Below are 72,089 nucleotides of genomic sequence, written 5' to 3' on the forward strand. Positions count from 1 at the left end.
CATGGTACCTTTGCGATACAGTATAGATAGTGCAACCATACGTCTCAAATAGAGTATGGTACAGTTGATTGTGCCCTCGAGTAGAGTTGTTAGCTCCTTGGCGTCTGGACCAGGTGGAGAGGGCCTTTTGTGCTATAAACATCTTGATATGCATACAATTAGGCTAGCACTGGAGGACCAACCAGTGTTTAGCCCCACCTACGGGCCGCACAACTTAGTCATGAGGGGTAAGTCATGACATATAGCCATCGAGAGGGAAGTTTATAGATATATGGTTATGTATAGTACACACAGAAAGCAAAGATTACGTATTATAGATAGAAGTACTTTTGAATAAATAACTCAAAAATTTTCATATTCTATATGACATAAGCATGTGTTATTATACAGATGTTTTTCTCAATGTATATTGTATATAATATTGATTAAATGATATGTTACCAACTAACTCATATGCCACACACTGGTGATAACATATTTATCCTTATTGAGAGTTGTCTCACCCCAAAATTATTAAATATTTTAAGTAATCTAGAGAGGTGAGCAGAGCCGGTTCAGAGATAGAGTTGGTGTAGATTCGGCGTAGTTTTTGGGGTGAGTTTTGGACTGGTGTGTGAAGCTCACAGTATTTTGCGATTTTTGGGCAAAAGTTATGTATATATGTGTATGTGTACAACTAGGTATATCTCTAGTATTGTATTTTAGAATATATTGGATATGTATGTTCTTCTGCTGCTTAGGTGTTATATGAAATGCACAAGATTCTACAGTCCCACTTCAGGCCGTGATGATGCCAGCTATGTTCATGCAAGGTATCAGAAATTATATATTAATATAGAAAAGAAAAAAAATGGATGGAAATTTCATTACATAACTAGTATATCATAATGCATGATAAAAGAATGTATGAATAATTTTAGACATATATCCTAAATTTATTAAAAATTATAAAAATATTTATATATTATTTAAATACAATTACGCACCATTCATGTGAAATATTTGCCTATGAATATTTCAAAATATATCCTTATAATTATCCATAAATATTGTAAAAATACCTTATAACTACTTATAACTACCTTAAAATAATATATATTTTATAATATATTTATTATTATTCTTAAAAAAATATTTATTTATTAATTTATTTCACTACAAATTATCACTCAAAAGCTGCCGCGGCTGGTTTACTAGAATTTGAAAAGTAACAGTTAATATTAATTTTTGGGGAAAAATAAATCTACGCTGGGGTTGGATTCGTAACAAGGCTCACCCTGCAGAGAGAGAGAGAGAGAGAGAGAGAGAGGATGAGCAGGGGCAACATAAACTCGGTGTTCTATGCGGACGCTTACCATCCGATTCAAGCTGGAAGCATCGACGGCACCGACACTCTCCCGCACGACAACGCCGTTTACAGAGCTCTCCTTTGTTCCTCCGCCGGCCTCTGTATTCTCTTTTTCCCCACTTTCCTGCTGTCGCACTGTTCAAATTCTTCCCTCTCAACCCAACCTTTTTCTCTTGCAGATGACCCCTTCGGCGATCCTAAGTTCATTGGCGATCCTTACCGCACTGTCTTCGTCGGACGCCTCTCTCGCCTGACAACCGAAGACACCCTTCGCAAGGTTTATTCTCATTTTCATTTTCCCCATGTTTGGTTCTTTCGAATCCTTTACGAAAAAGAAAGGAAAATATGAAAGAATTACATTTTCCATATTTAGTTATTGGGGAACATAAAAAAGAAAATAAAATATACATTTTAAGTCAATTAATAACAGAAACTATTTATCTTTTATATTATTAATGAAAAAGTTTAGGGAAAAGAAGAGAGAATTACATATAATTTTTATTGATCTAGAGAAAGCATGTGATAGAATTTTTAGGGAAATTGTTTGATGGATATTAGTAAAAAGGGGATTTGCAGTAGATATACTGAGGTATATATTATATGATAGAGTAGCGACTAGTGTTAGGACTGTGGGAGGGAAATTTGGAAAATTTTGCAATCATAATAGGTGTATATCAAGGTTTTACTTTGAGTCCTCATCTTTTTACTTTAGTGATTGATGAACTTATTAAGAATATTCAAAAAATGAGATTCCTTGGTGTATGTTATTTGTGTATGATATTGTGTTGATTGATGAAAGTAGGAGCGGGGTGAAATCTAAGTTAGAACTTTGGAGAACTGCATTAGAGTTAAAAGGTTTTAGGATAAGTAGGAATAAGATAAAATATATGAAATGTAATTTCAGTAACGTAAGGAGGAGTAGTAGCAAGAAGTTAATCTTGATAATCAAGAAATTATTAGTACTAATAGATTCCCAGATCTTGGATCTATTATGCAAGCAGAAAGAGGAAGTTGAAGAAGATGTAATATATAGAATTAAAGCAGGTTGGGTAAAATGGAGTGCATAAGGCATATTGTGTGTGTTTTATAAGACTGCTATAAGGTCAGTTATTTTTTATGGTTTAGAATGTTGAACAACTAAGAAACAAAGTACAAAAAGTAAAAGATGCTAAAATGAGAATGTTAAGGTTGATGAGTGGTATAATATTAAAAGATAGACTAAGAAACAAAGATATATGTTTGGACATTTGAAACGAAAACCTAATAGAGCACTTGTGAAGAGTAGTGAGTTAATTATTGTTTCTGGCATGAAAATGGGTTGGGGTAGGCCTAAAATAACTTGGAATGAGATAGTGATGAAGGATTTAATAGCCTTTAATCTAGTAGAGAAAAATGTTATTGATCAAGTGAATTGGAGAAAAAGAATTCATCTTAGGCGACCCCACCTAGTGGGACTTAAGGCTTGTGTTGTTGTTGTTGTATTAGATCAATCAATAAAAAATTAGTTATTCGTCTTCTTTTTCAATCATCATATTATAATAAAATTTTATTTTTAATGATATTTGATATACTTGTTTTCAAACAAAATTCTCTACCAAGGGGAGGCATAAAAAAAAAATGATACGTGTCTATGTAGGTGTGTTTGTGATTCTTATATTATTTTTTGCTTTTCATGCTAATTTTAAGTTAACGGATTAGTTGTCTTAGGCTCTGAAAGCTGAGTCTACCTTTGTTTCATATAAGTTAAACAAAAGAATTTTAAAAAAAAAAAAAGTAATCTTGAGATCTTATGCTGCCATACTACTGTGTGGTTTTACTGTCAGAAGAAGCAATGGTTTTCTTTGCTTCCAACATCAAGTTAAGCACTTGAAACCACAACTCTCTCTCTCTCTCTCTAATAAATTCTTTGGATTCATATAGATTGTAGAGTGAAAAAATAAACTAAATTACATCACTTTGCCTTACTTTTTCTTACTTCCATAAGAAACCTATTGGAGCCTCTAATTAACTTTTTATTTATTTATTAGCTAATTAATTGAATTTTTATGACAATAATAGGTCATATGTTTTATGGTTTGCAGGCTATGAAGAAGTATGGTAGAGTGAAGAACTTGAGATTAGTGAGAGACATTGGTAATTTCTTGATTTCATGTTCTGCCATTGGCATTGCTCGCGTTTCAAATGAGCATTTCGGATGCTTTGAGCATTTTTGTTATTTTTATTTTACTAATGTGTATATGAACAATGCATGGGATCTTGAATGAAAAGAAACCTAAATAGGGTAATTCAATAAGGGGTTGTTTTCTCTGACATAAAAAAAACTTAAAATTCATCTATATGTGTGTTAAGCTATGCCTTTAGCAATGTGTGGCATTGTTGTGCTGAAAGTTCTCTAGCATCTCCATTCTCCTCTATTATTGGGCATTCTACTCCCACATTTATTTGACTTTGCTAATTTCAAATTCAAAATCCATGTCATTCAATGCCAGCTTCCATCCCCAAGATGTCAATACTCAGATTTAGGTTTCACAAAGCAAAGGATTAACTATTATATAAAAGGGGTTGATCCATTGTAATCTCAGGCCAAATCAAAGGCCTTCTTTGACATTGCAATGTAAGACAAAGGAGGAGAAAGAGGGGATGGAGAGATAGACACATTAGAAAGAGAAAATAGGGAGAGAGGAGAGAAGAAATAGAGAAGAGAAGAAAATAGAAAAAAGATAACAAAGAAGATGAAGAAGGAAGAAAAAAGAAGAAGGCATGTGAGAAGGAGAGGGAGTGAGATGCAGATATGAGGGAGAAGGAGAGATTGTCATGAGTCAACACGTGATTCAATATTTTATTCTCCAAAATTCAATAATCTCTTACATTATAAGCGTATAGTTTTAGGCAGTCTAGAAACCTTAAAGATAAAATAAGAAAAAAGATTATGAGATAAGATCAAGTGGATTTTGTCATGAAGGTTGGTGTAGTTTTGTGAGAGGGCTTCATTCTTTGGTGGTTGATTCGGTTAAGGAAGATAGCTATAAAGTGACTGGAATTTTTGGTGTAGGGCAGGGAGCACCGCAATCTTGGAAGGAAGTTGTATCACCAGGGTCAGAGCAACTTTGTGTAAAATGTAGTGCAAATCTGCAAAAAGTTCGTTCGGAGCTGATATGGGAGAGCTGGAACATAAAGAAAAAAAAAAAGTCTTTCAGCTGGCAGCATTCATGCTCAAAGTTAAAGATACATTTTAAATGGGCAGCCTATGGATTCTTTTCCTTCTACAAAGCAGGCCCATGTCCCACCCTCTGCTTTGCAGCTGGAGAAAAAGCAGACAGCTACTTCTTTTCATTGGAAAGAGAATTCAGTCTAAATGGGCTTGAAGGACAAGAGATGGTGAAAGCTAGTTGTGTATCTATTAATTTGAGAGTTTGGTTGATGTTATATCACCTTTGTTGGGAGACATAGAAGACAGAACTTCAAGTGAATCCCTAATGATGGTTGTTGAAATACAAAGGATTTAGAATCAGCTGTGGACAAGACTAACAAAAAAATGATGGCTCTGGCTTTTCTTTTTTTAGGGGAGGGAGGGGGGGGGCTTAGAATCTTTTGCTACGGGAACCAATTTTGATAAATTTAGGGGCCAAAATGATTATCTTTGTCAAAAGGAAACAAATGGGTATGGAAATGAGGAAAATATATGGAGAAGACAGAACATCCTGGTGAGGTAGTACCAAAGATCTTAAGGAGAGATAGAAAAGGAGAGTTGAGTATTGTGGACCATCCACATGCTAAGAAGGTGTAACTAGCCAAAGGGCTAGCAAAGGTAAGGAGACGAGGAAATGGGGGAACCTCTTGGATAATGATAGTGAGGACCTTAGTGAGTTTGATTGTGATGGGGAGTTGCTTTTGGATGAGACTTGGGAACAATATGGGTATGTTTTCTAACTCTTTTGACTTGCTTGGGGATTTATTGTATGCACGTCCATCTTTGATGGATGGATTGAAGAAGGTTTTTGTTTTTGAGGATGATGGATTGGTTAATAAACAACAATTTAAGGAGGGATCTGTGGAGGAAATTTCTAAGAAGGATTTAGAAGTTCAGCAATTAAGTTATAAGATGGGTTTAAAGCTCTTTGACCCTAAAGGAAACAAAGTGCATGTTGATAGTGCTAAAAGTGAAGCAAAGAAGGGTTAGAGGGAACTAGCTAACTTTAAGTGCCTTGTGAACTCCGATTAAAAGGGATTGAAGAGGGGTTTTCTTGATTATTATTTTATTAGTTTTGTTTTTATTTATTTATTTATTGTTTTCTTTCTTTTTGATTTTGAGTTTGATTTAAAACAAAATTTTCTGGAGGACTTGTTGTCCTCACTTAGGTTGTAACTTTTTTTTTTCCCTCTATCTAATGCATCTTCTTTTTTAATTAAAAAAATGACATAAGCTCTGAGTAAAAAAAATTATAAAAGAACCCCAAACAGTTAAATATCAAAATAAAATCCGAAAATAATTAAAATTTCCAAATAACTCTAAATTAACTAGAGTTCCCCTGATATCAGAGATTCCAAAGACAAATCCCTAATTTGTAAAATCTTTTGCTTAGAATATGATTGCCTTAAATTATCCATAGATTGCACTCCATCACATTATTATTTATTTATTGATTGTGTTGAACTAAAATAATCAAATTCTTGGCTTACCTTTTTAAATATTTGTCATGTGATAGATATTCTTCAATTCAATATGTTTTATTGTGTGAAATGTGCACATAGGTGTCATTTTTGCAAAAGAAAAACCACAATTTAAGAAAGCAAAGACGATTTTTGAGGTGTTGTCAATTTATATTTGTAGTTAGGGCATAGTATCAACAAACTGATGGATGAGAGAATAATAATAAAATGAAAAAAATTATGAATAAAAGGGAAAGAAATATAGCCAAGTTCAAATGGTGCAAATAATATCACACTATTTGTTTGCCCCCATTAGTGAAAACTACTCTACTAATAGTCAAAGAAATTGAGAAACAATTTTAGTCATTATTTTCTGAAGCAACTCAGGGAAGCAGCCAGGATGAATTTTGAGCTGCGACATAGTCCACTTCTTCTTTAAGTGGATTGCCCAGTTCCACAATGAGGAGCTCTTCTGATCAAAATTACTGCAAATTCCATGTAGAGAACTGAAAGAGATTAAGCCAGAATTAATTTAACCAGCGTGTTATCAAAGCCCAACAAAAGTTGGGTCATTTACCGAGATTATATATTTGAAGAATGTTTGGTTTTGAAAAGATGTGAAGAGCTAACCTCCTACAGATCTCATGGAGAGCGGAACAAGTAAAATCTAAAAATCTCTTATCAAGCATGTATTTAACCATATCTTGTAGTAAAGTAGCTGTTATTTATTTGAATCTTTGGATGCAAATGTAGAAATATAATGCCAAAATAAAAATTTTCAATATATTACAGCTAATAATTTTTTTTTTTCCTTTTTCATCATACAAAAACAGTCTCCACAATGGAGGACTATGCACATCATGCCTGCCCTAGAATCCTGGTGATGTGGGAGCTTTGTGCACTGGATCTTATATATATATATACATATTCTGATGGCAAAAGAAGAAATTTCTTTAATAAGAGAAGATTTTACAAAGAGGAGAATACGACATCTCCTGTCAAATTTCTTGAAAAAACCAGAAAAAAGAAACTGGAAAAACAAATAAATACTAGGAAATGTCAAAGCAAAAGATTCCTCCATTCTTGCTGAACTTCAGAAAAGCTAACTTCCTTAAAGCATCCAAAGCCAATGCACTATATATGAATACTAGGTCTTGTATTTTTCCATCCAATGTTGTGTTTTTCTGAATATTAAGTAAGAAGAGACTGAGAAAGCACTTGCGATATTATTTAATTATTCAAATCATTCTTAAGTAACAATGGTGGTCTGGTGGGTCTTGGTGTTAATGTTGACCTTTTTGTAAGTTTAGCAGTTTGTACCATTTTGACTTTTTAGGTGCCCCCTTAGGTGGTAACCCTGATGCTGACTCTATCTCAGACCCTGTTTTTGAGAGAGTGGCTAGGAGACTGGATTGAGTGGAAAGGAGCGTTCTTCATTCTAGGAGGTCATATCACCCTCATCCATGCTTGTTTATCTTCCATCTTTTTGTATTACCTTTCTATTTTTAGAATCTTTGTGATGTTGGCGTGGAGGATTGAGAAATTAATGAAGGATTTCTTATGGTTGAGTGAGGGAAAGGATAATATAGATCATCTTGTGGGTTGGGAGGTTGTGTGTAGGCCTAAAAGGGAGGGAGGCTTTGGTCTTGGTAATTTGGTTGTCCCAAAACATTTCTTTGGTGGAGACATAGTTATGGCACTTTCCTTTAGAACCTAATTCTCTTTGGCATAGGGTAATTCACATTAAATTTGGAGTACTACCAAATGGTCAGATGCTAAACTTGCAAATTAATATTATTTAATTGTGTCCTTGGAAGTTTGTATCTCAGATTTATGATTATTTTCTTCCTAAAGTCCAGCATTCAATGAGAAATGGGGAACGGACACTTTTGGGAAGACTATTGGGTGGGGGAAATGTCTTTGTCTATTACATTCCCTCATCTTTTTCAGTTATCTATCTTCATGATGCTCTTATTTATGCTTTCTTCTTTTGCAAGATGATAAGCATTTTTAGAATTTCCATTTTGGGAGAAATCTTAATGAGAGAGAGATTAATAAGTTGGCTCGCTCGACTAGGTTGCTCGATTCTTTCCATGTTCAATTGGAGAGAGATAAAAAGGCTTGAAAATAAAAGCTTTCATTTGGACTGCAATACTTGAATGAATCAACACCAATGCTTTGCTTCAAAAGAGTAGGCCTAACAAAAGTCTGTCACCAGACATTTATGTTTGTTTGAGGAGTGGAGAGACTTGCGCTCATTTGTTTCTTCATTGTCCTTTCACATTGGCTATTTGGAATAATTTATTTGATATATTTGGTGAAAACTGGGTTTGTTGCCCCCACATTGAAGGTGTTTTGTACCATCATGTTTAAAGGTTTTGGTAAAGGAAAGGATAGGAAAGCTTTATGGCTATGCACTGTTATGGCTATTATTTTGTGTGTTTGGTTGGAGAGGAATGCTAGAACATTCAAAGGTGTGAATATATCTAATAATTTGCTTTGGAGTAGAGTTGTTTATCTTGCATTCTATGGGTGTCGGTAATGGATTCTTTTATCATGTTTCTTTGGAAGACCAACAGCGGGATTGGTTGGCTCTACTGCATTGAGTTTTGTTTTTGGGTTTAGATTGCAATCTTTGTATTTAATTTCTTTTGATGTAAAGAGAGGATTTTTTTCCCTCTATTTTTCCCCTTTTCTTTTCTTCTCTCTTGTTCCTTTTTTGCTGTACATTCTGCTCTATTCTAATAATTTTTTTTTTGTTTATATAAAAAAAGAGGACAAGCTATCCTCCTCCATAGCAAAAACAAAAGGAAAAAAAGAAACAGAGTATTTACATCAATGCTGCCTTCCAATCGCTCTGGATATTGGACAGAGAAATACCCTTAAAAACCCCAAAAGAACATGCCCAAAATGCAGCCAAAAATGAAGCCTTCTCCAAATCAAATGTGTTGGAATCATCTAATCTCTGAATATCCTGGCATTCCTTTGAAGACAAAGAGTCCACAATATAGCAAAAACAACACAAAACCAAAACCTTTTCTTTTTTCTCTTCCTTCCGAGCCCCAAAACTTTACTCATATGAAACTGTAAGCTGTCTTTGGAGCCACCCAATCCACGATGCTACAGGAAAAACAAATTATTCCACAGTGCCCTTGCCACTGCACAATGTAGGAATGAGAGACAATTGATCTCACTTTCCTTGGCACACATCAGATAGATGTCAAGATCAAGAGCCTTATAAGGCTTCCTAATCTGAAGCAAGCCATTTGTATTAACCCTATTAAGAGCCAAAGTCCATATGAAAGCTTGAATCTTAAAAATAACAAAAACCTTCCATACCACTTCATCTCGATGAGAAGGACTGGGAATAATAGGTTTAGTTAGATGAACAAAAAAAGACTTTGAAGAGAAAGAACCCCAAGAGTCCCTAATCCAAAGCCTTCTATTTCCCCCCGGTTTTGGGAATGAATGAATTCTGAACACTCAACAGCCAAGTGAGCTCTTTTATCTCTCTCTCTCATTGAGAATCCTGAAAAAATAGAAGTCCCAAGACACAAGATCATGGGATCATCTTGCTCGTACACATAATTGTCACTTATTATGTTTCAACATCAAACCACATGGTACAAAATTTCAGTATAAAATAACATTTTGAATATGCTTGTGTCAAATACTTTACTCATTTCTTTGAGTGATTGGCGACAATAAGAGAGAATCTATCCGACAAACAATCAAATTCTTTTAAAAAAAAAAAAAAACTTGAAAGCAAACGATGACCTCCAAATATATATATTTTTTCCCTTCTAATTGTACAACAACAACAACAACAATAGAGGTTTAAGTCCCACTAGGTAGGGTTGGCTACATGAATCCTTTTTCGCCAATTGATGCGATCATGGATAATTTTCTTCGGCAAATTTAGGGCTATTAAATCCTTACTATCTCATTTTAAGTTATTTTAGGTCTACTCTATCCTTTCTACTACTCCTCACAGTAACTAAATCACTCTCTCACTGGCGCACTACAGCCTACCAAACCATTTGAGTTGTCCCTCCCTTATCTTATCTTCTATAGTAGTTGCGCTTAACTTATCATGAATATGTTCATTTCTTAATTTATCTTTTAGCGTTATACTTATACCATTCATCCATTTAAGCATTCTTATTTCAGCAACTTTTACTTTTTGGATAAGTTGTTTCTTAGCTGCCCAACATTCTAATTCATATAGCATAGCTGGTCTTACAATCGTTCATAAAACTTCCCTTTTAATTTTAAGGGTATTCTACGATCACAAACACAAAGCACACTCGAAACACTTCTCTATTTTACCCAACCTGTTTTAACTCTATGCAATTACATCTTCTTCAATTTTTCCTTTAGCTTGCATAACAGATCCAAGTTATCAAAATCTAACTACTGCTATTGATTTCTTCATCATCAAGTTTAACTTCGTCTCCAATATTCCTCCTACTATTACTAAAATTATATTTCATATATTTTGTCTTGTTTCTACTTATCCTAAAACCTCTAGATTCTAAAGTTTCATCAATCAAAATACTATCATCTGCAAACAACATACACCATGGAACCTCACAGTTTCATCAATCAAAACAATATCATTTGCAAACAACATACACAATGGAACCTCATTTTGGCTACTCATAGTCAATTCATCCATCACTAAAGCAAAAAAGATAAGGTCCAAAGCAGATCCTTGATGTACACCTATTGTGATTGGAAATTCTCTAGTCTCTTCACCTATATTCCTAACACTGGTCATTACTCCATCATACATATTCTTAATGAGATTAACATACCTACTATATATATATATATATATATATATATATATATATATATATATTCTTTTTTACTAAAACCCACCACAAAACTTCTTTAGGTATTATATCATACGTTTTCTCTAAGTCAATAAATACCATATGCAATTCTCTCTTCTTTTTTACTAAACTTTTCCATTAATGGTTTTAAAAGATATATAGCTTCAATAGTAGATTTCCCAGGCATAAAACCAAATTGATTTTCTAAGAGCTTTGTTTATAGCCTTAATCTTTGTTCAACTACCCTTTCTAACAGTTTTATTGTATGACTCATGAGTTTAATTGCACGATATTTTTTACAATTTTGAATGTCTCTTTTATTTTTGTATATATTAAAGTGCTTTTCCTCCATTTGTCTGACATTTTCTTAGTTTTTATAGTTGTGTTAAATAAATTAGTTAACCATATACTGTTATCATCTCAGCATTTCCATACTTCAATTGGGATGTTATTTGGTCCTATAGATTTTCCATTTTTCATCTTTTTTAGTGCAAACTTTGTTAACTCTAATCTTGCGAATAAATCTCATATTTTTGGTCTTTTTCTCTTTTGTCAATTCTAAGTTTAAGCCTTTTACTTGGTTTTCATTAAATATCTTACTAAAGTAACTTTACTATCTTTCTTTTATGTCTTCTTCCTTAGCCAAGAAAATATCATCCTCATTTTTTATACATTTTATATTACATAAGTTCTTACTTGTTCTTTCTTTAGCTTTAGCAAGTTTAAATATGTCTCTTTCCCCTCTTTTGTATCTAATCTTGCATACAAATTATTAAATGATCTATGTTTAGCTTTACTACCAACCTTTTTTGCATCTTTTCTCGCCTCTTTGTACTTTTCAAAGTTTTCCATGTTTCTACATTTTTACCATGTTTTATACCAATTCTTTTTGTCTTTATAGTTTTTTTTGGACATCTTGATCCCACCACCAACTTAATTTACTATTTGAGAATTTTCCTCTTGATTTACCTAAAATCTCTTCTGCTATCTTTTTAATAGAACTAGCTATCCCAATCCGAAGAGTGTTTGTGTCTACATCCTCTATAGTCCAATTGCCATATTTGATCATTTCATTTTTAAATTTTATTATATTTTCTCCCTTTACATTGCACCACTATGTTCTGGTTTATTTTATCCTTTCTCGTCCATTTTTTAATACATATATCTAATACTAAAACTCTATGTTGCATGGTTAAGCTTTCACTTTGAGTAACTTTACAATCCTTACATGATAAACAATCTATCCTCTTAGTTAAGAGAAATCTATTTGACTTTTATTTTGTCGACTTTTGAAGGTTATTAAGTGTTCTTATCTTTTCTTGAAGCAAGTGTTCATTGTAATAAAATCATAAAACGTGGTGAAAGCTAAGATCATCTTCATAAGCTAATTTTTGTTTGTCTCCATATCCCTATCCTTCATGTATCATCTCATATCCATTATTATCCCTTCCAACGTGTCCATTCAAATATGCTCCTATATTCTCAGTCCTTGATATGCCTTGTATAATACTATCCATATCATCCCAAAATTATCTCTTAAGGTTTTCTGCTAAGCCTACTTAAGGAGCATAAGCACTAGTGACATTTGTTATCTCTTGGCCTGAGACCATCTTTACTTTTATAATTCTATCCCCTACTCTTTTGACACATCTACAATGCTATCTTTTAAGTTTTTGTCGATAATAATTCCTGCCCCATTCTTATGTTTTTCTTTTCCAGTGTACCAAAATTTAAATCCTGATTTTTCAATTTCTTTAGTTTTCTCCCCAACCCACTTAGTTTCTTGAAGGCATATTAGATTAATTTTTCTTCTAATCATTGTGTCCACAATTCCCATGCTTTTACCTGTAAGTGTCCCTATATTTCTAGCTGCTAATCTAATCCTAGTTTTCTAAACTAACTTCTTTACTCCCTTATGTCCAGAATGATGTGAGAAACTACGCATATTTGACACCATACCTAGGTGCAAAAATGGTGCGTCGCTTTGGGGCAACGATCTAGCCTGCCCTTGCCCACTTTTTGCTACATCTGGGTGGTGTAAGTGCAACGTGTTTCTTATAAGGAACAACCCAGCGAATAATCAGTAAGGATTCATATCATAGTGATCTAACAAGTTTTACACTGGCTGTGAGCTACCTAACACAACCCTCCTCCTTTATGCGGGCTTGGGCTGGGTGTGAAAAGATTAGTACATTCATCCTAGGCGGAGTTAAATTTTTCCTTCTAATTGTGATCCATATAAATAATGACATGATTTGGGAGCTCAATAGTAAATCAAAATTAATTAGATTCATTTGCTTGAATTTCAGTGGCAAGTTAAATTTGAATTCAAGTCAAGAAGGTGTACATAAATTGAAGAAGAAAAAAAAAAAAAAAAACGATTAACTTTGTCAGCTAGTCAATAAAAGCATAAAGGATAGAACATATGCTTCCAAAGCAAGGATCCTTTAGCCTGCCAACCTCCATCAATTTTTGCTACATGGGCCATTCAACCATTCATGCCATGTTCAAACTACTAAGGTAGTATATATATATATAACAAAAGAAGGTTAAACAACAGAAGAAAAATACCAAATTCTTGAGGAGTAAATGATTTTTTGGTTCTTTTGACAGTATGTTTACAAACTTATTGCAAACATGGAGAATGACAAGTGAAGCAATATAAACTCAAATTTTTATGTAGTACGCCCATATGTTTTAGTTTTTGTTGGCTAACAAATCTTGCAAAAGATTTGTAATTATAAGTAAATTAAAATTCTAATAGTAAGAAGTTCATACAACAACAACAACAACAAGTCTTAAATCTCACAAGGTGGACTACATGAATCCTTTTCCGCTAATTCACCTGATCAAGAGCATTTTCTTCTATTAGATAAAGGGCTATTAAATCCTTCTTCACTACTTCATTCCAAGTTATTTTAGGCCTACCCGGCTACCCCTACTCCTTTTCATGCTTGAAACAATAACTAACTCACTCCTCCTCGCAGGTATTTCTAAAAGAGATATTAAGGGAGATAAAAATGTATAAGAGGAATATAAAACATATAAGGAGGAAGATAAAAAGTTTAAAAGATAAGTTTATGGATTTATAGATTATGCTTTTTTAAGAAGCTAAGATTAATCCACTGTATTTAATCACATTCAAGAGAAGACCTGTCAACAAAATTTTTTTAGATAATCAAACAATTCTATTAAAAAGAAAACATAATTACAATGAAATGAGGATAAGAAATCCCCCAAGAAAGTGCAAATAAAAGAGGAAAAACTAACAAGTTACATCAAAGCTGCTTTCCAGTCCCTTTGAATATCGGACAGCAAAAGACCCCCCCAAAACCCCAAAAGAATGATCGCAAAAAGCAACAAAAATAACTTCTTCCAAAGCAATCTTAGAAAAGTCATTTGATCTTTAAAAACTGTAGCATTCCTTTCCAGCCAAAGTGACCCCAAAATTGTAAAACCAGCAGAGTCCCAAAATATCCTTTCTCTCTCCTTTTTCTGAAAACCCCAAAATTTTCACCTTAAAAAAATCCTTAATTGTTGCTGGAGCCACCCAAACCTCACCTTAGTACGAAAACTTGTTCCACATGTATCTTGCTACCTTACAATGAATGAACAAATGACTAATCGTCTCATTAGACTCATTGCCAATCATGCAAATGTTTGGACTAAGGGCTTTGTAAAGGCCTCATTTTTTTTTTAGCATAAGAGTTAAAGCCCAAATGAAGGACTGGATTTTAAAAGGAATCTTTGCTTTCCAAAAAATTTTGTGTAAGAGGAAAGGGCTAGGATTTGTGGGTTTTATGAGATTGGAAAACAAAGACTTCAAAGAGAAAGACTTAGAAGCGTCCCCAATCCATAGGGTTGTATCCCCCACGAATTTGGCACGAAAGAATCCAGCGCACTGAGTAAAAGTCTAAACATGCATCACCGACAGCTCCAATGAAACTCACGACTCACCAACCCGAATATCCTTCCAGAATTTAATTTTATCTCGAATACCTGCTTTAAAACGAGTGAATGGAAAGAAAAGACTAGCAACCTGAGAACAAATTTCCAAGGACTCGCATGAGTGGCATTACCACTCCCTTTGGAATCCCATCTATTCTTATGTGTTCCATATTTACTTTTTGTGACCTTGTCCCATAGGGTATTAGATTCTAAGGGAAACCACTGTAACCATTTTGTTGTTTAGGATATGTTCTTTGAAATCACATCACCAAGCTTCTGACTTAGGTCTCTTAACAACATCCCAGCCTCATCAACAAAATTCAATTCATGTCATACCTTAAAAAATTGTCAAAGCATCTAAACAAACCCCAAAACAAAATATGACAATGACATGAAATAACTAAAAAACCCTTCTCTTCCCTTTTCCCACAAAAAAAAAAAGAAAAAATTCACTGAAAATCATGTTCACCAGTCCTAGAAAATAAAAATAATAGTTGAAAAATCGATTTTTGGAACAGATGCATATTAAATGCTTGAAACCATTCAGAAATAGAAAGGAAAAAAGAAAGCAAATCAATTTTGGCAAGAGAATTTCACGGAACAAACATATGATGAAATGAATCAGATAAGTACATCAGAAAGAGATGATTGACGACACACATTTGAAGTTGAGAGAGATTGAGAAGAGAGACCTGATTTTCTGTTTCAAGGGTATTTTTGAGAATCAATATTTTGCGCAGATGAGGACTGAAAAGAGGTTTTGGCTTTTAGGAGTTGTATAATTTGTTATCTATAGGATTATATTAAAGGGAATATCTTTTTTTCTCTCTCTTTTGTTTTTTACTTAATTTTCCCTTTGAAAATTCCTTCATTTAGTCTTTCCTACATATCACACATTGACTCAATAAAGGCAAATAATAAATTCAGCTATTACTGAACTACCATTTCCACTACTTGATAATTTATAATCTCACAACTTACAAGACAGTTTATTTTGCAATTATCTTCTTTTTCTCCTTTGTAATGGGGAACAGAGAAACAGCTTTGAGGATGTGTGGAGTGCGTGCGAAGAGGCTATAGTAATTTTCAATCGGATTAGTAGACCCAATTTGGTGCTCCAATCAATCATTTAGTCCCATCTCTCTCTCTCTCTGGTGTCAAGGTACTAATTAATGCGAAGGACATTAATGTCGAAGTCAATGTGGCACAAGTATGAGGTCTTCAAGATGGTGACCTGAAGACAATAAAATGTGATATGTTAGTATTTATGTATGTATATGATGTGCACAAGTGTGTGTCAGTGGATGACTCACAAGCCTAAAGTTCATTTGTGCACTCCTATTTTTTAAGTTATTACTCCAGCTGCAACATCACCAAATTCCTATGATACCAAGTATATGTGCTTTAAGAGGTTAAGCAAAGTTCTATGCTGGCTGAAAGCCTGCCATTGGTCAGTTAGAAAAGGATGTCCCTGGCCACAATGCTCCCTGCTTTGTGAGGGTAGGGGGAAGGTTATCACTGTGTACCCAGCCTTGCCCTTACTTTTATGCAGAGAGGCTGTTTACTTGGACTCGAACCCGTGACCGGTCAGGTTGGTGATCCTTGCTTGCCTTCTTGCCATGGGTCTATTATGGACTAAAACTATAGTAGCCTAAAATGTGCGCTTTCCGGCTTATCTGTTCTGAATGCAGATTGGATTAGCAGCATCTTGTCTTATTGATGCTATTCTTTACATTTTTTGACTGATACATTAGAATTGATTAAAAGCAGAGTTCATACTTTTCCTATTTAAAGAAATAAAAAAATTGCATAGATTTTAGAAGAAAAAAATTGCTCTTAATCCGTTTAATTTTTAAAATACGCATCACATTTGTTGAAATTATGTTATTTTAACAGTCCATCATTTTAGATTTGTTGTCTAGTGCAAATATACTAGCTATGGGCTGAAAATTTATTATGCTTGTTGTTTTGATATTTTCATAGTAGAGCAGTTTTTAAGGCAAGTCATTTACGGAGAAATTTTTGTTTCCTTTCCCTTTCCTGGTTAATTGTTGAAGGTAATAAGTTCCAACTTAGTCAGTTAAAGGAAACATAATGGAAAGATGGTTCAAGGTGCTGTTGCAGTCGGTTTAATGGTTCTTTCTGGCTGTGTATAACCAAGTCTTCTAGAAAAATATATTGAACTCATTTTTTATTCTGTCTGAAGAAGTTGAGAATGGAGATGTATTGAATTAATTATAACAAGTGTATTGTCCTTTTCTTGATTTCTCTATGGATATGATCACTTGCATTTCTAACTTAATTGTCATGTTTGCAGTGACTGGTGCATCATGTGGGTATGCTTTTGTTGAATTTGAAACTGAAAGAGAGATGCGGCATGCGTATGAAGTACAGTGATTGTTTTATTGCTTAAAAATTGATGTCTTGCATATCGTTTTATTGCTTAAAAGTTGATGTCTTGCATACTTTTCTTGTTCTGTTCATTTTGGGAAATTACTACCACACTTTCCTGCTGAACCAATGTTTTGCTTTTTGTCTTTAGCCCATTTATATGCAGAAGAACTGCCTGGAAATTCATGCAGTATCGGTTGATAAAATAGAATATAGCAAGTAAATAACAAAAAACGAAGAGGGACTGAAAGAAATTAGTGGAATGAATAAAAAATTAAAATAAAATGGGAAATTAAAGGAAGAGGCATAAACTCAACCAGTGTTTTAAAAGGCTCAATTAAGGCTTGCCTTGACCTTCGAGGCAAGGCATGCCTAAAATGCCTTGAGGCTCAATCTAAAATACCAAATTCCAAAAAGACTAAGCGTTACTTGCTAAGGCTTACGCATTTTTACAAAAGGCATGCCTTTTGTGCCTTTTTAGTTGAGGCTTACACATTTTGGGTCTGTGGTTCTCGAGTTAGAATTGGTTAGAAAATTTTAACTACATGTTTATATAAAAGCAATGTCGTAATATGAGTTGGCTTTCCAAAATAACTGAGAGTTGTATTTTAGATCATGAAATAGTTTGAACTTTATAGTAGCATAGCTATCTCATCATGATTTAAGTCATGTACTCAAGTTAGCAATTTTTGAATGGCCAACAAGTAGTCTGCAGAGTATACTGTATATCTAATTTTTCTTTTTTAGATTAAATTTGTGGTTTTTTTTTTCTTTATTTTTACAATACATATATTTATTTACATTTTTTTTATCTTAAAAACAAATTCTCAAAAGGCTTACGCCCCAACGCCTTAAGGCTTACGCCCCAACGCCTTAAGGCTTATGCCTCGCCTCTTAAGGGTTAAAACGCCTCGCCTTACGCCTTCGCCTTTTAAAACATTGAACTCAACTAGGTTCTCAATTTCAATAATGCCAACTCTCCACAAATTACGTGCTAAAGCATTTATGTAGGCTTAAACCCTAAATGTAAACATGGAAATAAATAAAGAGATACAAAAGTAAACCCTCACTATGTTCGGTACGTAGGAATGGAATGGGATAAGAATGGAATGGATTGAAGAATGGAATGGAATGGGGAGTGGAATGGAATGACCATTCACATTCCACTGTTTTGTGATAAACATAGAATCACACTGGAATGTAATGGACATTCCCATTCTTCATTCCATTCACATGTTTGGTATAAGTTATTAATAATGAAATGGAATACTCAATCAATTTTTAAAAATATAGTAAAATGCACAAATCTAATAATTTTTTTTTAAAGAAATTAACTCTTTTAAAGATGATTTTTAACTACATAAAAAAAATAAATAAATAAAGCAATCATTTATAATGCATGTGTAGAATTTTAAAGAAAAAATTAGACGAAGTAACTCCCAAAATTTTTTTTAATAAAATTATTCACTAACGGCTCGTATGGTTTTTCTGAATAATTGTTCATTGAGATAAGATGTAATATGGTGTCAAATTATAGAATTAAGGGAATAGTTATTCTTTATATATTGCTTATTATTTCATTCAATATGTTATAAGAAAGGAATAGATATTTCCAAGATGAAATTTGAAAATATTTATTTCTTATCTATTCTTTATTATGAACTCATAAAAGATCCATATTATTATTTATTTTATAGTAATAATTTAGTTTTTTACATAATTAATTATGACTAACTTATTTTGGTTAATCTTTCTTAAGAATAAACTTTTCATGAATTAAGCTTAACTTAAAGAGTTAAAGGTATTATTATTTTACTTGAAAGTGTTAAAAATTAGAATCTTATGATGCATTTAATTAGTGGCTAATGTTTGCAGGATTAATTTAGACTTTGTAATGAACTGTATTGTATTGGATATGATTGTTATCTTGTTTTTTGTTTGGTTAACAAATATAAGATAGCTAACTAACCAAAATACCCATTTATTTTGGACACATCTCTATCTGTAAAAGAAAAAAATAAAACACTAAATAAATTCAAAAAAAAAAATTTGATTCTTAAATAATTAACTCACAAAATTCTGTAATTTACACAAAGCTGTGTAATTTTCCACAAAAATTCTTAAATAAATAACTCATACTAAAATTCTGTAATTTTCAATGAAGTTCAAAATACCCATTCCTTTTGAAGCTTAATAGTGACGTCCAAGAGCAGATTTGGGCAGACCTTTAATTAGGGCATCCATGGATATTGTCTTCTTCCACTTCGAACGACCCCTTTCATATGCCCTTCAGCGAAAGCCTCATCCACCACCTCAGCTTCTTTGGCCTTGTCCTCCTCAGCATCAGTTCGTCCATGGTCGCTGGAATCTTTGTCGTCATTGGCATTGTCACTCATGGAAAAAAAAAACAAAGTGAAGGGACAGAGAAGAAGAAGAAGAGACGAAGGGAGAAGGGACACCACTATACATTCTTCCTGAAGATTCACAAATTCACAAATTCCAACCCAAAATCCCATATTCAATTTTATAAAAAAGGGAAATGGAAAGGAGAAGGGATGGTGGGAGGTTGCCAGAGGGATGGGAGAAGGTGCAGAAAGAGAGAGAGAGAGAGAGAGAGCAGCTGCAGGGAGAGTTGGGGATGAGAGAAGATGGGGGAGTATTGGGGAGAGTTGGTGAGGGGGTTGGGGGATTCCTACTTTTGGTTAGAATCAATATTCCTCCATCTTCCTATTGGAATCCCTATTCTCACTTTTAGTGGGAATGAGCATTCCAAGAGAATGAATATTCCTACTTTGAAAATATAATCAAACATGGGAATGGAATAAAATGTTGGAATGATCATTCCATTCCATCGTACGAAACATAGCGTTAGAGGAATAAAAATTACCAAATAAACCCAAATATTTGAAATAAATAAAATTAATAATCAAATAAAAATAAATCTCAAATCTTCTTTCTTCCCATATCATTCAACTTTTTGGTGAAAACTCAACTTTTGACATGAAGGATGAATATCCACCAAAAGAACACACAAGAGAAGGTCGCTTACGACGGTGGATCTGGGGTTCAAGCCTTGCCGCTTGCAGCACACATCCGGATTTACCTCCTACGTGTGTTGGCTGTGGGCACGGCTGACATAGACGTGGGATTAATCTGGTACGTAAGCCCAGGAAACCTGGTGTATCCAAATAAAAAAAAAAAAAGAAAAAAAAAAAGAGAGAGAAGGCTAGAACAATTTGATGATCAATGTTGACGAGCTAAACATGTGTTGAACAAACCCTCTTATTGGCAAAACACAGATGAGAAATTCCAGTGAGAAAATAGTCATTCAGAATTTCAACTACATCCATACCATGCATCACTCGAGATTAACTACATGAAGAAAGTGCAGAACTGAAGGGTGGTAGAATCACTTTTGAAGTACACTGGCCAGCCTTCTTGCTTATTTTATGTCTTTGTTTAGTATTCTACCTTCAGTTGCTATGAAGTTGGATAGGATTCAAAGATGTTTTTTATGGAGAGGAAGCAACATTTAGTGGAGTGGAACAAGGTGTGTCCCCCAGTTAGATTAGGGGACCTGGACCTTAGCAAGCTGCAAGTGTTCAACAAGGTCCTTCTTGGCAAGTGGTGTTGGAGGCATGCCATTAAGGGTGATGTTTTTTGGAGGTTAGTTATCAGCAACTGGGATGAGTAGGCAAGGACGACTGTTTTACAAAAGATGTGTCCTTTATGGGTTTGGTTTGTGTGAAGGAATCATGAAAAAGTGAACTTTCCTAAGTTCACTAGGTTTTTGGTGATGGCAATGGGAAAATTTGATTTTTGCTGAATGTTTGCAGTGGAGATATGGTATTGAAGGATTCTTCCTCCCTTTATTTTGTTTGGTGAGCAACAGAAATGCAAAAGTTGATGATGTTGGGGAAAATGAGGGGATATGCAACTTGTTTTTTAGTTGAGAGAAGTTCAGGATTGGGAGCTGATGAAGTTGAGTTCTTACAGCTGTATAGGATAAGCTATTTTGGAGGATTCTTCTAGGTGGATGGATGGCAAAAGCTTGAAAATATCAGTGAAGGATTTATAAACAGATGGACCTTTGTTCTGAAAATCCTCCCTAGAAGGCTTTTGAAGAGATAAAGCTCCTGTGAAGTTTTCCTCTTTGCTTTGGAACCTTCAACAGAGGCTTTTCTTGTTTGAGATACCTTTAAGTAAAAGAGGGATGATCCTGGCAGATAGATATCATATATGCGAGTAGGAAGGGGAAAGTGCTGATCACTCCTGCTTCATTGTCCTTTGCCTTGAGATATTTCAAGTATTGTGTGGCAGTGGTTTAAGTTTGTGTGTCATGTCCAACATTTCTTCTTTGCGTATCTTTTGGAAATTCAAAGGTTGTTGTAATAGTAATAGAAGGGCGTGGGAGTTAGTAATCCATTGTATGTTTTGGTGCAGGTGGAAGGGAATAATTTGGAGAGCTTTTGAGGGGAAAGAATGGGGTATACGCAGAGGATTCAGGGCACCATTTTGCATACGAGGAAAATTTTGAACCAGACATATACACTTGGTCATATATATTTATAGATAAATTAAAGAATGAACATATTCGTGGTAAGTTAGGTGGAGCACCTATAGAATAGAAGATAAGATAAGGGAAGGACGACTTAGATGGTATGGACACTTGCAATGTAGGCCACATAGTGCACTAATGAGGAAAAGTGAGTTAGTTACTGTGGGGGGCAGTAGAAGGGGTAGGGGTAGACTTAAAATAACTTGGAGGAGATAGTGAGTAAGGATTTAATATCCTTGAATCTGTCAAAAGAAATGGTCCACGATCGCATAAATTGGCGGAAAATGATTCATATAGCCGACCCCACCTAGTGGGACTTTGTTGTTGTTGTTTATATTTTGAATTTCTTTGTGTTTGGTTCCTTGTGCCCTTTAATGCAACTCTTTACTTATTATTATTTTTTTTAAAATCTATTGCGTGATGTTTCCAAAAAATGTTTTAAAAGATGAAGGTGTAGTGCAAGACATTTTATAAGCCTTGTAAGGTGAGGCATAAGGCCCAAGGTACTCGGGCATTAGCCTTTTGATTTTTTTTTTTTTTAATATTATAAATAAATACAGTACATATGTATTTAAAAATAATAAAAATTATTAAAGTTACAAATAAAATTAGAAAAATATTTGTGGCTACTTTTTGGCCAGTCTAACCATATAAACTTAAAATGGTTCAAGTAAACCATGCTATGAGATAATCCTAATATTTCAAAAATTTAATAGTGTTTATGATCCAAGATGTAACTTTATTGTTTTGAAGTGGTTTAGGTTAAGAGTTCTTGGGATTCACTTTGATGAGAGTGCTCCTTAGTCCTCCTTACATGCATATAATTAGTGTTTGTTTGGTATCGTTTGTGTTTTCTATTTTCTGTTTTTGTTTTTCTGAAGTGAAAAGAAATGGATTGTGAAAACATGTGTGTTTATGTTGCCATTTTTTTTTTTTTTTTTGGTTTCTATTATTGGTTTTCAACTATATTCGAAAAGGAAGCGAAAATTAGATTTATATGGTTTTCAGTTATTTTGGCAACTTGTCAGAATACTTTAATATCCAAAATTAACTTTTGTGGATTAAATCCTCATTTTATACATAATTTTTTATTTAAAATAAAAATATAATAGCTATATGAATTTGAAATATAAGTAAAATGAAATCTTAATAAAAAATAATAATAAAACCATTAAGAAAATATTTTTACTATTTTCCAACTACCATGTACAATAAAATTGTTCGAACTGTTGTACTTCTCCTTGTGAGGGATAACCATTTATCTTGTTCTTTAAATACTGTTTCTGTAATAATTTTTGTTGATGAGACATTTATTTTTGGGTAATTGTGCTTTGTATTATATTATACATGACTCCTTAGTGATAAAATAAATTTTACAAATTTCAGCCATGTGAATAACATTTTATCAACTTTTATTTAAAATTGTATTGCATGGCTATGAATCTGATCAATTTAACTTTGCTGCTAATTGTTTTTGTCTTAGCTATCTTTGCTGCTCCTTGTTTTTGTCTTAGCTCTTCATTGCATTTCTCTGGTGCATAGGATGCTCATCATTCCATTATTGATGATTGTGAAATCATAGTTGATTACAACAGACAGCAGTTGATGCCTGGGTGGATTCCAAGAAGGTTAGGTTAGTTAGAGACTCTCAATTAAAACATCATTTGCTTCTATAAATTAGCTTGAGGTAATCTTTCTTCAACAGGAGGCGGCCTTGGTGGTAAGAAGGAATCAGGACAGCTTCGTTTTGGAGGACGAGAAAGGCCATTTCGAGCTCCTCTGTATGTACCCTTACTCCAGTTTATATGATGCCCTTAATGTATTACATTAAACTTACAGTTGTTTTGCTTTGCCCAATGATCTTTCTTAAATTGTTCTCTTGAACCCTTCCCTCCTTTTAGTTTAGATCCTTGCATTTGAATTGTAATATTGTTTTGTATACTCAAGCAATTATAGTCTCATAAAATAACTTTTTCTCTTGTTTTTGAATATGGAAATTTATCAACAAACCTTAGTAGCTAAACTCTATCGTTTGCAAAAATCAAAAGAACTAAGGGCATGGAGAAAGTTCAATTATTGAAACTAGAGGGTTAACTGTGCAGTTGGCCTGGGTGAACAGAATATTATATTTTCTTTCATATAATTTCTTGGACATTCAATTTTTCTACTGAACTGCTGTTTTATATTTACATGAAATGGCACCAACCTGGTCATCATGGTGCATGGCACCTACAGTTTTATGTGGCCTTTGACATGTCATTTCTCTCCCCTGGGCAGGACCCTGAGGATAGTCAATAGTGCTGTGATGCTTAGGAGATTATTGACCATAAGGGATCATCTTAAGAGAACTATCTGGATGGGGCACAAAAAAAGTGGGTGCGATTATAGTAGCACTAATGCACCGGATCCCATCAGAACTCCGCAGTTAAAAATACTTGGGCGAGAGTAATACTAGGATAGGTGACCTCTTGGGAAATCTTTGTGTTGCACCCCTTATTAAAAAAAGAAAAAAAAGAAAAAGAAAAAAAAAGAGAACTATCTGGACTGATAGTATGACTTTAGGAAGTGGGCTGAATTTCTCTGTTTTAGGTTCCATAAGATTTTTTTTTTTTTTTGTGAGACATCCTCTCTATATCTCTTGCTACACTGCTTGAATTTCAGTAATATTTCACAGATGAGCTAAGTTGCCGTATACCCTGTCCCATTCAAATTAACTGGTTTTTGGGTTCTATAATTGGGATGTGGCAGCTTTTAGGGGTAGAAATGATATTGCAGATTCCTTCTTCTTTTCCTTCATATCCTCAGCGCCTGAGGGAGCTGTAAGTTTCAACTGTTGGATGTATACTCAGCTCCTGACTGTTCATGGTTTTGTTCTTTGCAATCTTTGTGTCACATGTGATCCTCTTGCACACCTGCACATGCACATGCACATGCACATGCACATGCACATGCTCATGCTCATGCTCATGCTCATGCAACTACTGAGCCAGTTTTCCTCATGGATGGTGTTAATTTCTAAATTACCCTTGATATTTTTATTGGTTCAGAAAATTTGAACTTTTGATGACACTTTCTCAGAAACCTGCTACCTTTAAAATGCTAAATGCTGTGAGGCAACCAAGGAAGATTGGTGAAGAGGGAGGGATAACAATGTGAAAGTCTCTTGGCATGCCCCTGCAGCAGAGACATCTAATTTTTTTTAAACATATGTATTTATTCTTTTGTTTTTGTTTTTGTTTTATTTTTTGGGAAAACATAACAGGCGGCCAGTTCCATATGATGATATGAAAAGACTTGGAATCCCACCTCCTCCTGAAGGGAGATACATGCAACGCTTTCAGGTATCGTTTCCCCATTAAAATTCCAGAGAAATTTCACAAACTTTACATTGCGTTTGGGAGCATGGAGTTTGGCTTGATCTTGGAATTGGCAAGTTTGAACAAAATGCAATCCGAAATTGTATTTTGTCAAAATCCGTGCTATTCGAAATCCAAGAATTGAATTCATAGGGTTAGTTTCATTGTAATCTTGCTCTTTGTTCTGTTACCTAAATTTGTTAGTAGGGCTTTGCAAACTTTTCTTTATCCCTTTTTTATTGTCTCTTTAATCAATAAACATCTTGCCTTTCCAATTTCAAAATTATTCTTTAGTGCTAATTGTTGTTATTATTAGTAGAACAGGGTGCCAATTAATTTATGGCCCTTGAATTGTTACTCTGCACTTTGATCTAAGTTTGCTTTTGAAGTCGGGCTCTTTGATTGTGAAGAACAGAACAGAGCTAATATTCATGCATCCTATGTGCAGAGTGGCAAATGATTTCCTCTTTAATTTATGCAGGTTCCTTCTCCCCCAAGAAGAAAAGAGAATTACGAGGACAAGGAAGAACGCTCATACAAGCGCCATAAACATTGTATACACTCCCACCGACACGAGAGGAGAGGGAGGAGATCAACTAGTCAGGATCACTCTGATGTTAGTGGTGGTAATAGATAAGCCGCTATCAGTAAGTGTAAGAGCGCTGTTTTTTAATTGTTATATCGTTTTTTCTCTTGTTTTTGGTTTTTTGGTTTTTGTCTTGGCTGGGGTTTATTGGATGAGTGCAAATTTGTATGTACTTGCATGCTGAGATAGCCATGGTTTGTGCCCTCTTAATCTTTTATTATATAGGTGTTAACTGTCTGCAAATGCTTTCTTTGTTTTTTCATTTGGTCCATGCGCCTCAAATTTGTTGAGTTGTTGTCCAATAATATTTTTTATAGTAATATTTCAAATATAATAGACTGCCATTTATTTTTTGGAACTAATGCACTTTGAAATCTCATGGATCATTCACATTTTTTTTAGACAAATTTGAGGGATCATCCCTCGAGTTTTGCATGCCAAACCTTGAATCCCTAGAAAATAAGATTGGTCAACTGTTCTAGACTGATTGACTTACCCGGTCACTTGGATCATTTGGTTGTTTTAACTCGCTATTTCAAGTAGGGGTCCAAAACAGATATATGGAACGCAATAAATATTACTCACAGAACCTATAGACAATCTGCAGAGCTGCTGTACAAAAGGGAAACTTGACACGAGGGGACTAACAAATTCAATTCTCATTGCTAGGGCTTACAGCTGCACTTGTGGATGCATCGGCTCCTGCAATAGCAAGATTGTCAATTTCGAAAGGGTTTTGCACTGCCAATTGTTCTTGCACAACCTCGTCACGGTTTCTAGAAATGTTTATTATTGGTGTTGTGGGTAATTCTGTTTGGAAATTACTTGGGACATAACTAGGAAGCCCCTCAATCTTGCATTTGGTAGAATGAAATTGGGATCATGAATTTGGATTTTTATAGATTTGAATAAAATTTGATACAACTGTGTATTGATTTTCTTTTGAATTGATACAAATTTAAATTTAAGAATCAAAATCTATGCTCTGTGAATTTAATCGAACATGGTAGAAAAAACAAAAACATTAAATTGTAAGGAACCACAGTTAAAAAGAAGTCCATGTATATGAAGGAGGTCATTGCAATGACATTTAAAACACTTGTGTAGATTGGGGTGTTGGACTTTCGGTTTAATGTCTTCGGGAAAAGGCATCTTGTATTTCATTTTTTGTTTTGTTTTGCTGTTTTGCCAAATCAAGCCTATAAATGATGGTCAATATGTCATATAACTATCTTTTGTAAAAATAAGTAAAAAAGAATTTATGCGTTTAATTTTCGAATGCATTAGGTGTAATAAAAAATTACTCCTGAGAAGTTATTGATAAATTCTAATTTCTTGAGAAATTCTACCTTTTAGTTGTTGAAATCCAATTTGAACACAAAATGACCATAAAAAACTTCCCTCCGTATAATTGAATTGACAATAGGAGCATTTTTAGGTGATTAAAAAAATGGAAGCAAATCATTAATCAAGCACAAACATAAACAAGTTGATATTCAAATTGACCATGACTAAATATGACCTTGACACGAGATTTAAGTGACTTTCACTATCAACATTTTGGTGACCAAAGAAAATCAACTAAGATGAACCAAGCCATTGGTTCCCTTACTCACCCTTTTTGGTTCAAAAAATGGAGTTGCCACTTAGTTTTAGCTTTTGAAAAAGAAAAACATTGCAATACCTTCTTTAAAAAGAGATTTTGTCCAAAAGTACCATTGTAAATGAGGAAAGTGGACTTTTAAACATTCTTTAAATGAGATTTGTAAGAACTAGCACCTTAAAACACTTATTTTAAGAATGGTTATTGCACTTACGTTGTGTGTGTATCTCCCATTTTGTTTTTCAAACTTTTTTTAAAAAAATGTGGGAAATAAGTAAAAGAAATGCTTGCCACATTTGCCAATCAATTGCTTGCAAAGGGCTAGCTAACCACTTGTCGCAATTTCACTTTTTATTTAGTATTTTTTTTTTAATCGAACTTCTAGTCCTTAACCCCTTTTGAAGAGGTTTTCATAAAGTTTTTATAGAGGCATTTGCCCAATGGAAACTCTATTCCCACCTTTTCAAAGACCTCAAACATGTACATAAAACAAAAGAAAGGAGAAAAGAAAAAGAAAGGAAATGACTTAGTTTTAGAAGTTCTGGCCGAATCTACTAAAGTAGATTGCATGCATATCTTCCATGGGGGAACTAAAAAGTTGTAGTTCACCAAAACATTTTCAAAAATAAATTTATAATACATTTTGACAAGTTTTAGAAAACACTTGAAAACGGTTGAATCCCTTGAAACCACTTGAAGTTTATATCTAAAAACCATTTGTTTTTTTATTATTAAAAAACTGTTTTTTCTATGAAAAATTTGTAAAAAAGGATTAAAATGAAGTTAAACTTTAAGAAAAATTCATTTTTCACTTAAGCCACTTCATGGGTAATTGATTTGAAAAATATTGTTTTACTTGTTTAAACTTGAAAAAATGTGAAGTTTTGGTGTGAGAATCACAACCCCCATTGAAATCTGTTTTGAAAAGTTTTGGAGAACATCCAAAAGATGCAAAATGGATGCATGACTCCAAATTTTGGTTTGAAACTTAGCAATACTTGAAAACCTTTTGAAGATTCATTTGAAATCATTTTTGAAATGAAAATTTGGGTTGTTATAGAAAAACTATGAAAACCTTCAGTAAAATAGCATTTGGACTCAATTAATCACGCTCTAAAGAGTGTCTAGACTCAAAAGGACTTGAAATCTTAAAGAAAAACATGAAAAGTACAAAAATATACACTCTCAATATCTAATAGTTGACTATCTACTGAGGGCGGTCGACCGCTTAGCAACCCAAAGATTACTTTGTCAAAATGTCGAAAGGGCGGTCGATCATACCTACTTGGTGGTCAACTGTCTGCATGTAAATTTTTAGAGAAAAAACACATGTTTTTGGACTCTTTAATCAATTTTTTTTTTCATGCAATCGAAGTATCAACATATTCTATCATCCCTAACATGCATGATCTACATATGGAAACATAGAAAATATGATGAATTAAAATCCAGAAACCATAAGCATGCAACATGCTTCTTCATGTAAAACTCTGATTAAACACTTGAAATGAATGAAATAGAGAGTTAGGGTACTAATCTTAGATAGAAAATGTCTCTATAGATCAATTGGTGTGTATTCTCTCCTTTAGACGCACCCCAATGCCCAAACAAGGATGGATAAGAGAAGTAGGATTTCTCTTTTCAATCTTCCTATAAACCCTTTCCATTCTACCCAATTTAAGCACAAAACACTTAGTTTTTTTCTCCACTTGGATGTGCCCTCATCTCTCTCCCAAGAGGTCTACTTATAGATGTCTAGTGGGATGGATGGAAAATACCTTTTAAATTTGAAATTTGAAAATTCAAATTCAAACCACCAACCACCAACTACCAATTTCCATTGTTATTATTTAACATGAGGCAACTCTAGGAAACATGGCATGCGTAGTTCCCTCAGCCAATCATGAGCAAACAATTCAAAAATTCAAATTTCCTATATGTTCGTCAATGCCTACAAGAGCTAGTCGATTACTTGTGGGTGGTGCCAAATGGTAGAAGGAAAACGGACCAATTGACCACCCAAAAGTAACTGGTCGATTGCCCTATGCTACTTCTTGTTTCTTTGTGTTTTTAACCTTACTTTTAAGATATTCAACTTAGTCTCTTTATTTTATTAAGTAAAAAATGATTATCGACATTTGCCTTTCTTCTACAAACATTTTTAGGATAAAAATGCAAGGAAAAGATAGAGATGTCAGCTTTTAACAATTCCATGAAGAAACATGTATATTGAGCTAGCCCATTTGATCCCAAACACTACTTGAGCTGGAATTTAGCTGTAGCTTCCAAATCATTTCATGAAGTTCTTTATACATTTCACTCTTTCTGAGATTTGCACCATTAAAAAGAAAGACTTTTGCTGAACAAATTATGTCTTCAGTTGGAAATGGTTTAGAAAAGAGGTTTAAGATTGTCAAAGATAGAAATTAAATCTTCAATAATTGCATTAAAATTTTTTTCTTTTCATTATGTTAGCAAACAAAGATTCTGTTGGCCTAACAAGGCTTTCAAATCTTGTTTTGATGATAACAAATGAAGGATGGATTAATATATGTTGGTAAAGTGGTGATGTTGTAGGAAATATTTCTCCAAATAAGTTTTTCCCAAATAAAGTGCAGGAAAATCTAGGGTTTTTGTTTGCTTACTAATGAACTTGCAAAATAGTATGTGTGAGTGTAAGCACGATTGCAACAAGACTTTCCTAGCACAAGTTATATGTGCTCAAGTCTTTCAAAAATAAATAATATAAATTTTCTCCCAGTGATATTTATCAATAAAATATATGAGATATCCAAACAGCTAATTCTCAAAAATAAATTTTCACAAACACAGAACAAGTGAGAGTATAAGCTTTGAAGAAAATAAATGCCTAAGGTTTTAAGTGCTCTCTTTCAAAATGATTTTTCAAAGATATGTAAAAGAGAGAGGAATTATGAGTAGTATAATTTGAAAAAGATTGAAAGAATATGACCAAAATGAATATAAAAATTTGAGAGAAAATATTCTTAATGATTTTGCTAATCTCCCCCTAATTAAGACAAATGAAGGAGTATATATATACTCGGGGAAAAATATGACTGTTGGGGACATAAAGGTCATTTTAGAAAAAAATTAATGATGTTTAATTAAAATCAACCTTGTTTAAACTCGGTAAAAAAATAGGCAATCTGAGAGGGTCGGTCGACCATCTTCATGGTTTGGTCGACCGTGGTGCCCAGTTCAGTCGACTAGGGAGAATTTGAACTATGAGTTCGGTCAACCAGACTTGAGGAGAATTCTGATCTCTGAGGTTCGGATGACCAAGGTCTTTTGAAATTGAAGGTTCGATCGACCAGAGCATTGGGACATCCCTCAAGGTGGTTCGGTCGACCAGAGCGTTGTAGCTCATTTATGGTCGGTCGACCGAAGAGTCAACTTGTTGACCCCAGGGAGGTTCGGTCGACTAGGGCGTTGGAGTACATTCCGGGTCAGTCAACTGGTTGGTCAAACTTTTGACCTTTGGGAACTTCGGTCGATCAAAGTTCTTTGTGTGTTGGGGTTCGGTCGACCAAACACACCAAACTTGTGCAATTCAGCCCTATTCTTCTTATGAAGTTACCCTTATTCACATGATAATTGATTCTAAGATTATGGGTACTTTTCATGTGATAATTTGGGACCTAAAGTTAGTTTATGGTCTTTTAGATTTTTAATTTGTCTCAAAAATCAAGCATTAATCGATCGAAATTTTTGTAATACTTCGTTTTAGCCCTAATCTTTAACCCAAACTAGTTAGTTATCTAAGAAATGAGTTTCTGTGTAAAGTGCTGGTCTCTAGGGTCTGTTTATGGTCGTTTTGAACTATCCATTCACATCATGCATGCAATGCATTATTACATACCAAAATATAAAAACAAATGCAATTATAATAGAAAGTGTTCGTCTTCTTCTGTCTTGCTCTTTAGTTCCATGGAATGCGCCAAGTTGATGTGAGCTTTAAGTTCCTACTGACTTCCATTTTTCGATATCTTATGTATGTGTTGAAATGAAAATCTATTCACGCACTAAATGCACACATAAGACACTGGTAATTTGTTAACATCAAAATAGAGATCGGACTTAAAAAGTCAACACTTTTTAGGGGTTAGGGACTTAGAGACTATATTGTCCAAAACTTTTAAACAATATCTTTTCAATTATGTGCAATCAAAAAAGTATGTTATACTTTAGATATTCACATTTAAGCATAAGTAAAGCATAAAGAATTATTCAACTAATAAAAACATTTTTGTCCATCTGAAGTGGATTCACTTAAGCATGCTTATGAGATTTAATTTAAGAATTGATGATTTATGTCCTTCATCTCAGAATTACATGGTTCTAGATATTTTAGCCAGTTATGCCCTTAACCTTTACTTTGAACATTTTTTAAGGAATGAAATGAATTAAGTTGAGACATACGTTCCATTCAAGAACATTTTTTAACAAATCTTGATGATATATAAACATTAAGTGATCATATTGGATTTATCACTCTAATTTCCATATTAGCTTGATTCTCTAATGTTCTTAGTATAATAAATACTAAAAATTGACATTTTAAGCACTATTCACTATCTAACCATTTAATTATCCTAACTAAAATCTTATGAGCATTAATAAATTTATTTTGTAATTCCTCCTAAGATGGCATGCTATTATTATTAGATTCATCATATGATTCACAAAAATATTTAACACAAGATATACCATACGAATCATTGCATGAATCGTGTAATAAAGTGTAAAGAGAAAGAAATAGCTTTTAATTTTTCTCCTTCTTGATCCTTTAGGCTCGAAATACCTGGAGTGGTGTTCTCCTCTCGCTCGGTCTCTTTATACCTCTTATGGCTCCCAAATTTCCTTAGCACTAGTACAAGTCATAATTTTTTTAAAAGGATTAGTATCTGAGGCACAATATAAAATATGCATGGCACTAAAATTTATTTGCATTAAATCCATATCATGCTCAATCATTTCATTTCATGTTTGGGAAACAATGCACAATTTTCATTGGGATATGATTTCCTTTAACATCACTTTCCAAATCCTCCAATCTACTAATTTTACAAAAATACTCACCTTCAAATTCCAAATGGTAAATTCTACACCATAAAATAGTGGAGGAGTTGCAAAGGATTGTCCCTCACAAAACAGAGATACACCAAAATGAGTTATTGCAATCTTTATGCAAAAACGGTTAACCTTATTACAACCAGACTCTAATACCAAATGTGAGGAATGGTGTAATCCCAAAAGGGGGTGAATTGGACTTTAACAACTTTTGGCTAATTATTTTTGCTGATTCACCAACCAATATCCCAATCATAATTTAAAGCATGTATGTAAATCAATCATGACAATAAATAAACAAACATACATGTGTGGAAATATAAATAAGATAAGGGAGAGAGAGAGATACACCAAGATTTTTAATGAGGTTTAGCTATACCCGCCTACATCCTTGCCTTGGGCAAACCATTCAAGGATTCCACTAAACACTCCTTAAAATCGGGTGGAGCTCCCTATTACACACTCCTTCAAATAGGGTGGAGCCCCCCTCTCCAAGGATTACCCCACACTTGGTCACTCCTTCGGTAGGGCGGAGCCACCCTCTACACACTCCTTCAAATAGGGTGAAGCCCCCATCTCCAAACGATATCCCCTCGTTTGGTCCGCTACTTCTAGGCAGAGCTCCCTCTCCAAGTGATATACCCTTACTTGGCCATAGTTCACAACCCGAACCCCAAAGAGTAGTTTTGAAAAACAATTTTTGTACAATAAGATACTACTCAAAAAGCTAATTTGTACAATTAAAAACTAGGTGCTCAAATGATTTTAAATGAAGTTCGATAGAGTTAGTATTTTTCTCTCAAAGAGGTTTGTAAAAAATATGAGAGTATGGAAAATGATTTTTTCTTAATATGATTGACCTTTTAAAATTCAAATACTAAAAGGCTTCTAAGCACAACATATATGTTGCAACGTTCCCGGCGCGAACTGGAAAAGGTGTTTTAAATAATATTTTCGTAGAAAATAAGGTGCAATGGAGTTACCACTAACCTTTTGGAGTGTGGTTAGAACACTTGATTACTATCCAATTAAGGTTAGAATCGGTCTGTGTTACTAGAACTGGGATCGAGAGTTTGGTTACACGAGGGGAAGGTACAAGCACCCCCTGCACGCCCGTTCTTATGAACGGTACCTAATTAATCAAAAATTATCTTACAAATTAAATTTAATAAGCCTTTAAAAATACTCCCTTTCAAAAATTATAAATAAATGCACAAAATAAATAATATATAAGTATTCCCTCAGAATCGAGATATATCGTACTCCAAAGAGCTCATGCCTCCCTTTTAAATCATCAGGAGAAAATTGAGAAAATATTTTTACAAAATATGGCTCCCAGAATTGTTTCACAAACTCCATAGAATTTTTCAAAATATTGAATAGTATTTTCCAAATTTTCTGGGAGGTTGTTGGACTCATTCGGGATGAAAAGTTTGCAAAATAATTTTCTAAACCCCAAAAACATTTTTTTTATTTTGATTTTGATTTTTATTTTTTTTATGTTTGTGATTTTGCCATGTTTTTCCCGAATTCATAAAAGATGAAATAACATAAAGACAATTTAGGAAAATGATGAGAATCAATTTAGAAATATTTTTATAATTTTTTCTTGATTTTTTTAACTATTTTTTTTTTTTTTGTAATTTTTCCATGTTTTTTCAAACTTTAAGACAATTAAATGATATAGTAATAAAAAAAAAAAAACCGGTTTGAAACCAGTTCAAGGGGGGGGGGGGGGATTAACTGTGAAAGTATTCGTGGATGTGTATTAAAGTGGGTGTAAGTGTCAATAAGTGTATGTGTGCACATGTGTGTGTAAGTGTGTGCAAGAGTGTGTGTAAGTGTGTGCATAAATGTGTGTACAAACGTGTGCTGATAGTATATGTAGAATGTGTGTGTAGATGTTTGTGCTAACAACACATGTAAAATGTGTGTGGACAAATGTGTGTAAGATAGGTGTGTAAATGTGTGTGGGAGATGTGTGTAAATGTGTGTGGACAAGTGTGTAAAAATGAAATGTGCGTACACAGTGTGTGAGTAAAGTGTGTGAAATGGTGTGTGAAAGTGTGTAGATAAAGTTAGTATAAGAGTTAGCATGAATCAGTAAGAGTTAGCATATAAGTTAGTAAGAGTAAATGGGTTAGTATACAAGTTAGTAAGAGTTAGTATACAAGATAATAAGGGTTAGTATACAAGTTGGTAAGTGAGTTAGTATACAAGTTAGTAAATGAATTAGTATACAAGTTAGTAAGAGTTAGTATACAAGTAAGTAAATGGGTTAGTGTACAAGTAAGTAAATGGGTTAGTATACAAGTTAGTAATAGTTAGCAAACAAGTCAGCATATGGGTTAGTATGCAAATTAGTATGAATTAGCATAAGAGTTAAGTTAAGTTGTGTGTTGTGTGTGTAACATTGGGTGTTGTGTCTTCACATATTCTAGCTTAATAATCACTCCAAGTAGCAACAAGATCAAATTAATGATCAATCATGGCTATATCAAACCCAACAACTACCACCTCCTTAGCTTCAATAAACTGGAAGCAACGCAGAAATCAAGCAAGTCCTCTTCACTGTAGTGCCTACCTTCAAACAATCTTGCCTCTAAAGAGGTTCCTGATTGAATTCCCTGCCATCATTAGGCTCCAAGAAGCTGCATCTCTTTGAGGCATTTCATCAAACATCTTTCCTTCAAATCAAATTTCACAATAACAACAACTAGAGGAGAAAACCGAAAACCCAAAATAGCAATAAGAAACAATAGTGTTGTAGGTTGATTCTTCCTCTCTAGAATGTTCACACGAGAACAACCAATGCAAAGGTTCACCGTGAAGTGAACGCAATCAGAAGTTTGAAAGTCTTGGGGAAGAGAAGCTAGATATGAAAGAAATCATGGACCATAGGAATAGATTCAAATAAAACGCCATAATGCTCAATAATGAAGCCATAAATTGTAGTGGCTATAGAGATCTTGAGTATTGGTGAAGGCTCTGATGATCCATGGTGGTGAATAGTAGGTGGTCACGGGGTGCTCTAGTTTGGCTGTGGGGAACGGTGGTTGTGCATGGTTGTAGCTAAGGTGGCGTTTTTCCAACAAGAGAGTGAGAGTGAGAGATGATTCTGAAGAATGGGTGATGGTGAAATGGAGGAAGACGAGAGAGTATGGATCATATGGGTGATCGTAGTGCGGCAAGAGAGACGAGGGAGAGCATAAGAGTTCGAGGATTGAGCTCAGGTGAGAACCTAAGAGTGAGCTGGGAGATCGTAAGGGTGATGGTGAATCAGAGAGTGAGATGCCAAAGGTGATGGTGGTGCCATGAGGGATGATAGGGGCAATAGGGATGGCTGGAACTAGATGGAGGACGACGGCAGGGTAGCTAGATCTGCAAGCGTGTGAGATTTACGGATGGATGATGAGGACAATCTGCATATGGATGAGAGACCAAGAGCCACCGGCCCCCCCCCCCCCCCCCCCCCCTCCCTCGGTGCATGACCTGGTGAGAGAGAGAATCATATCAATGAGGATGGAAAAATGGAGAGCCCTGAGAGGCCATACGAGTGAGGAGGAGACAGTGGTGGTTCTGTGGGGCGTGCAAGAAAGGAGATGGCAAGGGATGGGAGATAGAGAGATGAGGGAAGAGCTGGAGAGAGGTTGGGATCTGTGTGGGGTGATGAAGAATAGTGTCCTCCTTCCCCTTGTTGCCTTGTAGCCTTTATATAGGTTGTTTTGTATCCTTTTTTGCTTTTTTTTTTTTTTTTCCGTTTCTTCTTTTTTTTGTTATGTTTTTGTTAAGGATAATAATAATAATGATGATGATGATGATAATTATAATAAATGGATAATGATAATAGTAATAATAATACTAATAATAATAGCGCTTTTATTATATTTGGCTCGAACAAAATGGGGATGTCTATAGCTGCCCATCTTTATAGGTTTGTTGTTTAAGATTGCAAATGAGTTATCTTTTAACAACAAATTTATAAAGATAAAAGACGCAAATTTTGGACTGGGCCAAATATAACAAAAAAGACAAAAATGACCCGTGAAAATGACTTGCACCAGGTTTGACAACCAGAGCGCTGAAGCATATGAAAATGACTTGCACTGAGTTTGAGAACCCTAGTGCTAAAGCACATGAAAATGACTTGCACTGGGTTTGAGAACCCAATCGCCGAAGCACATGAGGATGACTTGCTCTAAATCTAAGAATCTAGGCCGAAGTACACAGGGATGACTTGCACTAAATGTAAGAATCTAGGCCGAAGTATGCAGGAATGACTAGCACTGAATGTAAGAATCTAGTCTGAAGTACATAGCATTGACTTGCACTGAACGTAAGAATCCAGGCTGAAGTACATAGGGATGGCTTGCTGCGAATGTGATAATTCCAGCTACAGTGGATACAATTATCAGAGTCAAATCAACACCAGGATGACTTACTGCGAATGTGATAATTTGAGCCACGGTGGATACAATGATCCGAGCCAAATCAACACCAGGATGGCATGCTATGAATGTGATAATCTGAGCCACGACGGATACAATGATCTAAGCCAGACAATATAATGAGTACTTTGGTGCGAAAACCCAAGTTTTGGAAAATTAGTACTCCACTAGGGAAGTCCAATCAGGTGCATGGTCCTAAGATCCTGAATGCTGAAGCACATGAGGATGACTTACACCTGGTTTAGGAACTCGAGTGCCGAAGCACATGAGGATGACTTGCATCGGGTTTAAGAACCTAAGTGCTGAAGCACATGAAAATGACTTGCACTAGGTTTGAGAACCCGAGTGCCGAAACATATGAGGATGACTTGCACCGGGTTTAAGAACCCGAGTGCCAAAGCACATGGAAATGACTTGCACTGGGCTTAAGAACCCGAGCCCCAAAGTACATGAAAATGGCTTGCACTGGGTTTGAGAGCCCTAGTGTTGAAGCACATGGTGATGTTACTTGGACCTAGGTTAGTTGCCCTAGTTTCTAGGTAAACGAATGAATTTGTTCCTGAGGTCAGTGGCCCTAGATAATAGCAAACAAGGATTGCTCACACTAGTATGAAAAAGGATGTACAAAAGCCTACTAGGCAAAAGAAGCATGATTAAATGATGCATGTATGTTGCTATATATATATATATATATGCATGCGGGGATGCATGGACGCATGTTGCATAATAATGATACATGTTACATGATGTATAATGCAAGATTTTTTTTTTTTTTTTGCGAACCTAAATGCTGAAGCACAGAGGAATGACTTGGACTGGGATTGAGAACCCAAATGCCGAAGTTCATGGTGATGACCTACACGAGGTTTGAGAACCTGAGTGCCGAAGTACATGGTGATGACTTGCACTGGGTTTGAGAACCTGGGTACTGAAGTACATGGTGATGGCTTGCACTGAGTTTGAGAACCTGGGTACCGAAGTACATGACGATGACTTGCATCGAGTTTGAGAACCTGGGTGCCGAAGTGCATGATAATGACTTGTACCAGGTTTGAGAACTTGGGTGCCGAAGTACATGGAAATGACTTGCACCTAGTTTGAGAACCTGGGTGTCAAAGTACATGGTGATGACTTGCATCGAGTTTGAGAACCTGGGTTTCGAAGTACATAGTGATGACTTGCACCGAGTTTGAGAACCTGGGTGCCGAAGTACATAGTGATGACTTGCACCGGGTTTGAGAACCTGGGTGCTGAAGTACATAGTGATGACTTACACTGGGTTTGAGAACGTGGGTGCCGAAGTACATGGTGATGATTTGCACCGGGATTGATCACCTGGGTGCCGAAGCGCAATTTCAAAATAAATGATTCCATTTGTTCCTAAGGCCAGTTGCCCCAGATTTAAAGTAGATGAATCAATTTGTTCCTGGGGTCCTCTACCCCAGTTTCGGATACTAGAAAAACAAGGTGGAATTAGGATAGCTTCCCAAAAGGGGGGGGGGTGAATTGGAATTTTAAAATTATTTCAATTTTAATTCTTTGTTTTATATCAACAATCACAAAAAGTAAATATAAAAACAATTCAACAACAACCAATCAAGATAATCAAAAACTCGATGTTTGTATCAATAGCCCTGTAAGAAATTGTAAAACACGCTGAATTTATGTAAGCCCTGTGTTTATTCCAAACTCACAATTCTTCTTTGTGTTTAGCTTTTAATTAAACTTTCAGATTAATAAGTTTAGGTTGATCATCCAACGTAGTCCCTTTCGGTTTCCGCAATCAATGCTGATCAAGCCAAAAAAAAATTATCCTTCGATCTATTTAACAACTATACACTCAGAATCAACAATTTAAAACATACACGCAGGTTATATGTATTGCTGAAAAAGTAAAGAGTAAGGAAGAAGAGAGACACAAGATTTTACGAGGTTCTGCTTATACCCAGCCTACGTCCTTACCTTTGGCAAACCACCAAAGGATTCACTAATTCAGTTCCGTTGACGGGTGGAACAAATACTGATTACAAACACTCCTTCCGTTAGGCTAGATCCTGCCTCTCCAAACGATATTCTCTCGTTTGGTTCAACGATTCTATAGCCCTGAATCATCTATGAATAAAAACCAAGATAGAGAAGAGTTTGTGTACAAGAAAACACTCTCACAGCAGAGTAGGTTAGTACAACATTCAACACAATAATACTTCAAAGTAATTCAAATATAAAAGAATTTGAAGCTCAATACTGAATATAAATCACCAAGTATCTTCCAAAACTTGAAAGATTCTGAATTTGAAATCTTTACTTCGGAGTTTGAATTAGTAGCAATTCAGTAGTTGAAGATGAATGAACAAGAAAGTTTGAGAGCCTTTTTAAGAACTTTGATTGCTGAAAATTTCTTGGTGTCTAAAACCTTTGAAGTTTGGGGCTATTTATAGATGTTTAAAAGTAATTCCTTACCCCCAAAGTTTCCTTGAAGTAGTTTCCAAGGTTTTAAAAATAATAGTGTCCAAAAAATTCATTTAAAAAATCTTCCCTTTGAGAGTTTTTAAGCTAACATTCGAGTGACAGTCGCCTGTCATAGAACAAACTCACAACACAGAACACTGACAGTCGCCTGCAAGAACCAAGGCAGTCACCTAGCATGACCACCCAGGCACCTGTTATGTTTAGGCAGTCACCTGGCATGCTATTGTCTCTTTGAAAAATTCTTCACTTAATTTGGCAGTCGCCTGCCATAATAGGACAGTTGCTTGGCCCTTTTGTTTTTCAAAAACTTTTCTTTTTCAAAAACCTTTCTTTTCATTGATTTTAAAAATATCCTTTAGAGTTTTCTTAAAAATATATTTCTGAGTTTCTTGAGAGCTTCAAATTTAGTTTATACTTGAAATTAACTTGAAGTACTTACATTCAAAACATCCATAAAAATTTAACCCTTTGATCTTCAATCTTGTTCTTCAATCATCTTTGAATTTTTTATCTTTTCTTTGAGCTTTTATCAAGTTATCTTTAATCCTTATGTTCTTCAAAATCTCTTTGTAATCCATAAGCTTCCTCATGCTCTTCAAGATCTCTTTTTAATCCATAAGCCTTATCATCCTCTTGAGCTTTGTCACTTCCTTTAAGTTTTGTCTTTTTCCTGAAAAAACTTTCACTTGAACCACATTAAACATATTATGATTTGTTATCATCAAAATAAGAATTGTAAGCCTTATTAGGCCAACAATCTCCCCTTTTTGATGATGACAAATCGAGAGCAAAAATAATAAGAATTAATACTCATAGCTCCCCTTTTCAACAAGCATGATACATTTTCATAGGTATATACAAGATATGATCCATGCAAGATAATCCATAAATAATCCATCCATACATATTCATAGTTTTACATACAAAAATATGATCCATACAAGTTTTACAAACCATGGCATCACACATTTTTGAACTCCTTTCTCTCAAACATCTTCCCCTTTGGACATCAATCAAAAAGGAGAAGAGATAATACAAAAATAGAGAAGTGTTGCAATACATAGTACTTATAGAGCATAAAGAACATACTATCCAGTAAAGCATTAAAACTTGAAAAATAATACATAGATGAAACACATCAATCAGAGGCTTCCATAGACCCACTTCCATCATCTTCTTCTTCTTGTTCACCAGATTCATCATCACTTGATGTAGCAGAGCTAATATTCATTGGAGATTTTCCTTTAGAGGAGCTAGCCAAATGTTGTTCAATCTTGTCAACTCGCTGAACAAGACTTGAACAATGAGTTTCTACATTAGAAACCTTCTCCCTTAGATTACCAAGTCCAGATTGCATTCAATCACTGAAGGTCATATATTGATTAAAAAATGGAACGAACCAAGAAGGAGTTTCAGGTTCAAGTTGAATTGAAGATACTGGTATGGAAGACTGAGATGGTGGAGCAGATGATACATGACGATGTCCCTTATGAAACCACCCTTGAGGAGAGTTCTTATATCCCATAAGTTTAAGAATAGTATTAGAAAAGATATCGTAATGGGTTTTTCCAGTGAAGTTAAATGATGGTGTAAGAACATTGAAATAAGCAAATACCATATTTAACATTCCAGCATATGGCAGAACAACATGAAGGGCATCAACTTTCATAATAATCCATTTGATAAGTAAGCTTGGAAGATCCAATTTTATCCCTTTAAGAATACACCACATTACAAAACAATCTAAGAATGAAATATGATCATGAGAACTAGAATGTGGTAGGATATTGTATGTAATGAGTTTTGAAATATGATCATGAGAACTAGAATGTGGTAGGATATTGTATGTAATGAGTTTGTGTAGAATTAGGGCTTGTGGATTGAGTTGTTTGTAAAGAGGTGGATGCCCAAAATTAACAGGTGTATTAGTCATAACTAGAGGCAAAAATTCCTTTGGAGTGAATCCCTGGGACATAATCCATTGTTTCTCAACAATGTGGACCTCAAAATCTCCTGGCTTGATTCGAAGAATTTTTTCCAAAGATATGGGAGTAAGATGAATATTTTGCCCAAGAAGATTTGTTTTGATCCTGTTTTCACATCTTTCCAAATTTGCATAGAAAATCGGAACCACGTTGGGATAGTATCCTTTAGCTTGATATGTAATAAACGGATCCCATATAATCTCCTTAAAAAGTTACATAATTTTAGGAAAATTTGTATTGAAGAATGTAACATCAAGAACTTTACCTAAAATGGGTTCTACTGAAGTGAATTGGTTCCGATAAAGTTGCTTAGTATGTGGAGTTACTAACCATTTCTCCACTTCATCATTATTGATCCTTGTCGAAGAGGAAGATCCCTTGTTACCAACTGATTTTGCCCATGGCATGTTTGTATGGAAGAGAAAAATAGAGAAACCCTAGGTTATTATCGCGATTTGGTGAAGAGGGAAGGTTAGAGGCTCGGTTTCAAGTTGATTTGGACGAGGTGTTTGTACAAAAAAGAGTAGGAAAGAATAATTTCAGAGAGAAAGATGAAGGAGCAGGCGCCTAGTGGAGGTTAAAATGACTTAAGATAGGATTTTAAACCCTACCCGCCGCAAGGCTGTTGCCTGCTAGAATGAGACAGGCGCCTGTCAATGTAGAATTTGAAAAGTCAGTAGCATGGTAGTCGCCTGGCACCTTGATGGCAGTCGCCTGCCAAGCAGAAAAACAATTAGTTGACTTCACGACTATGTAACATACCCAATTCTCTTCTAATGAATATGAATCACTCTTCAAATAGAGGTTTTATGAATATATTCGCTAATTGGTCATTTGTATTTACAAATTCTAGCCTTATATCTTCGTTTTGCACATGATCTCTCAAGAAATGATGTCTTATGTCAAACCATCCAGCGTTTCTCAATGACCTCTCGAAATATAATGCTAGAACCATTTCTGGAGGGATTGCAGACTCCCCAAAAGACTAGTTTAGAAAAATTACGAGTATGAAGGTTCGGGAAATTTAGTTGATTTATTGAAAACAGGATTATGTGTATTATTTCAGGATTTTGGGGATAGTACACCGTGAGCGTGAGAATAGAATTGGAGGCGAGCCTCCCAACCAATTAGGTAAGGGAAATATGCTATGTTAAGAATGTTAGAATATTTATTAATAAAGTTTATGATTTTCAAGATTAGTATTTAGTTCAGAAATTATTTGTATATCAGAAAGTACAGTAGCAGTATATGAGATATTTATTTATGTAGTTGTGTGGCACGAGATAGTATTAGATTATTATATGAATTATATAGTTTCTAGATTATTATGTTTTATAGTAACTAAACAGAAATAGGTTTACAAGACCTTATCAGATCAGTACAAGAACAATATAGTTTTTCATATTGATATGATTTATATTATTATGCGGAGATATGTATTATCAGATTTTATGAGAGTATGAATTACATACAGTGTTTATACAAATTGATATTTTACAGCATTTGTAGATTACCATGATTTTTCCAAAATATTGGAACCATATCACTATGTTATTACAGTTTATACAAACTTAGATAATACAGTATTTTCATATCAGTTTCCGGTGTTATGGTTATTTTCCATAACACTATGGTATTACAGTTTACACAGTATAGATATTATAGTATATTCAGAATTAGCTTTTAGTGTTATGGTTATTTTGAAATCATGATGAAACAACAAGATAATTATGTATATTAGTACTATATAGTATCAGACCCTGATGAATCAGTTCAGTAAATATTCAGTTATTAGAGCATGGTACCATTGCTATTACAGGATTAGAGTGCAACCACACATTTAGATAGTGTGTGGAAGGTTTCCGTCAACCGTGCCTGGACAGATAGCAAACTCCCCAAAATACTAAGTTGAGGTGGTCGGTTTGACGAGGTAGCTACCAGTTCCATGCCTAGGAAAGGTTGTAGTTTGGCTGAGCTGAGGATTAGTGGAGTTACAGTTGACTTACTTGGTAGGCTAACCAGGATTAAGTCCTGCCTACAGGCTGCACAACCCTGTCATGAGGGGTTAAATCATGACGTATAGTTTTCCGGGGTAAACATCTCAGTTATGTATATGTTTACAAATTTACAGAATATCAGCAGATATAGTATGATACTAGAAGTATGAAAAAGTAGAAAAATCAGATAATATAGTCATACCTTAAATTATGATATATGCAAGTTATATTGTATATTCTTCTACCAGCTTTTACAGTTTCAGATATTGTCAGAATAGTATTTATGAAACTTAGTTGTCACACACTAGTAATAGCATATTTCTTCTTACTGAGCGTTGTCTCATCCTAGTGATTTAATATTTTTCAGGTGATCCAGTTAAGTGAGCGGATCAGACTCACAGATGGAGAAGGCGAGTACACTACCCTATTTGCTGGGTAAGTGTGTACACGAGATAGTTTTTTTTTTTTTTAAGAAAATGATACTGGGGGATGTGTATATATGCATGTACGGTTGGGATGAGTTACTAGATATCTAGTATTGTTTATATGGATGGACAATTTTATATTTTTCCACTGCCTAGGTATGTAATATAATCAAGTTTCCTCAGTGCTCACTTAAGGGTTTGAGATGTTATAGCAGATATTATTAGTGTATATGATTTTGTAGTTTATTTTATAAAAAAAAATGGAATGGAATTTTAGGTCGTTACAAATATTATGGGCTTCTCAAAGTTAAATTTGAGTACTCTTGGATAGTAGTGATGTTAGTGAAGGACAAAATATGAGTTTTTTTCCTTTTTATTTCTTTCATTTATCTTTATTTTTCTTTAGATGCACACACACACACACACACACACACACACAAAATTGTAGTGTCATTCTTGGAATGGAAGAGTATAGGGGTATGATTGGCTGACCATCATCGAGTTGGTTAGTCAATCACCTTCTCTATGCATAAATATTTTCATTGAAATAGTGTTTTCTTTGTCTTTCCTTTATTTTTTAAAAAAAAGGTGGTGACTCTATGTCTTGTGTTTATTTGTATTTGTTTGTTCCCCAATTTTTCTTAGTTTTTTTGGGATCCCTATGTAAATACCATTTATTGGCACTCCGGATTGAATTCAGTGTTGATAACTTGACAACTCTATTAGGGACACTTAGATAGTCAAACTACTTGCAGTTCCCATCTTCTATTTTTACTTGTCTATTTTTGTTTTTAAATCTTGTTTAACCTCCCTTATAGGGTAGTTTTGTTTGCTTTCTTGATTTTTATGTTAATTTTTCTTGTGTTTTTTCTTTGATTGTTTGATTATGTTTTGCATGCTAGTTATGATTGTTTGCTTATTTTAGTGCTTTTCTTACTTAGATTAGTCGCTCCCAAGCCTCCAAAGGTATTTATTTGATCGTGTTTATTTGTGTATCATTGATTTATTTTCATTTTGCATTCTTTTGCTCCCTATACACACTGTGTACAAAGCTGCAAGAGTTCCACACCTATAATCTCATCTATTAGGATTAAGAGAGGAAAGAAGTAGTGAGACCTTCGCGGGGCACAATCCTCTGTATAAAGCCTCATTAAATTATCCTTACTTAGGTTGAACTCTTTTTCACTTATAGGTTGTAATAAGTGAGGATTGGAGGCCTTATTAGCCTATGTAGGCAACAACAAGGATAGTTTAATAACCTTTAGAACCTCAAGTAGGGTAGAACTTTGCACTAGCGATCCTTTATCGCTAATACCAATAGGGCTTTATGTCCTAGGATTAGACAATAGTTTGAAGTAGTAAATCCTTGAAGGGTATCTCCAAACCCCTTTGTATTCATAAAACAAAGTAGTATGTCTTATATCCCCCATATAGTCTATGAACTCAAGGACCCAAGATATTTTGCAATCCAAGTGAACATAATGAGCAACTTGAATCATTTGAGAGATTGGTGGTGTGTCAACAAGTTCTAAAGGCTCACCTCTACACAGGTGAATATTTGAATCACCTTGCCACAAATGGCGAACTTGAAATGAGAGATTGTGAAATGGAATTGAGATGTGGGTCAAAATACGTCAATAAAGTTTCCACTAACCTACTTTTATCCTCAATGAGTTTAGAACACCTAATTCAGTTACTATCAATTTTAAGGTTCATTAACTACTCTTAGGATCCAAAGAACCAACAGTCTATGATCTGCGTTTCCAAACTAAGTTTGGAAGTATGCTTGTATGAGGGGAAGGTACTAGTACTACTTTTAGGATCCGAAGAACCAATAGTCTATGATCTGCGTTCCCAAACTAAGTTTGGAAGTATCCTTGTATGAGGGGAAGGTACTAGTACCCCCTATAAACCTGTTCCATAAATGGTACCTATGTTGTCAACCTATTTTGTTTGGGGTTAATTGAGCCAATATTTGGGTTAATTGGACAATTAAGGGGTGAATTTGAATATGTAGCAATTAATTAGACCATTGTTTTCCCTTTCAGTGTTTTAGTGTGCAAATCATGTGTGTTGAAAATTAAGGGGTGAATTTGAATATGTAGCAATTAATTAGACCATTGTTTTCCCTTTCAATGTTTTAGTGTGCAAATCATGTGTGTTGACTTTTTGAGTCTAATCCTGTTTTTGATTCTGAAAAACCACGGCATCTCATTCGTGCATTGAGTGTTTGAACAGATTTATGTTTTTGGAAGCATGAATGACAAACGCTTAATGGAAGTCATGAAAGTACCTAAACCGAACATACCTCGGCATATTCCATAGGAATTTCAGACAAGCAAAGCATGAAGACTTTATTCATTTTTCAGTTGTAATGTTTGTAGGTTTAATTAGTGCATGCATTTCATATGATTTAATTTGAAGCTCACAAATGAATTTAAGTTGACCTTAAGAACCTCCAAGTTTTCATGAAAAACCTTTTATTCAAAATGTTAAACTTATACAAAGGTTTTAAAATGGTTTTAGAAGTAAAATCAAAGGCAAAACTAATCTTTTCAAAGGGGCCGTGTTGGATTTTTGAGTCTAATCTCAGTTTTGATGTTAAGAAACACAAGTTTCTCATGTGTGTGCCTAGTATTTTGAACAAGTTATAATTCAACACACACATAAGGAGACTAGAAATGGATGAAGAACGTAAAGACTATATACTTAGGTACTTTTCATGGAGTCTTGAATAGAAAAAGGAAGACAAAGACATTAGTTTTTAATTGTATATGCATTTATTTTTATCATTTGATCTGTAATAAGGCATGCATCTACATGATATGGATTTAATGCTTAGATGGCCATAAGTTGACCATAGGACTCCTAACATTTCACCAAAAACCTTTTTCTAAAAAGACTAAAATCATACAAAGTTTTTGGAATAGTTTTAGGGTCAAATTAGGGCTTACAAAGACTTCAGTCAATCGACGTTGATTTTTTTGGCAAAATATTAATTTTTTAATGCCCTCAGTTGATCGACAATTTCGTGCTTTAACCAGCTCAGTCGACATGTTGACTTTACTGTAATCCCAAGACGGAGGTGAATTAGGTATTTAAAAATTTCTTTCCTAGTTCAACTAACGAGCATTATTATTTCACAAGCCTAGGGTCAATCTAGAATGTGTAAGAAGCAAGTCAATAAATACAACTGTAATTAATTTGCTCTAAATAAATCAAACAACCATACACAGAGTAAAGCAAATAAAATAAGGATCACGCCAAATGTGTTATTAAGGTTTGAAAAAAGTGCCTACATCCCTGCCTCTAGCACACAAGCCCGAGGATTCCACTAGAGCTCACTTAACGGGTGGAGCGGCACCATATATAATACCACGTCAAATTTCTAGGGCTGCCCTTAACCTTACAACCAATCCTTAACGGGCTAGATTTACACCCCTTCAGGCCACGCCTGGAATACAATAGATAATGAAATACAAATTTTGCATACAATATGTGTGCTTCTCTAATAAGAAGATTTGTACCAGTATAACCAATGCATTACAATATGATAGGATATTATAAGCTTAATGTACATTATATACCTACTCTCAAGAAAATGCAAGTAAAGCAATCACAATATGATAGGGATCTTTGATTCAAAATAACAATATCAATCACAATGCTTAATATCAAAGATCTAAAATACCCAAAAAATAATCTTGTAAATATTTTTCAAAAGATAAGCACACGAGATATTTAGAAAATCAGCTTGTCAAAAATATTTTCTTCACAACAAAGGACATGCTCTTGAGTCTTGCAATAAGAATGCAAAGATTCACAAGCTTATGAAAGTTTCCCCACAAAATAGATTTATGGATTAAATCACGGGGGAAAAATTTTGGCTTACTCTCAATAAAATCACAAGATCAATCAACACAAATGAGAGTGTAAGCTTGTAGTGGCCGTGTAGATTATCTCAAAATACTCTCACGAAAGTAGTTTTTGCAAAGGAATGAGAATGAGTGGAGTATGTAAGCTTGAATGTGAAAGTAGGGCTCAAGGAATTTTAGAGGATATTTTGATAATCAAAGTCTTAATCAATCACTAATTTTTGCAAATGAATGTATATATATAGCCTTTGTTAAAAATATACCTGTTAGGACACAAAGGGAATTATTAAAAATGTTTAAAAATATTTAATCAATTTTTAACCTCAATTACCCTTAATTATCCGTGGTAAAAATGTGCCAACTTGAGAGTTTTAGTCGCCCAGTCCGTAGGACCGGTCGCCTGAATAGACATAAACAGAAAAGTGGCTTTTTCAAGTTCAGGTGGCTGGGCCAAGGCGATTTTCCAAAAGATCAAGATTCGGTCGACTGGTGCACAGTTCAGTCTGCCAAAATCAATAATTCAGTCGACCGGGGTGATTTTGAACATACAGTTCAGTCGGCCAGGCATGGTAAAAAATGTCAGCTTTTATATTCGGTCGACCGTGAACAGTACGTTCAATTTGGACCGGTCGCCTGAGCCAAGTCAACTCTTTGAATCGTTACCTATTTGATCGACCGAGGCGTTTTTAACATGCTGAGTTCGGTTGGCCGAAGCCCTTTCAAACTTCAGGTTAAGTCCTGTTTTTACTTAAAATTTACCCTTATTTGCATAGATATGACTTTGTGAGTTAAAGGGGTTTTTCTAAGTGATGTGAAAGAACCCAGGGTCAATCTAAGGTCATTGAGCTTAGAGTCCTACCATGCATGCAATACATTAATTATTATAAACCAATAATTATTATAGACCCAAATTGATTAAACTATAAAATACAAATAAAAACAATTTGATCTTCATTTCCCTTGTATCTCCATTTGCTACCATATGATGTAAGAATGAACAAGCACACAAACTCAGAGCATAGGTAAGACACAAAGATATTTGTCATTATCAAAACGGGATATGACCTATAAGGTTAACAGACTGAAGCGTTGTGCCTAGAGTCAAACATTTGATTGGCTCGGTCGACCGACCGATGTTGAGCTGAGTGTTCACGGTCGACCATCGCATAAAGTTGACTCCTCCATCGCCTAGGTCAACCAGCCGAATTGGTTCAAAAATGCCTTGGTGGACCGAACCATGTGGATGACCGACCGACCTTGTGCCTTGTTCGACCAAACCCATGAAGGGTTTAGAATCGCTCAATGATGGTCGATCATCATGCTTCTCTGGTCAACCAAGTTTTAATTGAAAATTGAAAGTTTACACTGGTTGGTCGACTGACCCTTGCCTTTGGTCGATCGAACCTCTCGTGTTGCCAAGTTTTTACCATGGTAAACCGAGGTTAACTTTAATTAAACTTCACTAAAATTTTTCCAAAATTCCTCCTATGTCCCCAACGGTTATATTTTAAAGGAATTCTATAAATACCTCTTCATTTGTTTTGATTAGCAACTTTGATTAGCCTAAATTTTTCTCAAATATTTTGTTAATCAAAGTTCTCCCAAATTATTTTTATTGCAAAAAAAAAAAAAAAACACACACACACATTCCTTTAGAGCAAATTTTTTTTTAGGTAAACTGTCCAACTCTCTTTCACTCTTTCATTTCAAATTTATTCTTGTAGAGAGTACATTTATTTTTTGGCCATTTATTCATGTATCTCACATGCACTTACTGTCACTTAGGTTTTATCTTGAAAACCATTTTTGAGAGTAGCCTTAGATTTCTTTCAGTTATTTTTCTTGATGAACATTTTTGGAAGAAATCCTTTATTGCACAAATATTTTTCTTGAGCTTAAACTCTAGATTCTCCAAATATTTTTATCTGCAAAAATCTTTGTTGGAGATTATATCTTTTATACACACACACATATAATTGTTGCGCAAAAATCATTTGATAAGCATCCTTACTCTACTGAGTATAATGCATATTATACTAGAGTGCATGTTTTAGAGTTTTAATGGTGTACATCTCTGCTTGTATTTTTAGAAGCATTTTATATGTACAAAATACATTTTTATGTACCGATTGGGTTCAACCCATTAATTGAACTGGGGAGTCTCAGCCTAGCAAGGGAGACTGGTTCGGTTCAACTTGATAATTGAACTAAAGTGTCTCTGCCCCGTAAGGGAAACCAGTTGGCCTCAACTTCGCAATTGAGCTAGGGTTTACCTTGGCCCATAAGGAGAGGTTGTAAACAAATTCTGCTCTGCCTATTTAGGCGAGCAGGGTTAGTGGAATCCTTGGGGATTATGCCCAAGGTGGGGATGTAGGCTGGTTTGGCCGAATCTCGATAACAAATATCGTGTGTCTCTCTTTCCTTATCTCATTTAATTTCCGCACTTTAATTTCCATGTGTATGTATTTTCATTTACAGTTATAATTATTTGCATGCACACATTCAATTTAAATGAGATTTACAGCACTCGTGTATGTATTCATTGTTCATTTGTTTTACATACACATGTATATATTGAATGGGATATTATTAGCTTTACTGTAATCCTAAGAGGGGGGGGGGTGAATTGATATTTTAAAAATTAATCTCCTAGGTCAATCAACTAGCAGCAGTATTACACAAACCTAAGGTTAATCTAGTACGGATAAAATAAATCAATGTATATTCAACAAAAATTGAACTACATAAGTAATCAAATTAGCATGCACAATAAAGTAGTAAGGAGAGATGACACCAGATATGTTATCGAGGTTCAAAAAACTGCCTATATTCCCGCCTTGGCTCATAAGCACAATGATTACACTAAGTCTCACTTAACAGGTGGAGCGACACCTAAATACAACAAGGTCAATTAGCATAGGGCTGACCTCAACCTTTACAACCAATCCTTCTGAACTAGATTAATGCCCCCTCAAGTCACACCTGGAATACAACCAATTTTTAATGCAAGATGCTTACAAATGTTATGCTTCTCAATCAAACAAATTTGCACCAGTAATAATCAAAGTACACCACTAATGTAAGAATAATAAGTTCAATGATGTATATGTGCAATCAACACTCAAAGTAATAACTATCTCAATTCAAGCACAAGAGTGTATCAACAAGCTAATCTTTGAAACTATCTAAAGATGAAAATCTCACTCACGATTTAGGGTTTCAAAGATTTGTACCAAAAATAATCAGAATATCTCAAAATATATATTTTTTAATATCAAAACACAAAGAAATATTCAAAAATAGGCTTATAAAAATATTTTTGCTCAAATAAAAACACAAGCTAAGTTGTTTTGCAAGAATGCCAAGACCCACAAGCTTTAAGTTTTCCCACACAAAAGATTTATTAAATTAAATATGGGGGAAAACTATGCTCAACTCTCAATCTCAAAATCAAGCAAACAATAAATGCAATGAGAGTTTTTAGTAACAACAAACAATGAATAATCACTCAAGGATATTCTCACAAGGCTTGATTTCTCAAAAGAATAGTATGTGAGTGTATAGACTTTGTATGAAAAAATGGGCTTTGAAAAATTTTAAAGGATTTTGTTGCTAATCAAATTGCTAATTCATTGCTAATCTGAGCAAATGAACCCATGTATATATTGGCAGGGCCAAACTTTTAACCATTGGGGATACATAGGGAATAATTCAATTCGCTTTAAATGAGTTTAGTAAAACTAACCCAGTTTAACTTAACCCTAATTAACCGCGGTAAAAGTTTGGCCAACTCAAGACTTTCGGTCGATTGAGCCATAGGTTCGGTCACCCGAATAGACACAACAGAAAAAGTAAATTTTGAACTTTGGGGGCCTGAATGAGGGTTTGTTTGCTAACCAAGGCGATTTTCCAATCTGTCCAAGGTTTGGTCGCTTGGTATCAAGTTCGGTTTACTGAACTTGAGCATTCAGTAGCTCGAGGCAGTTTTAAACACGAAAGTTTGGGCTGTCGAGTTGGTGGAAAAGGTAAGCGTGTGAGTTCGGTTGATCGAGGATGATGAAGTCCTTTTTGGTTAGGTCGCCTGAAGTCAGGTCAACTATTTGACCTTTCAACCGTTCGATCGACCGAGGTGTTTTGAACACCAAGGTTTGGTCTCTGGAAACCCAATTCTTTTAGCCCTTTAAGTCATGTTTTAATTCAATTGATTCTCCTTATATTATATGTGATTTTGGGGACAATCTTACGTATAAGTACAAGGACCTAGGGTTATTCTAAGGTCTTTGAGCTTATTGGTTCTTACATGCATGATATGCATTCATTATTACAGACCTTTCTTATATTACTATTATAGACCCGAAATGAAGATAATATAAATTACAATGAATCAATCTTATAGGTCTTTATTCTTCAAGTCTTCATATGCCATCAAATGATCTTGCTAATATGAATCTGCACACAAACTTGATAGACATTAAATACCTGAGTATTTTTCATAATCAAAATCGGGTATGACCTATTAGGTTAATAGATATGATATGTGGGGAATTGGCCCTTAGTTTAAATTAGCCAAAAAGTTTTAAAACCCAATTTACCTCCCTCTTAAGATCACACCAATTCCAAAAAGTTGGCCGACCGACCTAATAAGCCTAGTCAATCGGAACGTGTATATGTCCAAAATGTGATTTTGCAAAGGGCTCGGCTAACCTGCTCTTGAAGCTCAGTTTACTAGCCTTTATACAAAGGTTCCTGGCAGACCGAAGCTTGCGAATTAGAAAATCGCCTTGGGTGAGTCAACCATACCTCTCGGGTTCAGGGCATTTTGAGGCTCCAACGATTAGATTTTTTGAAAATAAAATCATATTTTATTCCCCAACGGTCAGTTAATGGCTATAACTTGTTTTTGCCTATAAGTATCAACCCTAAACAGTTGGAGAAGGTTGGAGAATCACTTTGAAACTTTATTTGAAAATCTTTTAATTTTCCCTCTTATTTTATACTCTTCTTGAGCATCAAGTTCACTTTTCTCCTACACTTTTATTTTGAAAATATTTTTGGAGAACATTTTTAAAGAGTTTCTTGAACAAAAAAAAAAAAAAGGCTTGAGCTTATAACCACTCATATATTTTTCTTGAGAGCCTTTTTATTCTTGAGGTATTCCAAAGTTCATATTTATCCTACTCTTCATTTTGAAAATATTTTCTGGAGAAAATATTTTGAGTTATTCTTGAAGAGTCTTGAGCATATATCAATTCATATATATTGCTTGAATGACTTCTTATTTTTGTGATATTTTCAACGATCAAGTTTCTCCTATTTTCATTTTGAAAATCTTTTTGGAGAAAAACTTGTGAGTTACAAAAGAGCTTTGAGCATATATTCATTGATATATATTTACTTGAAAAGTTTTTTGAGAAAAGTTAAAGCATATATTCACACTTATATTGTAGACACTCCATTTTGTCCGGTCAAATATAACAAAGGCGTTATTATTACCCTTAACAAGAACATAACAAAAAAAGAAGAAACAAAAAGCACAAAACACAAAAATAAAAAAAAAGCAAAAAAGAATAGAGAACAACCTATAAAAAGGCTCTAAGGCAACAGGGGGAAGGAGGTCACTGTTCATTCGTCACTCCATGCGGATCCCAACCTGTCTCCAGCTCTTCTCTCATCTCTCCATCTCCTATCTCTCGCCGTCTCCTTTCTTGCATGCCCCACAGAACCACCACCGGCTCCTCCTCACTAGCACGACCTCTCAAGGCTCTCCATTTTTCCATCCTCACTGATATGATTCTCCCACTCACCAGGGTTTGGGGGGGAGGGGGGGGGGGGGGGTGGCGCTCTCGGCCTCTTATCCATATGCAGATTGTCCTCACCATTCATCCGCGACTCTCACACCCTTGCAGATGAAGCTACCCTACGGTTGTCTTGCATCTAGTTCCGACAATCCCTATTGCCCTGATTATCCTTTACAGCGCCACTATCATCTTCAGCATCTCACTCTCTGATTCACCATCACCCTCACGATCTCCTAGCTCACTCCCAGGTTCTCACCTGAGCTAAATCCTCGGACTTTCCCACTCTTCGTCATCTCTCTCGCCCTTGATATTCTATAAGGCTATCTCCCGAGCTCCATCTCCATGCTAGCCCATCTCTCTCGCCGCACCACCATCACCCACGCGATCCATACTCTCCGGTCTTCCTCTATGTCACCATCACTCATTCTCCGATGTCGTCTCTCACTCTCACTCTCTCGCTGGCAAACACCACCTTAGCTACGACCACTCACAACCACGGTTCCTCACGACCAGACTAGAGCACCCCGTGACCACCTGCTATTCACCACCGTGGATCATCAGAGCCTTTACCAATACTCAAGATCTCCATAGCCACTACAATTTATGGCTTCATTATTAAGCATTATCACGGTTTGTTTGAATCTATTCCTATGGTCCATGATTTCTTTCATATCTAGCTTCTCTTTCCCCAAGACATTTCAAACTTTTGGTTGTGTTCACTTCACTGTGAACCTTTGCATCAGTTGTTCCTGTGCGAACGTTCAAGAGAGGAAGAATCGACCTACAACACTATTGTTTCTGATTGCTATTTTGGGTTTTCGGATTTCTCCTCTGGTTGTTGTTATTGCGAAATCTGATTTGCAGGAAAGATGTTTGATGAAATGCCATAAAGAGATGCAGCTTCTTGGAGTGATTATTAAGCTGGAATATGTGAAGACGCAACACCCAATGTTACACACACAACACACACCTTAACTCTTATGCTAATTCATACTAATTTGCATACTAACCCATATGCTAACTTGTTTGCTAACTATTACTAACTTGTATACTAACCCATTTACTTATTTGTATACTAACTCTTACTAACTTGTATACTAACTCATTTACTAACTTGTATACTAACTCACTTACTAACTTGTACACTAACTCTTACTAACTTATGTACTAACACTTTCTAACTTGTATACTAACTCATTTACTTACTTGTACGCTAACTCTTACTAAAATATATGCTAACTCTTACTAAAATATATGCTAACTCTTACTAATTCATGCTAACTCCTATGCTAACTTTATCTACACACTTTCACACACCATTTCACACATTTTACACACACTTTACTCACACACTATGTATGCATATTTCATTTATACACACTTGTCCACACACATTTACACACATATCTCTCACACACATTTACACACCCGTCTTACACACATTTGTCCATGTTGGCCGTATAAGGTCTAACATCTTGTTTTGATACTAACAAATAAGTAGAACTTAACATGCTTTGTTTAAGTGATGTATTTTTAGAATTCAATGATGAATACAAGGTTAAAAAATTCATGAAAGCTTATATTTCAAATAAAGGTAATTTATATTAAGTTTGAAGCATGGATTCAAAAATGGATTTAAAGATAAAACTTGAAGATCATGAGAGCATTAGAATTAAAGAGAATTTGATGAAAGCTTAAAGAAAATGAAGCAAGCATAAAAACCTTTAGGAATTTAAGAATTGAAAATTTGAAAGAGTTTATAGGAAATTCATGTAAGTACTTCAAATAATTTCAATAAGAATACATGAAACTCTTAGGTTAATTTATTGGACCTAAATACCTTGTAACATACTTGGAAAATATTTTTATATGGTAAAAAATTATTTCAAAAATGTTAGAATCATTTTTGGAATGAAAAGCACCAAAAAGAGGATTTTCCAAATGCTATTAATTTTTATACATCCGCATTGAAGTGCATTTTCTCTATCAAAAACTTTTTATTTTAAATAGTGTTCAACATGAAAGTTAAAGGAGTTTCTCTTAGATTTCATTTGAAACCAAGATCAACAAGTTTGAAGTTATACAAATAAAGTTATGACCAAAAAGCTGAAAGGTACTCAAAGCTGACAACAACCAGTAAACTACCTAAACCAAGACAGGCACCTGGGTGGTCAAGCCAGGCGACTGGCTGTGTTTTGGCAGGTGATTGCCACCCTACTACCCCTGCTACTCCTTTAAAACTAACATGGCAGGTGACTACCAGATTGTGGCAAGCGACTGCTGAGAACATAATTTTAAAAAAACTTTAACGGAAACATTTTTTAATGGTTTGCTTGAGGCTCAAACTTTGTGAAAACTTGGAGAATATTCCAAGTCACTTGGGGATCAAGTTACATACCTTTTCAAGTGTATAAATAAGCTTCAAAGATCATTGAATCAATACACCAAGAATTCAAATTCAACAAAAATCCAAAATATCTCTCAATTGCTCTCGAATTCTCGAGGCTCTCACTTGCTCTCAACTTGCACGAATTCCACTGAGTTTTTGCTGATCTTCTTCCACTAGAATTGTGCTTAAAATTATAAATCTTTCAATCATTGAAAGAGTTAATTGGCGATATACTTCATTGAGCTTCAAGTTAATTTCCATATTGTTATTTACTTTGAAGTATATTATAGTTCTGAATTGTTGTAATAATAAGCTCTTTTAGGAGCAAATTCTTTGTACACAAATATTTGATTTGAATCTTGTAAATTGATGATTCCAAGGGTTGTTTTGATCATTGGCTAAATAAGGGGATATTGATTAGAGAGGCGGGCTCTAACCTAGTTAAGGAGTGACCAAACGAGGGGACATCGTTTGGAGAAGGCGAGCTCTAGCCTTAACCAAGGAATGTTGTAAAGGTTTGTTCCGTCCGTTAAAGGAATAGGTTTAGTGGATCCTTTGGTGGTTTGCCAAAGGCAAAGACGTAGGCTGGGTATAAGCCGAAACTCGTAAAAATCCCCGTCTTACTCTCTCTTTCCCTTACTCTTTATTTTCAGCAAATTTTAATTGCGTGGATGGTTTAATTGATAATCATATATACCACGTAATATAAAAACTTGAAGTCTAATTTTGATTTGGGTTGCAAAAACCGAAAGAGAGTACATTAGTTATACCATACCTTGCAGAAACCATATAGGAGTACGTTACTTGGTTAACAACCCAAGGATAAATTAACTGAGAATTTAGTTGAGTTCTGAATATTGAGAAGAGTGTAGATATTATGTTGATTGGATGTTGTATTGCACATCATATTGAATAAGCAAAACAATCAATACAGGACTTTATATCAACAAGTACAAATTTCATATATACAGGGCTTATATAAACAAACAAACTATTTCAAGTGCTTACATTGCCAAAGTGGTGTATGTGTTAATTTTGGTTTGGTTGTTTACTTTTAATTTGTAATTGATTGATTGGCTTGACTATTTGGTTGAATGATTGATTACTTGTTTGGCTAAGCAATAGTATTGTTGATTGGATAAAAGAATCTAAGTTCTTTTGTGATTAAAGAGTTAAACAAACAAGTCAAGAATTGTTTAAAAGAAATTAAAGAAGTTTAAGAATTCTCAAAAGAAATTAAAAAAAAGTTTTAAAATCCAATTCACCCCCCCTCCCTCTTGGGACTACACCTTACTTTTCAGTCCACACATTTTACATATGTTGTTAGCACACACATCTACACACACATTCTACATATGCTGTTAGCACACATTTGTACACACATTCATGTACACACTTACACACACTGTTACACACGTACACATGCTCTTGCACACACTTACACACAGATGCACGCACACACTTACACACAGATGCACACACACACTTACTAACTCTTACACCCGCTTTAATACACAGCCGCGAATACGTTCGTGGTTAAACCCCCTTGAACTGGTTTCAAACCGATTTTCTCATTTGTTTTGATTTTGTTTATTCTTGTATTATATCATTTAATTGTCTTAAAGCTTGAAAAAACATGGAAAATTACAAAATAATTTAGAAAAATCAGGAAAAATTATAAAATATTTTTGACTTGATTCTCATTATTTTCCTTAATTGTCTTTATGTTATTTAATTGTTTAGGAATTCAGGAAAAACATGGCAAAATCACAAACATAAAAAAAAAAATCAAAATCAAAAAATGTTTTTGGGGTCCAAAAAATTATTTTGCAAACTTTTCATCTCGAATGAGTCCAAAAACCTCCTAGAAAATTTGGAAAATACTATTTTATATTTTAAAAAATTCTATGGAGTTTATGAAGCAATTCTGGGAGCTATTTTTTGTAAAAAAAATTTCTCGATTTTCTCCTGGTGATTTAAAAGGGAGGCATGAGCTCTTCGGAGTACGGTATGCGCCGATTCTGAGGGAATACTTATATAGTATTTATTTTATGCATTTCTTTACAATTTTTGAAGGGGAGTAATTTCAAAATCTTATTAAATTTAATTTGTGGGATACTTTTCAATTAATTAGGTACCGTTCGTAAGAACGGGCGTGCAGGGGTACTTGTACCTTCCCCTCGCGTAACCGAACTCCTGATCCTGGCTCTGGTAATGCATACCGATTCCACCCTTAATTGGGTAGTAATAAAATGTTCGAACTATACTCCAAAAGGTTAGTGTTGGCCTAACAAGGCTTACGAATCTTATTTTGATGATAGTAAACCAAAGGAATTTAACATGTTTTGATTAAAGTGATGATGTTTCAGGAATCAAGTACTAGAGTTTAACTTGATCACAAGTGTTGTGAAAGCCTGCATTCTAAAGACATGTGATCAAAAGAAAGCTCAAATGATCAAAGAAAGACAAATCTTATGAAAGTTTAAAGAATATTGAAGCTCAAGTCAAGATGGACTCAAAGAAAGACATACATGAGGACTTCGTGTTTAGAAAGTTTTTAAGTCTTAAGAAAGTTTTATGTAAGTACTTCAATTAAAAGTCAATATGGATGCTTTGAAGCTCATTAGGATTTATTATTGACTTAGAGACCAATTTTTGAAAACCTCAAAAAATATTTTCAAAAGTTTCAAAATAATTTGGTAACAATTTTTGGAAACAAACATAAAAGCATGAATTTCTAACTGTTCAGGCGACTGACCCATTCTGGTCAGGCGACTGACATTTATGCTGAATTAATTCTGAAAAAAATAGAACAGACCTAGTAGACTGACCAAGGCGATTGACCCCAAGTTCAGTCAACTGGCCCACGCAACTAACCCCATTCTAATTTTGATATTTCGCTGAAATTTGAAGTCCAAGCGACTGACCCTGATGAGCCTAGTCGACTGAACTTCGTAATGACTACTTTTTAACAGTGAATAAAAGTTTCCAAATTAGATTTCTTGGCTCCCAAACAAAGTAAAAACTTGGGAAACACTTCAAGCAACTTGGGGACTACGAAATACTACTTTTTCTATCTATAAATACATGATTAAACCCAAGAATCAAACACAACTACTTACAATCAGAAATCAAAGTCTATAACTCTCATACTCTTCAAAAGCTCTCTTGCTCACACATTCTTGCTGAATTTTTACTAAGTTTCTACGGATACAACCACATGGTTCTTGTGTTCTTACTAAGATTTTTAAATCTAAAAAAGAACTTGATGATTAATTTATTGAGCTTCAAATTCATTCTTTATTAATATTTAATTTGAAGTATATTAGTTGTTCTTAAACTTGTATTAATCAGCTTTGTTTTGAGAGTGTCTTTGTACACAAGAATTGTTCTTGTTCTTGTTGTTTTTTGACGGTTCAGGTTGTTGAATCGTTGTACCGAGCGTGGGGTATCGCTTATAATCCTCCTTGGAGAGGAGGACTCTATCCTACTTGAAGAGGTGCAAATGGTTTGCTCTGCCCGGTTAAAGTAGTGGTATAGTTTAATCCTTTGGTGGTGTACCGAAGGCAAAAACGTAGGTGGGTATAGTCAAACCTTATAAAAATTTCGGGGTCACTCTCTTCCCTATTCTCTTTAATTTTATTCTTGTATAAACTGCGTGGTTGTGTACTTAATTTGCTGAAAATTAATTTGCCTTTGGGAATTGCAAAAACCATAAGGGAGTACGTTGATTGATCAATATTATTGTGGAAACTGCAAGGGAGTGCATTGATTGATTAATACCAAAGCTCATTAATAAATTGGTTGGTTACATACTCAAATTCAAGATGCTTATTTGATATTAATATTTGAATTTTGGAAGCTTGATTGGATTTTCTATTTTATTTCATATTGTGAATTCAAGCTCACCTAATTGATTGGATTGATATTGAAAAGCTGGGTTTTGAATATTGAAGTTTTTTATTGTCATCATCATTCATCAATAAATACTAAATCTAGGATTGAGTGTTGAATATTACAAATCAGTTGTACTTGACAAGTTGTTGTTTTGTAGAGTGTAATTGCAAATTAACTCAAATTGAAAAAGGGGTTAATACTTAACTAAAAGAATTTGAAAAAACAAGAATTTACAAAGAAAATAAAAAATAAAAAATAAAAAAAATGAAAAAATAAAAAAACTCAATTCACCCCCTCTTGGGAGTATACCTTACTTTTCAATTGGTATCAGAGAGAGGTTGTAGTAAATCTTAACCTAGAAGCTACACAAAGATCCCTATGGCACACCTAGGCGTATCTCCCTTTGTCAAGGGTCAATCCTCAACTAGACCTCATATCTTTTGTGGTATTAATTACACTTTTTGGAGACAAAGAATGAGACTTTACTTACAAACTATGGATTGGAAAGCATAGAAAGTTGTCACACAAGGTGACATTATCCCCACTAAAATTTTGGATGGTAAAGAAATACCTAAAGAGGCAAGAGAGATGACCGACAATGACTATAAGATGTTGCAAGTAAATTCAAGTGCTATGAATGCATTATATTGTACTCTTGACATAAATGAATTCAATAGGGTCATGACATCTAAATCAGCTAAAGAAATATAGGATAAACTAGAGGAAACCTATGATGTTAGAGATAGTAGAATTGACATGCTCACAAGCGAGTATGAGGCCTTTAGGATGAACGCCGATGAAACCATCACTAATATGTACACTAGGTTCACCTATATAATAAACTCCCTAAATGCCTTGGGGAAAAACTACTCTACATATGAGGTGATCTGAAAAATCCTTAGAGGACTTCCACCAATTTGGGAACCTAAAGCCACAGCAATTACGAAAGGAAGAAATCTCAAGGATACCTCCTTAGATGAATTTATTGGATCTCTTCTCACTTATGATATGGCTATGAATGAAAGAAATTCTAAAAATAAAAAACATAAGAAATCAATAGCTCTTAAAGTTGCAAAAGAAAGCTCTAATGAAGAAGAAGATGAAAACGAATTAGACGATGATGAAATAGTATTACTCACTAGGAGACTCGAAAAATTCTTCAAGAAAAATATGAAATTTGTTAGAAATTTTAGAGGTGCAAAATCTGAAAAAGGAGAAACAAGCAAAAAGGAAACTAAGAATGAACCTCCTACATGTTACAATTGCAAAAAGGTTGGACATATTAAACATGATTGTCCATAGCTTAAGAAAGAAAAGAAGAATAAGAAGGCTATGAAAGCTGCCACATGGGATGACACAAGCTCAAGTGAATCGGAGAATGAATCAAGTGAACAAGAAGTAGCAAACATCTGCTTCATGGCAAAAAATGCTGAAGTAAATTACTATTCTAGTTCATCTGAAGAATCTAGTGATGAATCATGTAGTGACTCATGTGAAAGTATGCCATCATATACAGAAATTCTGGCTGAGTTGTTTTCATTACATAATAGGTTTATAAAAGTAACAAAAAGAAACATAGCTTTAAAAGAACAAAATGAAACACTCAAAAATCAAGTAGAAACTTTAAAATCAGTTGAAAAAGAAAATAAATCACACATTGATGAACTCATGAAGAAAATAAACAATATGTCTCAAAATTTGGTAAAACTTCAAGTAAATGGTGAAAGCAAGAAAGAATTCGAAATAAATGATCTTAAAAGTAAAATTGAGGATAATGATAAAATCATCTACAACTTTACAAAAGGAAAAGAGAACTTTGAAAAGTTAATCAGAACCCAAAGAATGTCATTAGACAAAGAAGGAATTAGATATAATGAAATTGAAAACAAAAAGAAAAAGAATCTATATATGGGATACTTTGTAAAGGAATCAAAGTATTATGCAAGAACATCTTTCACAAATATCTATGAACACACTACGTGCTTCTTGTGTAAGAAAAAGGGACATGTAAAATTTGGATGCCCATTTAAAAGAAAAAATGTTAAAGTTGAGAAAGTATGGAAAGTCAAAGAAAATAAATCTGAAATTAAAAGACCTAAGAAGGTTTGGGTACCTAAAAATAACATATTGAACCCTTCTTGTAGGTTTGCTTTAGGACAACCCCATCAAAAGACAAATGGTACTTGGACAACGAATGTTCAAGGCACATGACTGGAGATAAATCCAAATTCACCACACTAATGGAAAAAGATGGTGGATACATCACGTTCGGCGATAATGCTGAAGGTAAAATCATTGGAATTGGAAAAATAGGTAAAGAACATTCTTTGACTATTGATGATGTCTTGTTGGTAGATGGGTTGAAACATAATCTTTTAAGTATAAGCCAATTAAGTGATAAATGATTTGACATAATTTTCAAACAAGACAAATGCATTGTTGAAAATAGAGAAAAACATATGTCCTATTCACCGCTAAAAGAGTTGATAACGTGTATTGCATAAATTTTGAAGATCTAAAATCTCAAGATATCACATGCTTAGCAACAATGAATGAAGCAAGTTGGCTATGACATAGAAGACTAGGACACGCTAGTATAAACTTACTATCAAAATTAGTTAAAAAAAACTTAATTAGAGGACTACCAAGCACTAAGTTGCTAAAGGATAAAATATGTGAAGCTTGTCAACTAGGAAAGCAAACTAAGTCCAGCTTTAAGAAGAAAAAACATATTTCTACTAGCGGGCCTTTAGAACTTATCCACTTAGATTTATTTGGCCCTACTACAACACAAAGTCTAGGAGGAAAGCAATATGCTTTCATCCTTGTTGATGACTACTATAGATTTACCTGGGTACTTTTCTTAGCCTCCAAAGATGAAGCTTGCAATATGTTGATAAACTTGTGTAAAAGACTTCAAAATGAAAAAGGACATGATGTTTTAAATATTAGGAGTGATCAAGGAAAAGAATTCAACAATAAAGAAGTTGATAAATTCTGCAATGAATATGGAATAAAACATAACTTTTCAACGCCTCAAACTCCACAACAAAATGGAGTTGTTGAAAGAAAGAGAATACCCCTTCAAGAAATGGCTAAGACCATGTTTAATGAACACAAGTTACCTAAGTACTTTTGGGCTAAAGCAGTTAATGTCGCATGTTATGTATTGAATAGAGTTTCCATAAGATCAACCTTAAATAAAGCCCCCTATGAACTATGGAAAGGAAGAAGGCCTAACATTACTTACTTTCATGTATTTGGATGCAAGTGCTTTGTACTAAATGACAAAGATGACTTAGAAAAATTTGATGCAAAGTCAGATGAAGGAATCTTTTTACGGTATGTGTTGATAGTAAAGCATTTAGAATCTACAATAAAAGAACACTCACAATTATAGAATCAATTCATGTAACTTTTGATGAAGTAAATCCTTTTACATAAGCAATTAATATTGAAGAAGTTAAAGCTAATGCTACACAAAAACTAGAAGACATAGAAATCATAGAAGTGAAAGAAGAGAAAAATGAAGTAACTCCAAATAATGATTCTACTAAAAATTTCGAGTTACCTAAAGAATGGAAATTTGCAAGAAATCATCCAATAGATCAAATCATAGGAGAACCATCATGAGGAGTATCAACTAGATCTTCATTAAAAAACCTATGTAATCATTATGCATTTCTATCCCAAGAAGAACCTAAAAACATTGAAGAAGCATTAAGTGATGATTCATGGATAATAGCAATGCAAGAAGAATTAAACCATTTTGAAAGAAATAAAGTATGGAAATTAGTTCTTAGACCCGGTTATCATTCAATAATTGGAACAAGATGGGTATTTAGGAATAAAAAAGATGAAAATGGTATTGTAGTAAGAAATAAGGCAAGACTCGTGGCTCAAGGATATAATCAAGAAGAAGGAATAGACTACAATAAGACTTTTGCTCTCGTAACTAGAATGAAAGTCATAAGAATGTTATTAGTCTATGCATCTCACAAAGAATTTAAGCTCTATCAAATGGATGTGAAGAGTGCATTTTTAAATGGATTTATAAATGAAGAAGTCTATGTGGCACAACCTCTTGGTTTTGAGGATATAAATAACCCTGATCATGTATTTAGATTAACAAAAGCATGCTATGGGTTAAAACAAGCTCCTAGAGCTTGGTATGACAGGTTGAGTGGATTCCTATTAGAAAATGGATTTTCAAAAGGAAAAGCGGACAACACCTTGTTCATTAAATCTAAAAATAAAGATATGCTTATCATGCAAATCTATGTTGATGATATTATATTTGGTGCTACAAACAAAGATTTGTGTAAGGATTTTGCAAAATGTATGCAAGAGGAATTTGAAATGAGTATGAAGTGAGAGTTAAATTACTTCATAGGACTACAAATCAAGCGAGCTAGAAATGGAACATTTATAAATCAATCAAAATATATAAGGGACATGCTTAAGAAGTTTGACATGGAAGGTAGCAAGCCTTTAGGAATACCAATGAGTACTTCCATAAGCCTTGATAAAGATGAAAAAGCAAAACCAGTTGATATGAAATACTATCGAGGAATGATAGGAAGTTTACTATACTTGACAGCTAGTAGACTAGATATGATGTTTAGTGTATGCATGTGCGCCCGTTTTCAATCAACCCCTAAGGAATCTCACTAGATAGCTGTAAAAAGAATCTTAAGATATTTGATAGGCACTATTGACTTAGGTCCATGGTATTGTAAGGACACTAGCTTCGAGATGATTAGTTATTTAGATGCAGATTATGCGGGATGTAATATTGATAGAAAAAACACAATTGGAACTTGTCATTTTCTAGGACGATCTCTTGTGTCTTGGTTCTCCAAGAAGCAAAATTTCGTAGCACTATCTACTGCTGAAGCTGAGTATGTGGCAGTAGGTAGTTGCTGTGCACAAACACTCTATATGAAACAACAATTAAAAGACTTTAATTTAGAGTACTCAGCTATACCTATAAAGAGTGATAATACCAATGCTATAAATATTTCCAAAAATCCTATATCACACTCAAGAACCAAGCATATAGATATAAGACATCATTTTCTTAGAGATCATGTGCAAAAAGAAGGTATATTACTTGAATTCGTAAATACAGATGACCAATGGGCAGATATTTTCACCAAACCTCTTCCAAAAGATAGGTTTATATCAATAAGAAGAGAACATGACCTATTACATAGTAAGGAAGTTGTTTAGGAAGGATACATGATGACTGAAAAGAGTTTGTTTAAAATATTGGTGAGGTCAGGCGACTAACCCAGTCGACTGACAAGCTACTAACTTGTGAAAATTAAAAATCATTAATTGTCAGGCAATTGACCCAGTCAACTGGACTGATGGGATTTCAAATACTCTTCAGTGTGAAACCCTAACTTTTCAAATCCTAGTCAACTGACCTTGTTTTATCACTCACCCGACCTCCCTTCTCATTGCTCTCTATTGATTCTTACCTCAAAATCTTCTGATCAAAGTGAGAAAATCATCTTCTTTTTTCACCTACCCACGATTCCTAGTGTTTTTATTCTCCTTTGAAATGAAAATGACACGAACCAAGAATACGACAAACCATGGAGCGACTTTGGGAAAGGATGATGAAAATATTGAAAGATGGCTTGTTGCTCCTCACTCCAAGCAACGATATCGACAACATCTTCGCTCTACGGAACCCATCCTAGGAAAAATCTTTGGTACCGCATTCTTTGAATCATAGTTTCCCAATATTCTATCGATGTTTGGGGCAATTGGGTGGAAAAAATTTGTGGTTTATCAATCAAAAGGGCTTTATCTGAATTTGGTAAATATGTTTTTATGCGAATGTGGTGTAAGGAGGATCTGTACTCACTACCAAAGTTAAGGGAAAGGAAATCACCCTAACCCCACAAACATAGGCCCCCATTCTCCATACTAGCCAGGGTGACTTTGAGTGTCTTGCTCTTGCACAAACTTGGATTATGGAATAAGGCTTTACCCCGAGGAATTTCTACCATTAATAATGATTGAAGAGCCTGTATATTTTGGAAATCTTCCTTTGTATAAATAGTTGAACCTCCAAGTGCAGATGCTTCAAAAAATAATCACGTATAATATTTTACCCCAAGCTGGTTCACATGATTATATGTCTTATGTAGACAGCTTTGTTATGTGGTTTCTGTTGAAAGGGAAGCAACTCGACTTGTCAAGTTTAATTATTAAATGGATGTGGTCAAGATTGGAAGCCTGACGAGTTACTCTTATGTATAGTCATATCCTCAATCTTCTGTTTTCTCACTTTGATGTCACCACTCCTACCAAGCTGTTTTTAAAATGGACTAGATACGATCTTTTCTCCTCCATAATCATGAAACAAATGGGATACGTGAAACATGAACAGGGTTGGTTTCTCAAAGGAAATAGACCACAAAGACAAGTAGCTGTGTAACGACTTGCCTAATTTATCATATATTTTATTATTATTTTTTCTATAATAAAATTTAATATAATAAGTCTGATATCCTGTTCAATTGAATAACATAATCAACCTGGAGCCATGGGTACCAAGGATATACCCAATCTGATACCTAAGCAGCAGGAAACGTAATCACATACATATAATCCAACCAATCACAATACCATAGTTCTACTAAACCTGTTTACATACAATCATCCACCAAAAGGCCAAAAGTACCCTAGGGTCTCAACCCAAAAAAATAAATCTGACCCTATCTCAATAACTCACCCTTCAGACAGGGTAGCCCCACCGGCCTCTACTGTCGCGGAGCTCTATCTGCTCCTCTACCTGGATTTCCTGAAATGTTTACATAGTTGGGGTGAGACACTTCTCAGTAAGGGAAATAAACTAATATCAGTGTGTGGCGTTATGAGCATTATCGTGTTATACATATAAACAGTATAATAAGCATATTTTGTAAAATCTATCTATAGCGGAACTGGGTAAAACATGATTGTCATATCATAATAAAGCATACTAGATTTATATACATGAAAATCATCTTATATAACTGTACAATACTGAAATAACACACAAGATGGATAACTAGCTGATGTCATGTCTTACCCTCACATGACTAGGTTGTGCAGCCGGAAGGCGGGATCTAGCGATGGCTGGTCGACCATGCTAGATCAAACATAAGTATGTAAGTACGATAAGCCTGCCCCACCTGGTCCTGGACTGCCAGGGGGACTACTCCACTCTACACTGAAGCCACATCGATTGCCATCTCCCACATTACTGGTCGTGTGGTAGCACTATCATAATTCTGAATATATAGCTATGGTACTGTGCTCCTGAAACTGAACTAAACCATACCGTCCGGGTTCCAATATCATATTATAAGTTTCATATACTGAACATAACTGTTTCGTATTTCATAATAATATCGTCATGTTAATATTTCAAAAATTCTATCTTATCATACATGATTATGGCATCTGCACCAACATGAATCTCGACATCTACACCGACATAACTTAACATGAATGACGGCATCTGCGCCGGCATAACATAACATGAATCACAGCATCTGCATCGACATATCATAATATACTGAACATAATATCTTTGTACTATTTAATATTATAGTCGTAGAATCATGGTTCCTGTATTGTTTCATAATTGCCTTGAAAACTATCATATCATGCTTAATCTGGGAAAAAAACATTCTATTTTGATATACATAATTTTATGAAAATTTAAACTCATGCCACACAGAAATGGGTAACCCCCTGAATGTAAAATCTGTTCTCAAAACCATATTTTCTGATATAACATGTTTAAATCATATCCCTATTCATGACATTATTTCCCAAACATAATTATATAATATACGTATTTTCCTAAAATTTAATGCTATAAAATAATAAATAATTTCATGAAAAATTCTGACTTAGTTTATCCCCTTACTTGACTTACTAAGAAGCCCGCAAAACACCCAATCTTGCACCTGCAGTGTTTCCAGCACAACACCCTGAAATTAATATTTCCCCCTACAAAACTTCAGTATTATCTTTCCTAACATATTCTCCTTAGACTAGAAACACCAAATATCCAATAAAACTAAAATTAACTAACTTACCCAAATTTTGGGATGGCACCCAAGTTGGCCCAACCAACAATCCACTCCTACAAAAATGAAAAGAAACTTCCCAGAAGTAGTGTGGCAACTTCGGATTGTCCATCCGGCAAAGAATCGGGACAAAAAACTAGAGAGAAGGGGTAGAGGATGAAATGTAGAGAGAGAGAGAGAGAGAGAGAGAGAGAAGAGGGTTGCATACAAAATTTCACGCGAGAAATCCAAGTTTGAACTATTTATACACCTGCCTTCGTCGATGAGACACGTCACTTTGTCAATGAGGCCAACTAGAGAGTTCGTTGACGAACACTTTTTCATCGTCGACGAATTTTAGGCCCTGAAATAATCCCTTTTGTTAATTCCTCGTCGACGAGACACGTGTCCTCATCGACGATCTCAATAAGCCGCTTCGTCGACAAAGTCTTCGTGTTCGTCGACGAGATCCTAATGTGACCCCCTTTAAAATTTCCTTTTTCTCTCCTTCCTTTATTATTTAATTGCCATAATTCACAGGGTTTCTACATTCTCCCCTCTTTATAGAAATTTCGTCCTGGAAATTTACTTTCCATATTGACACCATCCTTTAAAGAAAATGGGCTACTTATTTTATTACTTAACCCCACTTGTGGCGGAGGAATACCACGGTTACGTTCAGGGTTCTAGGAGATTACAACTACATAAAATAAAATTCTCCTAAAACCAAAACACTACCTACCAACTGAAAATTATTACATACGTTGACTAACTTGCATAAAAGAAACATTACATATCTACTTAAATCTCTTCCCGATTACTGCTATTCCCCACTAAACAGATATGGGTATTTTTGTCGTATCCCTTCCTCAAGCTCCCAAGAAGCTTTTTCCACTGTGTGATTCCTCCATAGGACTTTTAATAATGAAATCCTCTTATTGCGCAATTCCTATTCCTTCCTGTCTAGAATCTGCACTAGAGCTTCTTCATAAGCCAAAGTATCACTAAGTTTTAACTCGGCATAACTGATGACATGGAAGGGATATGGGACATATTTCCTTAACATGGAAACATGAAATACGTCGTTAATTCTAAATAAAGCTGGTGGTAAAGCCAACTGGTAGGCAACTGACCCTACTCTTTCAAGAATCTCGAAAGGGCCAATGAACCTAGGGCTCAACTTACCCTTTCTCCCAAACCTCATAAGTCCCTTTAGTGGCGCTATCTTAAAAAACACGTGGTCTCCTATTTCAAATTCTAACTCCTAGTAGCGCGTATCGGGGTAGCTTTTCTGCCGACTCTGAGCTGCACTAATCCTATCTCTGATGATTCGAACTTTATCATATGTATGTTGCACTAGCTCTGGCCCCACAACTCGCCTCTCACCTAACTCATCCCAATATAGATGAGAACGACATCTCCTACCATATAGCGCCTCGTAAGGTGTCATGCCAATGTTGGCCTAATAGCTATTATTGTATGCAAACTCTACTAGCGGCATATACTAGGTCCAAGGACCCCCAAAATCTAGCACGCACACCCGCATCATATCCTCCAATATCTGAATCACCCTCTCAGTTTGGTCGTCCATCTAAGGATGAAATGCCGCGTTGAAAGATAACTAAGATCCCAGAGCCTCCTACAAGCTCCTCCAAAATCATGATGTGAAACGTGGGTCTCAGTCTAATGTTATAGACACTGGCACACCATGTAATCGTACTATCTCCTGAATATATAATTTTATCAGTCTGTCCATGGAGTAGTTGACTTTAATAGGAATGAAGTGAGTAGTCTTCGTCAATCTATCAATGACCACCCAAATAGCATTCTGACCATGCGGTGCTGGTGGAAAACTCATCACAAAGTCCACAGATACATGATCCCACTTCCACTCTTGGATGTAAAGTGGCTGCAACTAGCCCGCCAACCTCTGGTACTCACCTTTTTCCTGCTGGCACGTCAGACACTGCTGCATGAACACGGCAATTTCCCTCTTCATGTCGCTCCACTATTAAGACTCTTGCAGATCCCTATACATTTTAGTACTACCTGGATAAACCATATACAAGGACCTATGAGCCTCCTCTAAAATCATCCTTCTAATATCAGCATCTGTAGGCATACAAAACCTGACACAGAATCATAGAGTTCCATCATTTGAAATACTGAACTCCTCTTCTTGTCCATCCTGCACTTTAGCTATCAGCTCCTCTAATTCTGCGTCATCCCTCTAAATAGTCTTAATCCTTTCCTATAGAGTAGGCTACAATACCAAGTTGGCAATAAATGCCTAAGGATCACTCTCTACCAAATCTACACCAAGTCTCTCCAGATCCATCTGAATCGGATGCTGAACCTCCATAACTGCCAATACTGGTCCCACTAATTTCCTGCTTAGAGCATCAGCTACCACATTTGCTTTCCTTGGGTGGTAACTAATGGTGTAGTCATAATCTTTAATAAGTTCCAACCACCTTCTCTGTCTCATGTTTAGCACTTTTTGAGTGAAAAAGTATTTCAAAATTTTGTGATAAGAGAATATCTCACATTTCTCATCGTATAAGTAATGCCTCCAAATCTTTAACGTATGTACCACTATAGCCAATTCCAGATCGTGGGTAGGGTAGTTATTTTCATACTATTTCAACTGTCGAAAGGCATAAGCTACAATCCTACCATGCTATATCAATACACAGCTGAGCCTTTTGAAAGACGCGTCACTATAAATTACATAACCATCATCCCCTGATGGAATGATCAACACTGGTGCAGTGACAAGCCTCTGTTTCAGTTCTTGAAAGCTCTGTTCACAGCTGTCATCCCATTCAAACTTGACATTCTTTCTGGTCATATGTGTTAGAGGCCCTGACAATGTTGAGAATCCCTCAACAAATCGACGGTAATAACCTGCCAACCCCAAGAAACTCCTGATTTCCTGAATGTTCTTTGACTTGGACCAATTTATTATTGCTTCAATCTTGCTGGGATCCATAGAAGTTCCATCCCCTAATATAACATGGCCCCAGAAATGCCACTTTCTCCAACCAAAACTCACATTTACTGAACTTGGCATACAATCTCTTTTCTCTAAGCATCTGAAGTACCAGCTGTAAGTGTGCCTCATGCTCCTTAAAACTCCTCGAATAGATCAGTATATCATCAATGAAGACCACAACAAACTGGTCTAAATACTGATGGAAGATTCTATTCATCAAATCCATGAATACAGTAGGAGCATTCGCCACCAAAAGGCATAACGAGAAATTCATAATGCATGTATCTGGTCTTGAAAGCTATCTTTGAGACATCTTCTGCTTTTACTTTCACCTGGTGGTAGCCCGATCTAAAGTTAGAATAGACCCGCGTACCCTAAAGTTGGTCAAATAGATTGTCTATACAGAATAGAGGATACCTGTTCTTGATTGTCATCTTATTGATTTCCTTATAATCTATACACATCCTTATAGAATCATTTTTCTTCTTTACAAATAACACCGAAGCTCCCCATGGTGATACACCAGGCTAAATAAAACCCTTATCCAGCAAGTTTTGTAACTGATCTTTTAGCTCTCCCAACTCTGCTAGAGCCATTCTGTAAGGAACTTTAGAGATTAGTGTTGTCTTGGGAAGTAGATCAATAGGAAAATCTACCTCGCGATCAAAAGGTAAACTAGGTAGTTTTTCTGGAAAGAAATATGAAAACTCCTTTACCACTACCATATTAACAAGCTTCAAATCATTTCCCAACACCTCCTTCACAAAAGCCATAAACCCTAGACAACCATCTAGGAGTAACCTTCTCACTTGCATAGCTGACACTAACTGAGGTGGGGAACACACCTGCGACCCCACAAACCTGAATTCTTGCTTGCCTGGTGGTCTAAAAATTACTTCTTTCAAATGATAGTCAATATTAACATAGTTAGTTGCCAACCAATCCATACCCAATATTACATCGAACCCATGCATGTCTACAATTTGATCGGCAGGTAGCACTCTCCCCTGAATTTCTATGGGATAACCTCTGAGCACCCTATGACACTTTACCACTAAACCAGCCGATGAAGCTACCGACATTTCTACATCTAATAACTGGGACTTGCTTCCAGACAATTTAATAAAATTTGCAGACACAAAAGAATGAGTAGCACCCGAATCAAATAAAATAATAGCAGGGCATGACAAAACAGTAAGGGTACCTGTCACAACGTCTACAATAGTCTCTGTGTCTCTTGGAGTCAGAGCATAAACCTTCGCTGGGGTTACATTCCTATACTGACCTCCACAAGGTTCTTGGTAACCTCCCCTGAACTACCTAGGAGCAGGAGCAATACCAATAGGTGTAGAACAATCCCATGC

At 34.9% G+C, this 72,089-nt stretch overlaps 1 protein-coding gene and 1 pseudogene across 3 annotated transcripts; both read left to right on the top strand.

The window, feature by feature from the left end:
* The first annotated feature begins 1,229 nt into the window (after positions 1-1,229).
* LOC131150541 (U11/U12 small nuclear ribonucleoprotein 35 kDa protein) lies at positions 1,230-26,613 on the top strand. Of its 3 annotated transcripts, none has more exons than XM_058101315.1 (9): positions 1,230-1,449; positions 1,528-1,625; positions 3,430-3,481; positions 17,102-17,172; positions 23,276-23,366; positions 23,439-23,514; positions 24,996-25,074; positions 25,571-25,736; positions 26,345-26,613. In XM_058101315.1, the coding sequence occupies exons 1-8, from the start codon at positions 1,311-1,313 to the stop codon at positions 25,724-25,726; spliced, it is 762 nt and encodes a 253-aa protein (XP_057957298.1). In that variant the 5' UTR covers positions 1,230-1,310; the 3' UTR covers positions 25,727-25,736; positions 26,345-26,613. The 3 variants fall into 3 exon arrangements, with proteins under 3 accessions (XP_057957298.1, XP_057957299.1, XP_057957297.1); XM_058101316.1 differs by having other exon boundaries at positions 1,232-1,449; positions 25,571-25,742; XM_058101314.1 differs by having other exon boundaries at positions 1,243-1,449; positions 25,571-25,742; positions 26,354-26,613.
* Positions 24,108-24,226, top strand: LOC131152528 (5S ribosomal RNA; annotated as a pseudogene).
* Positions 26,614-72,089: the final 45,476 nt, after the last annotated feature.

Source organism: Malania oleifera, chromosome 3 (assembly GCF_029873635.1).
Source record: "Malania oleifera isolate guangnan ecotype guangnan chromosome 3, ASM2987363v1, whole genome shotgun sequence".
Taxonomy (NCBI): domain Eukaryota; kingdom Viridiplantae; phylum Streptophyta; class Magnoliopsida; order Santalales; family Ximeniaceae; genus Malania; species Malania oleifera.

Bases quoted from the DNA above. Each gene is read 5' to 3' on its own strand.
- LOC131150541 (XM_058101315.1), top strand. From the start codon at position 1,311: ATGAGCAGGGGCAACATAAACTCGGTGTTCTATGCGGACGCTTACCAT. The intron at 23,367-23,438 runs GTTAGTTAGAGA...TTTCTTCAACAG, and splicing joins GTGGATTCCAAGAAGGTTAG to GAGGCGGCCTTGGTGGTAAG. The intron at 23,515-24,995 runs GTATGTACCCTT...AAAACATAACAG, and splicing joins AGGCCATTTCGAGCTCCTCT to GCGGCCAGTTCCATATGATG.